The 72,089-nt window shown below is 38.2% G+C and overlaps 4 protein-coding genes across 5 annotated transcripts; all 4 read left to right on the forward strand.

Moving 5' to 3' along the window:
* Positions 1-12,948: 12,948 nt before the first annotated feature.
* LOC115887098 lies at positions 12,949-16,819 on the forward strand. 2 transcript variants are annotated; one of them, XR_004051006.1, is made up of 3 exons: positions 12,949-13,231; positions 13,290-13,951; positions 16,604-16,819. XR_004051006.1 is itself a non-coding variant. In XM_030906421.1 (3 exons), exons 1-2 carry the CDS (start codon positions 13,076-13,078, stop codon positions 13,664-13,666), a joined length of 411 nt encoding a protein of 136 aa, XP_030762281.1. In that variant the 5' UTR covers positions 12,958-13,075; the 3' UTR covers positions 13,667-13,951; positions 16,604-16,819. The 2 variants fall into 2 exon arrangements, 1 of the variants encoding a protein (XP_030762281.1); XM_030906421.1 differs by having other exon boundaries at positions 12,958-13,231; positions 13,412-13,951.
* Positions 16,820-29,839: 13,020 nt separating this feature from the next.
* On the forward strand, positions 29,840-32,125 carry LOC115887097. The gene is made up of 3 exons (XM_030906420.1): positions 29,840-30,031; positions 30,209-30,727; positions 31,868-32,125. The coding sequence occupies exons 1-3, from the start codon at positions 29,876-29,878 to the stop codon at positions 31,880-31,882; spliced, it is 690 nt and encodes a 229-aa protein (XP_030762280.1). The 5' UTR covers positions 29,840-29,875; the 3' UTR covers positions 31,883-32,125.
* A 22,988-nt stretch (positions 32,126-55,113) lies between these two features.
* LOC115887085 lies at positions 55,114-56,502 on the forward strand. The gene has a single exon (XM_030906404.1). The coding sequence runs from the start codon at positions 55,114-55,116 to the stop codon at positions 56,500-56,502; it is 1,389 nt and encodes a 462-aa protein (XP_030762264.1).
* Positions 56,503-56,520: 18 nt separating this feature from the next.
* Positions 56,521-57,396, forward strand: LOC115887086. The gene has a single exon (XM_030906405.1). The coding sequence runs from the start codon at positions 56,521-56,523 to the stop codon at positions 57,394-57,396; it is 876 nt and encodes a 291-aa protein (XP_030762265.1).
* The last annotated feature ends 14,693 nt before the right edge of the window (positions 57,397-72,089 follow it).

The raw sequence follows: 72,089 nt of genomic DNA on the forward strand, positions 1-72,089 counted from the left end.
GTTGTCTAAGGTGTCTCTGTTGCAACTTGTTTAATGCGTTCATGTGTCGGCAGTACGGCACCCGGGTTTCGCTACCATATAACATGGTGGGGATTATTATTGCTCGGTACACTGCAAGTTTCGAGCGCAAATTCTATTGTTGACATGTCGACCATTGTAATCAGTATAAGATTATGTATTAAATAATTATAGAGGTGTATATGATACATTGATGACAGACAAATGATTGATTATATTGTTAAGTGCTATAAACTAGTACAAAATTAAAAAAGTAATTTTTAAATAAAGTTAAAGTAAGTTCTGGAAAATATATCCACATTACTATTATTAATGAGAACTCTTATCGATTTATAATTTGGGATAAACATTGACATGAGTAATCTTTTTATTACTATTGTCAATTTTCTGCAGACGGCTTATAAAACACGGGCACATAAATTTATTATCAATTCAATTTGATAATTTGATTATAATATTGTTGCGGGCCGGTGTGGACTCGACCTAACCTCACAATATGGCCCGCCCTCGGATGACCTTAACATCGCATAGACACCGCAATGATTCATTCGTTCGAGAAGAATCGAGTCCCACTGGAATGGACTAGTACATACGAGAACATTCGAAAACCTTCTCTACGCACCTAACGATCTATGGACAATTCTAGAGTTCTTTACCTGTCGGTATAAAAGCCGGCGGCGGTGGCCTACAGGGGGCAGTTATAAATATACCAGTGCAGTTGACGCGCTAAAATTCAAAATAAATTCTTAGTTATAAATCGTTTGTAAATAGTTCTATAAGTCTTTTATCGTTATTGTTTTTGTTAATTAGTGTTAAATAAATAGTGTTTAAATAAATGGTGACTTTCTATCCACACGGAACCGACGAAAAACGTAACAATTGGTGTCAGGTGTGGGGTGTGTGATAGACTAGGAAAATAAAAAGACAGACAATGGCTCCAAAAAAATTGTTGAAAGACTTGAAAGTGTCGGAATTAAAATGCGTACTGGAAGAGAGGGAATGCGAAACAGATGGAAAGAAAAGCATTTTACAAGCCAGACTGAGAGACGTTTTGATTGAGGAAGGTGAGGATCCTGACACATTTTGCTTTGAGCTGGAAGGTGACCTTGACTCATCCTTACAAAACTTAAACGACAATTTGAATTGTTTAAATAATAAAATCTGTGAGAATTCCCAAAAATTAGAAGATATGATCATAGAAAATTCTAAAGATATTCAGGCCAGCTTTAAAAATGAAATAATTAATTTAGAAGAAAGTTTAAACAATAAGATTATAGAAAATTCTACGGAACTACAAGACAAAATAACACAAATTGAGGATGATGTAAACAGAAAAATCGAAATTTTACGGAAAGAAATAACGAAGTCAAATTCACAAATAACGAAGTCAAATTCACCAAAATGTCAAGAAACATCGGAGGGACCGAAACTAGTCGAAAATAGGTATACCTCAAAATCAGTTATGAAACCTCCGCAATTTGACGGAAAAACCGCTTGGGCCAACTACTTTTGCCAATTTGAAGCCGCTGCGAGAGCAAACGGCTGGACAATCGCTGAAAAAGCTACCGCTTTGACTATCGCACTGCGGGGAGATGCGACTGATATCCTGCAGACACTGTCACCATCGGAACAGGGAGATTATCAGCAATTGGTACGACATTTAGAAATGAGGTACGGCCAAGCTCATTTGGAACATGTCTATCATTCCCAACTAAAAAATCGCATTCAAAAGGCAAATGAGTCTCTGCAGGAGTTTGAAGCCGACGTGGCCCGCCTCGTTCGCCTTGCGTACCCTGCTACGCCCGAGAATGTTATGGAGCGGTTGGCAGTACAGGCATTCTCCGACGGCTTACGTGACAACGAGACAAGACAAGCACTTCTCCTAGCCCACCCAACGCACTTGGTGGATGCTTTAGCACGTGCCCTAGAATTTGAGGCCGCGAAACAAAGTTCTCGGTCTCTAGTGAGAGTACGGGCGGTCAACCAATGTTCCGACGAATCCGTGGAAAGCATTGTACGGAAAGTCATGGAGGAGTACATGGGCAAGAAAGGACCGACTTGTTGCTGGAATTGCGGCCAGGCAGGACACGTAAGAAGTCACTGTAAAGAAAAGGACGTGGACCCGGTTTCGCCAAGTGTCGAATCAAAGGGACACATATCGAGCAGTACCTAACAGGTTCCAACGAAAACTGCTCAAGTCGCATCGCTACAACACAAGTTCAACAGCATTTTTGTGGATGGTTTCGTGGATGGAGAGTTACGGACCATGCTTTTGGATACGGGTGCGACCAAAACGATCATCAGGCCGGATATCCTTAAAACATCAAAAAGGATTAAAACAACACAATGGCGACTACGTACAGCTACAGAAAGCTCCGCTCTCATCCATGGAGAGGTAGATCTTAATTTTGTTATCGGAAGCACCTGTTTTAATCATCGAGTGTTAGTAGCAGACATCGAAGATGAACTTATTCTCGGAATGGACATCATGACCACTAGAGGTTTTGAGCTAAACCTCAAACAAGGAATTTTGAAAATAAATGAAGAAGAAGTGGTTCTGCATCGAAAATGTGAGGAGACGCTTCGCGTGGTGGTAGCAGAAGATGTTTCGATCCCTGAGCGCTGTGAGATATTTTTGGATGGTTGCCTAGAAGGTAAAATGAATAATGGGAGTATTATTCTGTTGGAGCCAAGGAACCATGACAGCGAAATAGGACGAGGGTTTGCTGTTGGAAAAACCCTGCTACGAGCGAAGAAAACTGTACCGGTGAGAGTAATGAACACGAATTATTATTCTGTATCCTTGAAGAAGGGAACCCTCTTAGGGTACTGTTGTTCGGCCTCCTCAGTCGTTCGAAGCGTGGAAGCCTCCAAAGTTTCGACTTCATAAATTCCGGACAAAATGGTGAAGGAGTTAGTAAACGTTAAGGGATTATCTCCCGAAAATATTAGAAAATTGAGAAACCTGATAATCAAGTATCAAGATGTGTTTGATAAAGGAGAAGCAGGACAGAGAGGTCGTACCAATTTAGTACAACATAAAATTGATACAGGAGATGCACGACCAATCAAACAAAATCCGAGAAGACTTCCGCTCGCCAAACGTGAAGAAGCTGATAAGATCCTTCGAGAAATGAAAGAAGAGGGTGTCATCGAACCATCTAACAGCCCGTGGACATCGCCGGTAGTATTAGTAAAGAAGAAAGACGGTACCACCAGGTTCTGTGTTGATTATCGGCAGCTCAATAATGTTACCAAGAAGGATAGTTATCCCCTGCCGAGGATAGACGATACTCTAGACACGCTGGCGGGGTCAACGATATTCTCTACGTTAGATCTGAAGAGTGGATATTGGCAGGTCGACATGGCGCCGAAAGACAGAGAAAAGACAGCGTTCTCGGTGGGCTCCGGACTGTGGCAAATTACCGTGATGCCTTTTGGGTTGTGCAACGCGCCAGCTACCTTCGAAAGACTAATGGAGTCTGTGTTAAAGGGACTATCCTGGACTACCTGTTTAGTGTACCTGGATGACATCATAGTGGTTGGGAAATCCTTTGACGATCATCTGAAGAATTTGGAAGAAGTTTTCAAGCGACTAGGGAGCTCTGGTTTGAAACTTAGCCCCAAAAAATGTCATCTGTGTCAAGAAAAGGTACACTACTTGGGACATGTAGTCTCCTCCCAAGGAGTTGCGGTAGATCCACAGAAGACCAAGACAGTGGAAGAGTGGCCAATACCTAAAGATAAACATGAACTACGAAGCTTTTTGGGACTATGCACATACTATCGCCGCTATGTACAGGGTTTCGCCACCATCGCAAAACCATTGACCAGACTCACCGAAGGCGAGAGGCGTTTCTCTTGGGACTCAGATTCTGACGAGGCATTCCGAAAATTGAAGAAGGCCCTGACTAGTGCGCCCATACTTAGCTACCCTCTTGGCAACGGACACTTTATATTGGATACCGACGCTAGCAATGTTGCGTTAGGCGCTGTTCTGTCTCAGATCCAGGATGGTCAAGAAAAAGTCATTGGTTATTTTAGTAAGACCTTGTCAAAACCGGAAAGGAACTACTGTGTAACCAGACGAGAATTACTAGTAGTTAAAGCAGTGGAACACTTCTACAAGTATCTCTATGGAAGAAAGTTCTTGTTAAGAACAGACCATGCTGCTTTGAAATGGCTGTTGCAGTTTAAGAATCCTGAAGGGCAGGTAGCTAGATGGATTGAACGATTACAAGAACTTGACTTCGACACAGAACATCGAGCTGGGGCAATCCATCGGAATGCCGACGCACTTTCCAGAAGACCTTGCGGTAAGGACTGTAAGCATTGTTCCCGAGCAGAAGAGAAAGAAGTGAAACTCCTAAGAACAACTGTGGTTAATGATAGTTGGCAACCCGAAGATCTTGCAAATGACCAAACCAGTGACCCAGAATTAAGTTTAGTAATTAACTGGAAAAACACAGGCCAAAGACCAACGTGGGAAGAAGTTTGCAGATATTCGCCGAACGTAAAGTCGTACTGGGCCCAGTGGAATTCCTTGGTAATAGATAACGGACTACTTCGCCGTGTGATCAAGAGAACGGAGGGACAAGAAGAGAGAAGACAGATCGTCATTCCAAAGAAGGGGGTCCCAGAAGTCTTGGAGGAAGTTCCCAATGGAACCAGCGGAGGACATCTTGGTGTTACAAAGACACTTGGCAAGCTGCGTGAACGGTTCTACTGGGTGAACTGCAAAGAAGATGTGAGGGCCTGGTGTAAGAAATGTGACATTTGCGCAGCCATTAATGGGCCACAAAAGCGTGGTAAAGCCCCTATGCGCCAGTACAATGTTGGTAGTCCCTTCGAACGAATAGCGATCGACGTGGCTGGTCCTTTCCCGGAGACGAACGATGGCAACAAATACATTGTGGTAGTAATGGATTACTTCAGCAAATGGGTCGAGGCCTACGCGTTGCCAAATCAAGAAGCGTCCACGATTGCTGATGCCCTTGTTAAAGAATGGATCTGCAGGTTTGGTGTTCCCATGGAGCTTCATTCAGATCAGGGAAGAAACTTTGAGTCCAATCTGTTCCAAGGCGTCTGTGAAGTCCTGAACATCCGCAAGACCAGGACGACTGCTCTACATCCACAATCCGATGGGATGGTTGAACGCATGAACAGAACTATCAACCGTTATCTGGCCAAAGTAGTCTCTGACCACCAAAGAGACTGGGACAAATTTCTTCACCTGTTCCTGTTGGCCTACCGTTCATCCGTCCAAGAATCTACAGGGCAAACTCCAGCCAGCATCGTTATGGGACGGGAAGTGCGCCTACCCTGTGATCTGAAATTTGGTTGCCGACCGGGAGAAGAAGTCGCCGGAGAAGATTATGTCCACACACTACGTCAAAGGATGGACGACATTCATCAGAGAGTCCGCCTAAATATTCAAAGTGCTAGTGACCGAATGAAGGAACACTACGACATTCAAGCTGAGCATGGAGGATACCAACCAGGGAAGTTGGTGTGGCTATATAACCCGCAGAGACGTCGTGGGTTATCTCCGAAGCTACAATCCTCGTGGGAAGGGCCATATGAAGTCATGGATAGAATTAATGACGTCGTATACCGTATCAGAAAATTTCCAAAAGGAAAACCGAGGGTAGTCCATTTCAACCGTTTGAGCCCATACCAAGGCGAAATAGAAGATCGTGCTGGGACCGTGAGAACCTGCAGCTTTGATCCCCCTGATTCGGAGATGTCCTTTGACGATTTCATGGTCCGATACAACAGCAGTGAGAAGGCTCGCTATGGTGTAACCAAAGAAGATCAACGAGACCTCTTTTCCGTGCCTCCTGATTATTCGCTCGCTCATTGTGTGGCTCGAGATTTGCGGATGTCCAGAGGAATCGCTGCGACGTTCAATGAGAAGTTTGGGCGTGTCGGAGAACTACGCCGACAGGATCCAGAGGTTGGAAGCGTCTTGAGGCTAACCGACAATGCACATGGTCAAGCAAGACACATCTTCTACCTGGTCACCAAGGAATGGTCCCCGAGTAAGCCGACTTATCTCAATCTATGGAAGACCCTGATTGAACTGAGAGAAGCCCTGCTAAACAACAACATTGCACGATTAGCCATTCCGAAGCTGGCGTGTGGACTCGATGGTTTGAGTTGGCGTACAATCCGGAACATGATTGAAGTCTTGTTCAGATTTACGGGAATCGAGATCCTCGTTTGCTGCTACAACCCAAAGCTGAGATCGGGAGAGAAAACTGTAGACTGCTATTTCTACCAGACTTCGCAATGTACCAGGGGCCAGCTTTGCAAATACCTTCATTCACCGTATACATCTCGGGACGAGCATGTGCCTAAAAAGGGGGCAGTGTTGCGGGCCGGTGTGGACTCGACCTAACCTCACAATATGGCCCGCCCTCGGATGACCTTAACATCGCATAGACACCGCAATGATTCATTCGTTCGAGAAGAATCGAGTCCCACTGGAATGGACTAGTACATACGAGAACATTCGAAAACCTTCTCTACGCACCTAACGATCTATGGACAATTCTAGAGTTCTTTACCTGTCGGTATAAAAGCCGGCGGCGGTGGCCTACAGGGGGCAGTTATAAATATACCAGTGCAGTTGACGCGCTAAAATTCAAAATAAATTCTTAGTTATAAATCGTTTGTAAATAGTTCTATAAGTCTTTTATCGTTATTGTTTTTGTTAGTGTTAAATAAATAGTGTTTAAATAAATGGTGACTTTCTATCCACACGGAACCGACGAAAAACGTAACAATATGTTCTTCAAATACCATTTCGGTATTCATACAAAACGGCTTTTTATTACATCTCTGCCGTACTTATCCATCAATAAATATTTCTTACATGTTAGAATAGAGCAGGCCCTAAAATTATTAAATTTAAATTTATTTATCTCTACTCATCCTTGACTCTGATAGACCCTGACATTATGGCCGCTGACTAGAAGGAGAAGGTGGGCGCTGCATTTCAGTCATAGGCGTACTTAAAACTAAAAGTTCTTATAGATATATTCAGAATTACTAATTACTCGTTGTCCATTATTATAGACATAGAGGGTTACAAACAGCATTAAAAAGGCTAAAGATTAGTAAAACTTTATACTGATAAGTTTTCTGTACCAATATTAGACAAAATAGGTAGTAGGTATATTTCATATTATAACATTATGATAATGTAATACCATTCTTACAACCGTTGTAACACTAGTTACACCACCCCGCAGAAATTCAATATTATTATAAATAAATTATTTATTTTACACCCCTCAAAAGGTAGCACAACTAGAACCATAAATATACATACAAATGTATAGTTTTTATTATAAGTGTTACAGTAAGCTATACAGCATTATAATAAAGACCAATACTTACCATGCACTGACCCAGTTCGTAGATAGGTCGATTTGTTGCGCGAACTAGAGGTGGGAATTCTAGTTCCCTGGGAGGAACTAGTTCCTTAGTTCTAGTTCCTCCAGAGGAATAGTTCCTTGAACTAGGTCTTTAATTCACAATAGTTCCCGACTAACATTGACATCCCCCTTGCTTACTAATGCGTTTCGTTGTCAGTCAGAACTATTCACAGTATGATCTGTATAATTTTTATAATGTACGGAGATATAACGAGACGTGTAATTGTGTATGTTAAAAACATATAGGTAAGTTTTATTGCAGATTAAAAAAATTAAAAAATAAACTCAAATTAGAGTTTAAAAAACTATGTCACACAATTGGAGCAAATATTACAAAAATTTACGAAAAAAAATTGTCTAAAAATTCAGAATATTTACTTCGTTTTATAAGTATTTCTGAATTTTAGGGACCTGAAGTGAAACATTTCCATAAAATATTTAAAAGACAAGCTAAAAATCAAAAACAGTATTTACGACAATTTTCTGTGGTAATTCTGGGTATCGCGGCGATTTGACAGAACATCGATTTTTGGGCGAACCATTAAAAGAAATATAACGAACAAAATGGACAAATTTCCAGACGAACTAACGGATCGTATCCACGAACCGCATCGACGACGCCCCGTAAATTTTACAGAATTCATAAGTAAAACTTTTAAACTATAATTGGCTGTAATACTAAATCTAAATGGAAATAAAATATTAGTACGCCTATGACTCAAGAGTTTCATGGGTGACACGTGGCGACAAAAATTCCAAATGGCTTCTAAATCTTCGAGTGGGGAGATGAGACTAATCAGCTATGACATATCAAGTGGGGGGAAAGAAGTAAGGAATCTCTTAACATGGAGACGGTCAAAGTATTAGTCAAGTTGCCCGGTCTAAGAAATTTCCCTAAATCTAGTAAGAATTAAAATTTAAATCATAGAAGTAAATTTTGGGAAAACATTTTTTAGACAAAATTTAGTGTGTGCATTTAATTTTGTTCCCAAACTTGGCATTTCTAATAGTATCATCAGAAAATATTTTTTAATAATTATACACTACTCAAAACAATTATCGCATATTTGAATAAAAGTAATTATTACATATTTCTAACTGAAGCATGCATTTTTCTGTCTTTCTCTTGTGAGTTTTTTTTAGGATAATTAGGGTATGCATTGACATGTAATTTTTAGTCGGCCGACTTTGGACTTGGTTGCAATGGAGCTTGGTTCTAATGGAGCCAATCGGGCCAATATTTGATTACATTGCGTAGCTTTAGGCTATGCGCTGACAGGTAATTCTAATCGGCCGACTATTTAGTTGCATATTTGTAACCAATATATTCTTATGGAGCCGCGCCCACGTGCAATCAAATAGTCGACCGATCGACTTCATAAGTATGTATTGTTTGCACTTTTGCAACTAAATAGTCGGCCGACTAAAAATTATAGGTCTGCGCGTAGGCTTGTTTTATCGAATTTCCCTCCACAATCCAAGTCAGGGAATTCAAAATGTCTTGTTTTTCAAATTAATATTTTTTTAGAAAATATGCAATAATTGTTTTGAGTAGTTTATTTTTTTTTAAAATGTAATTTTTCTTTATTGAGATTTAATACAAAAATTCTAACCAGAAAACGAAAACTATTCTAACTAATGATATTATTTGACAATATGCTATTAAGTAGTTATGCAGAGGTTGTTAGAGGAAGTTTATCTGGCAACACTGAGCGCAGTCTCGAATTATCATCGGTATCGGAGTCGATTTGTGCTCCCACCATGCTCATTCTTAATCCTGCCTACACGTTTACGAACCGGCAACACTGTATCCCCCCTTTTATTTTGCGCCTCTGTCAACCGCTCAATTGTAGTGATGGGAATAATCGAATTATTTTCACCATCGAATAATTAGTAATAATTCATATTTCACAATCGAATTAATAATTCGAATTATTTAGTAGTATTATAAATTTAACCTAAAAATAAATTCGTCCCAGCTAGTGCTCGTCTAGGGGCTATTTTAAACAAATCTGAACCATTGCCATACCTATATTTTATCACTTAATAAAAAATAAAAAAAAAATTCTTTATTCAATGTATTCTATTAACTGTGCCGAAGCCGTTTAATAAATTAAACCATAATTTAAAGTTTTAAATTTAAAAGTGCCGAGTATCGTATTTTTTCGTATTTCTTTTTATTTTATCAGTTGCAATCAATAATTATTTAGATAAAAGAAGAAAATTAATTTTAGTGTTCGGCAGGTGTTCGGTGAAATTTGGGTGAGATGGAAATAAACCAAATAATAGTGTAGTATTCTTTCGTTCTGAACGAAATGAAAATTTTCACTAAAACTGATTTATTCCTACGTGGTATAGGAAATAACAATGATTTCTGGATTTTTCTATATCGGATCGTTCCTTTCTTTGTCGATTCCCTTTATAAATCAGTTTATGTGAAAATTTTCAGTTCGTTCAGAACGAAAGAATACTACTAATAGTACTATACTAATTACTAATATTCGTATTCGTCCATAAGAGGTTATGTTTTATGTTGATTTGTAATTCGGTTAACCACAGATATAATATAAAATACTACTAATTTTTATCTCGATTATATCGAAAAAGATAATTCGAATTAGTTAGTTTTAATTTACTATCGAATTAGTCGTATTATTTAATTCGAATTTTCCCAACACTAGTCAATTGTATTATTCTCTGTCGTATCCATTAAATGAATCCAGTACATTTTAGACTTTTCAATCAATACACTTTTTCAATACATCTCCCTTTTGATATCTCTTGTTCTGTGCATATATTTTATTTAATTATTTACTGGGCTAGCTGGAACCTATTTGTAACGGAACCTTGTGAACGTTCCCGTTATAGCTGTTATAGAATTAGCAGAATTCTCTGTTTGTCTCTGTTCAGCGCCGTACGTTACACGGATCGGACGGACGGACGCTAATACAAAATGAGCAGCAATGTCTGAATAGTTATGTCTAATACGCGATACGTTTCGTATGCAGTTACGTTGTTACACAATTAGCAGAACTGTCTGCATGTTTCTGTTCAGCGCCCTACGTCACACAGATCGGACGGACGGACGCTGATACAGAATGAGCAGCAATGTCTGAATAGTTATGTCTAATAAGCGACACGTTTCGTATGTAGGTACGCTGTTATAGAATTAGCAGAATTGTCTGTCTCTTTCTGTTCAGCGCCGTACGTCACACGGATCGGACGGATGGACGTTATTACAGAATGAACAGCAATGTCTGAATATTTATGTTTAATACGCGACACCTTTCGTATGTAGGTACGCTGTCATAGAATTAGCAGAACTGTCTGCCTGTTTCTATTCAGCGCCGTACGTCACACGAATCGGATGGGCGGACGCTAATACAGAATGAGCAGCAATGTCTGAATAGTTTTGTCTAATACGCGACACGTTTCACATTCTGTGACGTGGCGTAATTTTTGACTAAATTATTATGGAAACGCCACGGCTTCTTGTGGAGCTGATGAGTATTATGTAGTAATCGATTGAAAACGTAGTAGAGGAAAGACAAGTACATCTAAGCAGTTTTTTGAACAGGTGGGAGTCTTAGTGCGTGGGTTTTTATAATTTAAGTGTAATTACATTTATAATTTAAGCGTGCAGTACACACTAATGTGCTCCGGGCATATGTAGCTTGTAGAATAAAAAACTTGAGAATTTAGTTTAAGTGCAAACCTAAAGCACGGCATATAAAACCGGCAAGCCCACTCGCTTTGGCGGGAACGCTACGCGCATACAATTGTGCGCGCCGCCATTTTGGGTTCCAGCAACAGAAATTAACCAGTGTCGTAGTCATTCGTAGCTTTGAGTCAGTAGCGTGCATATATTTATATAGACAAGCATTTTCGTGTAGGACCAATAACTCCAAAAAGATAAAGACAAAGTGCTTATGATTCAATTCGATGTGACGTCACCACTAGTGGGACTTCATATTCTTAAGGAGTACGCGCACTGAAGGGGTATCGGCGCCAGCGAACGACACGACCGGACCGGTTGGAAAGTCGATGGTAGCCGCACTGGAGTCGCACGATCGACGGTCGAGAGTACGTCACCAGCATATATTTGAGCATAGACGAGGAGAGGTTTATTCAAATTTAGTCAAATTCATTCGGTATTTCAAAAAATTATAAAGTATTATTACTATGTATATTTTTACGCAACTTTTTCTATTTTATTCTTTATGATGGAAATTAATATTATATAGATCTTAACCATTACACATGATCTTAATCAAAAACACATTAATATTGTAACCAGTGATTTTTCCGAGGCGAAGGAAAATGGCAACGTGGCGACGGGCACGGCGAAGTAGCATCGGCAACGCTGCAAGCTCCGGAACGATCGGCGCAGGAGGCGATGGTGGGAGAGCAGTCAGCTGGCGGGCGGGAGAAGCTATCTATCGGCGTCGGCGGGGGACGAATTTTTTTGGTGAACTGGTGATATTTTTACTATTATTAGGCGTTTAAATTGTTTTTAATTAGTTGATTAAAAGGCGTGTTTACAGTTCAGAAGCGGGGTAACCGACGTGTTGTGTTGTGGAGTGAACAAAAGGCGAAAACCGTGATTTTTGGGTGATACAAATTAAGGCGTAGTTTTATTTTTTTAGGGTTAAATAAGCATAAAACAAGTGGCGTTATTGTTTGTGTTTTTAGCCTATGGCGGGCGTCCGGGAGAATACTCCTGAGCTGGATTATGAGCCGGAATCAAGCGAAGGCGAGAGTGATTCGGTCTCAGATGAAGAATCTGTGTCGATGGTGCAGAAGTTGCTAAAAGGCGGTTTAGCAGCTAGCATCCAGCAGATTGTGGCGGCCGAAATGGCAAAGGCGTCAAAACAAAAGGTGGCTGTTGGTACAGGCGGTACCAAGGGCAAAGGAAAAGGTGTTAGATCAGGTGAGAGCGTTCCTCAGGCGTTAGGAGCTGCTTGCAGCGATAGGGCGGGATCTGCTTGCAGTTCTGGGTGTATGGGATCAAGGACAAGGGCGGGCGGTGAAATCCTTGAACCCTTTGATCCTGACAGCCAGGATTGTAATGTAGTGAGGTGGTTAAGTAAGGTGGATCAGTTGGGCGACATCCATGGCTGGTCCGATTACGAGAGGGCATATTTCACCCAGGCGAAATTGCAAGGCGCGGCAAGGGGCTGGTATAACCGGCTGGAGAATTATGACCTCTCGTGGGAGAACTGGAAGGTGGCGTTGAGGAAGGCGTTTCCTCGAGAGCATGATTTTGATCAGTTGATCAAAGATATGATGGCGAGGGGAAAATTGGATGGCGAAACCATGACCCACTACTATCATGATAAAATGGCGTTGATTGAGAGGTGCGAGCTGTCAGGCACAAAGGCGCTTTCGTGCTTGATTGACGAACTACCTCTCGATCTGCAGGCGAATGCACTGGCATTTACTTGCTCAACCCCTGGCGATATATGTATACTGGGTTTTGTCTTATTTTGACAGATACAGGCGTCATGCAGTTAGTGGCGGCCCAGCTAGCTACAGTGCAGTGGTATTGAAGGCGAGGAGACCGGAGGCAAGATCGACACTGGTGGCAAGTACATCTGCTGGCATCCGGTGTTATAATGGGGGACCACTTAAGCAGCAATTGCCCCAAACCTAAGGCGGAAAGGTGCATGCGGTGTGGAAAGGCGGGACACGACAGGTTTGACAGCCCTAGTCGTAGTGGAGGACCGTCAGGAGGCGGATCTGGCGCGATTCCAAAGGCGAAGCACTGTCAGGTGAGTCTAGTCGATGTTGTTGAAAATGCATACACAAAAAAAACTGGCGGTTATACAGGGTGATGTAAAACTTAAGGCGTATATATCGACACTGGGAGTGAACGAAGCATTATAAGGCGCGAAATGTTCGATACTCTTGGTGACGATATTAAAGTTGACCCATCGTCTGTGGTTTTACAGGATTTTGGCGGCGGTACGTTCACAGTGAAAGGCGAGGTAAAATTACCTATCATTGTGGACGGCATCGCAATAGATGTTAAGGCGGTAATTGCAGACTGCGATCTTTTTGGCGCTGATCTTCTTTTAGGTCAACCGGCGTTAGCTACCCCAGGCGTTACACTGACGGTCACCGATGGCAAGGCGAAGCTCACTCGGGTTGACCCAGCAGCGGAGATCACTCTGGAGGATGATGCAACAGATCACTCTGGAGGATGACAAGGCGATGGCGTTACGCAAGGTGCTATGCTTGGAAGACACAAGCATGGATCCTGGTGAAGAAGCAGACTTATTGGTGGTGGTGTATGGCGGAAAACAAAGCGAAAAGTATTGGGTACCTGCCAAACGGTGTGAAAAGAAGGACATCGTATTGGCAATAGGCGGACAGGTACTGGCGGTGAATCTTCCAAGTTACATGTGAAGAACGTAGGCGAAAAACAGATGATTTGGAAGACGGGATGCGTCATGGCGAGATGCACCCTTATAGGCGAAGTTACTGTTAAGGTAGGCCAAATAAGTTTTAATTCACTATTTAAACTTGATTGGAATACTATTCGTGTAGGCGATATAGGCAAAGATAATGTACACAAATTGCATGCGTTGTTAGAGAAGATGGCGGTTTGTCTTTCTGTAGGCGATGACGATTTAGGCGTGACTACTCTGGGGGAAATGAGAATACAGTTGACGACAGATAAGCCAGTGGTGTATAGGTCTTATAGGTTGTCTTTTCCTGAACGGGTGATAGTTCGAGAGAAGGCGCAGGACTAAGGCGTTCAGGCGTTATACAAGGTTATAGATGCGTTATGCAGGGTGCAGGCGTTATACGCGAGAGGCGATATGAATCGAAGGCATTCAGGTTCCAGTGCATGGCGATTCGGTGGCAAAGACGGCGTTTGTAACTCCGGATGGATATTATGGATACCTGAAGGTGTCATTTGGGTTGGTGAATGCCCCGGCGGTGTCTCAAAAGGTGGTTAACAAGATGCTTGGCAGTATACGAAATAATTTTGGTTTTGGTGTACATGGATGATGTCTTCTATTGAGGAAGGTTTGGCGTTGTTGGAAAAGGTACTTCAACTTGTAGCCAAGGCGGGGCTTAAGTTGAATCTGGCAAAATGCATCTTTTTGGCGGATTCATTGGAGTATGTAGGGCAAGCAGAAAGCACAGGCGGCGGAAAATTTTCCAGTTCCTACTAATGTTCATGGCGTAAGGCAGTCTATAGGTTTAGCAAACTACTCTAGGAAGGTTGTGAAGGATTTTGCTATAATTGCAAGACCCTTGACAAATTTGACCAGGAAAGATGTTTCATGGCGTTGGGGAGATCCTGAACAAGGTACTTTTGAAAAACTTAAGGCGGTGCTGACGAGTAGACCAGTATTGGGTTTGAATGATAGCAAGGCGGAAACTGAGCTGCATACGGATGCTAGCAAATTAGGCGTGGCTGGTATTCTAATGCAGAAGCAGGCGAATGGCGACTTAATTCCGGTGTCTTACTATAGCAGGGCTACCATGGCGACTGGACAGTCTTGGCATAGTTATGAGTTAGAAACATCGGCGATTGTTGAGTCTGTGAGGCGTTATCGTGTTTATATTGGCGTTCATTTAAAGGTGGTAACTGAGGTGGTTCAGTTGTTAGGGCGACTACGGCGAAAAAGGATCTTCTTCCTCGAATTGAAAAATGGTAGATGACTCTACAAGGATATGACATGGCAGTTAAGTATCGGGCGGGTCACAAGATGCAACATGTGGATGCCTTGAGCCGAAATCCTGTTGCTGAAGTTCTTATGGTGAACTTGAGCGCGGAGGATTGGTTTTTGACGGTCCAGATGCAAGATCCCAAGGCGCAGGCGTTGGTGAATGAGTTGACTGAAGGTACAGCTGATAAAGGCGTAAAAAGGCGTGTGTACAAAATGGCGAATGGGCGGTTGTATAGGAAAACGTTACTTGGAGATCGTTTATGTCTCTGCGATGGCGAAATTTAACTTGGTACGTAAGTATCATGATGACATTGGTCATCCAGGCGTTGATAGGTGTTTGGGTTTGCTAAAGCAAACCTATTGGTTTACTAAACTGGGGCGTTTTGTTAGGAAATATGTCCAGGCGTGTTAAAGGTGTGCTTTTGGCGAATGGCTAGGCGAGTGGTATGTTGCAGCCTATCAAAAGGGTGGCGATTCCTTTTGTTACTGTGCATATTGACTACCTAGGCCTATTCTGTCGAAGCAAAAAGGCGTGGCGACTAGTATTAGCGAAGGCGATGAAGACATTGCAGTCTTCAAAGGCGATTCTCAAATTAAGAGAGGTGTTAGGCGAGTTTGGATATCCAGGGTGTGGCGTTTGGCGTACCGCGGGCTGGCGTTTACAGGCAAGGCGTTTGCTGAATTTTTGGCGGGGCGAGGTGTAAAGCACGTGTTGAATGCAATTGCTACACCATGGGCGAATGGTCAGGTTGAAAGGCAGAATCGTACTTTATTAAATGCAATAGAGGCAAGCGCAATATCTGAAGTTGATTGGGATGAAGGGCTCAATGAAATTGTTTGGGGTCTCAATCACACCGTTAATCAAAGCAGTGGGTTTTCCCCAACCCAGCTGATGTTTGCACACGATGATGGTGTAAATACGAGTCTGTCTGGCGATGTGCAAATGGCGAATGCACCCCTGGCGAAAGGCGAGACTTATGATGATATAAAGTCTAAAACTTCTTTCACGGCGACAGAAAGCAAGTGAAAACCTTACAAAGGCGGGGCGTAAAATGAAGGTGGTATTCGATCGAAGGCGTAAAGTTGCAACTGCAGGCGGCACCTCCAAGGTAAGCGATACCTATAAGGTAGGTGATCTGGTGTTATGGCGACAGGCTGGAACTTGATCAGGGGAAAAAGGTGTAAATCGGAAAATAATTAACAAGTTCGATGGTCCGTATAAAATGGCGAAGGCGTTAGGAAATGACAGATATGTCATAATGGCGGTAAAAGGCGTAAGGGGTTATAAAGCATTTAAGGCTGTTGTGGCGGTTGATTCTTTAAGGCGATATTATAGTAGCATGGCGAGGCTATTAAAGTGAGCATGATGACAGTGATGGCGTTGGCGTTGGCGTAGATCGCCAAAATCTGATTGATTTATTGGAGAGTTAAATTAATGAGGGCATTAATCTTTTTCAGGATGGCCGAATGTAACCAGTGATTTTTCCGAGGCGAAGGAAAATGGCAACGTGGCGACGGGCACGGCGAAGTAGCATCGGAAACGCTGCAAGCTCTGGAACGATCGGCGCAGGAGGCGATGGTGGGAGAGCAGTCAGCTGGCGGGCGGGAGAAGCTATCTATCGGCTTCGGCGGGGGACGAATCTTTTTGGTGAACTGGTGATATTTTTACTATTATTAGGCGTTTAAATTGTTTTTAATTAGTTGATTAAAAGGCGCGTTTACAATATATTTCGATGTTAACAAACCACATAAAATTAGTGAAATAGAGTGGAAGATGGGGATAAAAATACTACATTACATTATGATTATTGTTAATTCCCAGTAATAATAAGTACGCAGAAAGAAAAAAATCGTGGGTGTTTGGGAAGGCTCGAAAGGAAACAATGTTTTGCGACGTTTCGCGACTTTATTGTCGCTTCTTCAGGCACTATAGGAGAAGCAGTTTTTTAAAAAATATCAAAATAAAATTAACTGGCCACTTACCCAAAACACATTAATCCATATTTTGCCTAAAAACATTCATGGCGATTCCAACCGCCAACACTAAGCCACATACGGAAGAAAGATCAAAAACTTAAGGGTATTTTTGCCCGACGTACACCGATGCTCGGTTTGTGTCGTACTGACACCAGTTGAATTATTTCGGTACCAAAAAAGGACTGATTTTTTGTTTCCTTTATCATTAATTTCTTTCCCCGTGTTTCTGGTGCTCTTAAGAGCCCCAGTCAACTTCTTATGTTCAGGCTGGTCGGCATCGCCATAAACAAACAAATGGAATCATTAAAGTGGGCCTGATAGGAATTAAAATTAAATAATTTTTTGAAATTATTTGATAACAAATAAAAGATAAAAGAATAAAAAAAGTATTAGAAATTAAAGAAACATATAAAAGAAAAAAAAGTTGCGTTTGGTTGAGATCGAATTAAAAACTATAAAAATAATACATGAGTACACAAGTAAAATAAGTATATATGTATGTATCAACAAAAATAATTAACAGGTGTAGACAAAACAACCACAAAAATTGAATTTAGCAATATCAATACTGGCAATATTGCCATAACAATAACTCTGTATAGAAAAAAAACACACATTCGCGACGGAAAAAGTAAGAGAGCTTTAAAGAAAGACACACAAAATGTTCACACCAGAAAGCACCCCGTGTATGGTTACACCTTTCTTTTTTCATTCATTTTTCTGTACTTATTTAAAACGTTGTTATATATTACACTAAGACCTTAGGTATCAGACCTCATGTTGACCGTTTTGTTCAAATTAATATGAATCATTTCGCCTATATTACGTTTGTACCAGTTTGGTTCTCTCTCGAGAACCATAACATCATCAAAGTTAAATTCATGTCCGGTGTCAAAGTGGTGTGAGGCCAAAGCAGTTTTATCCTTTTTAGATTTGTTCCGAGTATTGCAATCATTTCTATGTTGATTAATCCTATTACCTAAATATTGCTTAGTATGATAGCGCGTCTGCTACAATATTATCTTTTCCCGAAATATGCTCAATAGAAAAATCAAATTCTTGTAAGGCTAGGACCCAACGCGCGATTCGCGGCGAGAGTAGTCGACAAGTGTTAATATACGTTAAAGCTTTATTATCAGTATGCACCGTAAAATGGCGACCCAATAGATATACACGCCATCGAGTTAACGCAAATACACACGCAAGAACTTCCTTTTCATTGCTATGGTACCGCGTTTCTCTTGGAAGCAATAATCGACTCGCATAAGCTATCGTACGAGATTCACCATCCAACACTTGGTAAAGTTGTGCCCCTAATCCATATTCGCTTGCATCTATGTTGACATGCCATTCGGCTGACAAAACCGGATGATAAAGCATTGCTGCATTTATTAATAAATCCTTTATCTTCTCAAAAGCTTTCTCTTGTGGCTCTTTCCATTCCCATCGAACAGTTTTTCGCAATAATTTCGTTAGAAGCTCACAAAATGATGAAAACGATTTACAAAAGGATCTGTCAAAATTGCATAAGCCTAGAAAGCGCTGAAGTTGCTTAACGTTGTGTGGTCGCGTGTATTCTACAATAGCTTTAACCCTAGACGGATTTGGTTTAATACCATTACTATTTATCACATATCCCAGAAAATTAAGTTGATCACAAAAAAAATCACATTTACTTATATTAAGGGTTAACCCAAATTCCTGGAGTCGTTTGAAAACCATTTTTAAATGTTTAATATGTTGCTCAAACGAATCAGATATTATGATAGCATAGCATATCATCAATATATCCGGTTAAAAATGAGTCAAACTCCGGACCGAAAATGTTACTGATCATGCGTATAATCGACGAAGCGGCCGTAGTGTCCAAACGCGAAAAATATTTTAATTCTGAAGAAGAATTCAATTTACATGTCTTAAAAATATCCTCTATTGACCTCGGACACTCGTGATCTTTTTCCATCTGTTTATTAAGTCTGCGCGCATCTAAACAAATTCTAACTGAATTATCTTTTTTGATTACAACTCTTACGGGTGATATGTATGGAGTTGCAGCAGTGGCGTGCAGTACCATTTACAGTAGGGTAGGCAACAGAATCAAAAATATGAAAAAAAAACTAAAAAAACGTATGTATTACATAATATATATGTACAATGTACGTATATAAAATTTACTGTCTAACGTATTTTAACTTTAAACTCAAACAAAAGAAAATTCAAATAACAGCAAATAAATTTAATTACTTGTAGATGCAAAACGAATAATCTGTCTATTATTCAATCATTATTTCTTCCCGATAGGCGACTCAACGACTGGCGAATTAGCTAAAACAATAACCGTACATAATATTGCCAGATTGCCAATTGTCACTGCCTAATAGATTTTATGTACCAAAATGATTTTACAGTCAAATAAAATAATAAATGAAATCATTTGGAAACAAATACAGATGACAGACAAGCAAATTTATAATTTGCTACATAATACAAATCTTTCTAAAACACTGTTATTTAAAATCGATCATATATAAAATAACATGGACTGTTTCTTACATAGTTCTGTAATAACATCGGAACTGGCAATACCGCTTCGGCGGGATCGAGACATCGGGTGCATCCGTGCTGCGGTAACACACTGCTTTTGCTTGTCCATATCCATGTAAAGTTAAGTTGCGGCCGTGCGTTCGATTTCGAGTAATGGGATGCGTTTTTTAGGTAATAATAAGACGTTGAACAGGTGGCGTTTGTTTTGTATGATGTTTCCGGCTTTGCAACCGTAATAAACACAATACTAACTTACTATTTAGAAAAATAAAACAATGTAGGTCGCATTGTAGGATTTGTAGGTAGATATATAATGAAAATTGATCAGATAAATATATTTTTATTTTGCGTCTGTCTTGAATAAATCGAAGGGTAGGCAATGCTTTTTTGCCTATATGTAATGCACGCCACTGAGTTGCAGCACGTTCAATTATACCCAGATTTACCATTTCCATGACAGTTTTATTGATGGCTTCTCGATAAGCTACGGGTATCGGATATGACTTAATAAAAAATGGATCGGTATTATGAAGTTTAATTTGATGATTATAATTTTTTACACGACCCGGTATATTTGAAAAAATCGATTCAAATTCGCTAATCAATTCTTTAAACATATGTTTCTCATTAAAATTTAAATTTATATTTGTTGTGACACTCTGTATATCAGTTGACTGCACAACTTGCTATAACAAAACTCTCGTATTTTGATAAACTGCGCAAATTTAACGATTCACTACCATCATATTCGTGAGAATAATTATTTTTTTCTGATAAAGCAATTTCTTCATCGCCTACCGAACAAAATATTTTATTTATATTTAAATCGATACGTACTTTGTATTTTCGTAAAAAATCAATTCCTAAAATAATTGAATAAACAAGATCAGGTATGACAACAAATTCCTGGTAAAAAATATTATTTTCACACGAAAAACAAATTAAAGTTTGTAATTGTATTTTTCTTTGTTTTGATTTAAACGCCCCCATAAGTCTTATGCCAGAACACGGAAAAGATGGAATGTCACTTTTAATTTTATCAGAAAAAGTGTTCCAAACGCCTTCAGAGACTACGGAGATTTCACTTCCAGTGTCAATTAAAGCGGGGAAAAACCCCATACAATTGCGTTTCGATAATCGGCAATCTATAATTAACAATTTCGTGCTTAAAGCTACACTCATCTTTAAGTAATTCATCTCTAACGTTATTATTAAAACTAAAAGCCCCTTTTAAAACGTTTTCCACAGCCGGGCTCGTCTCTGGAAAGCAATCTAGTTTTCCGAATTTTCCTCACATTCAACATTATCCACAGTTTGCATACTAGATAAGTTTTTTGTCTGATTTTGTCCCGACATCTGTTGTGATTGTGATCCATGTCTAGAATTATTTTGTTTATAAAAATAATTTTTTCCCGGTCTTGTTGAATGTGAAAAAGAATCCGTCGTACTAGCACTAAAATAATATTCGGCCTGAAGCTGAAGGGCATCTTGAAATGTAACTGCGCCGATTAAAGTACAAGAAATACTTCGCGCAATAATTTGAATTAATTGCGGGGGCGGATAGGCAGGTTCTAAATGTTTAGCCAAAACTACATAGGAATTAAAATATTCTGTAAATGTAGCGCTGCCATTTATAAGGTAAATATCCGAATCTAATTTCAGTCTAATCTTAAGTTGCTGAGATTGACTCCAATATTGAGCTAACAATTGATATTTAAAATCTTGAAAATTAGTGAAAGTTGATAAGAAAGCGTTCATCCATATTTTTGCGTTTCCTCTAAAGAATAAATTAGTTATACTATCTACTAAAAACTGATCTACAGAAACATTTTGTGATTTATACATGGTTTCTATTTGATTTAAAAAATCTACAGGGTGTATATCCCCTTTATCATCAAAAATAGGAACGTCAGCGTTTGGTTTAAAAGTACAAATATTTTGGAAATGGCCCTGATTAGAATTGATATTATTATTATTTATATTTAACTTATGTACTTCATTAATAGCACTAGAAATTATCGTTTTTAAATGCTGCATGGAACAGGTAATCGGATTACAAAATGGCGGTGGCATGAAATTTGCCGCTGGCATATGAACTGCCGGTGGCGGCACAAACATAAATTTGCCTCCCTGATTCCCTTCGTTATTATTGCCTCTTATAAACGGTCCAGATAATACAGAATTTGGAAAGATCCTACCTTGTATCGTTGAAGTTGTGTTCGGTACCGTCGTGGCTGTCGTAGTTGGTACCGGCCCCTGAGGCGTTGTGGGCGATGTTGTTATGGGATCCGAAAGAGATTGTCGACCTCGTAGATCCAAAAGTCGATTCTGGCCCTTACCACGAAGGTCATAGCTGTGAGTCCTTGGGGTGGCACCGTTATTCATCTCAGATAAATACACGTAGTCAGTAGTACTTCTATTGTCTATATAATACTTCACCAGCCTCTAGTTGGGCGCCAAGATGTAACAGGGGGAAATTTTGAGGGTCGGTTTGATGAAGTAAAAGGCGATAGTTTAAGTTCCTCGTGTATTTCTCTCTCCCTTTTGTAACTCTTTGCTATAATGGCTAGAAAATTATATAAATGATTTGCTGATCTTAAATATTATGGATAAATCTTACATAGCACCAAGTTAATTCATACAAAATATAATAATTAATAAGATGTATGGTGAAATTATAAACCACAGGCTGCCGCCGTTATTTGCAAAAGTTAAGAATAAATGTAGAAATAAATTTACTTAAATCGAAGATATTTTTTATCCGCATACCAGATTTATTTAATAAAATGGGTATAAGCGGCGACATCTACAAGACGGGTGTTTGAACGCATTGAATGTTAATAAGGTTTACTACATTTACACTAAAATATTCCCATGTAGTTCAGCAATTTAACAACAAATAATCAATAACCTAATATATTTTGTTTCAAGGATAATTGTTTTGATGTAAAATGATCTTGATAGTCTCAATATTTAAAAAGATGGGTGGCTAAGTTTTTCAGATCTATTTTCTTTATGGCGATAGTTAGTTTGTTTATGGCGATGCCGACCAGCCTGAACATAAGAAGTTGACTGGGGCTCTTAAGAGCACCAGAAACACGGGGAAAGAAATTAATGATAAAGGAAACAAAAAATCAATCCTTTTTTGGTACCGAAATTAATTCAACTGGTGTCAGTACGACACAAACCGAGCATCGGTGTACGTCGGGCAAAAAATACCCTTGCGTTTTTATTCTTTCTTCCGTATGTGGCTTAGTGTTGGCGGTTGGAATCGCCATGAATATTTTTAGGCAAAATATGGATTAATGTGTTTTGGGTAAGTGGCCAGTTAATTTTATTTTGATATTTTTTAAAACACTGCTTCTCCTATAGTGCCTGAAGAAGCGACAATAAAGTCGCGAAACGTCGCAAAAACATTGTTTCCTTTCGAGCCTTTCCAAACACCCACGATTTTTTTTCTTTCTGCATACTTGTTAGCATCACCAGTCATCACTCGTGCTCCTGGTCGCTCGCATAATAGGGATCGCGAGTATTGGCCGTAGTTCGGTAAGTGACCAGCGACGATCGGTGGGAGGGCGCCACCGTCGACGCACAATGCTTGCTGAAGCCTGTCAGCCGCCGATCATTCACTTGTTCCGCGTGCGCCTGGCGTACACAGCTGTTTTGTATTTTGTTCTCGATTTAAACCAAATAAACCCCTTTTACCGTATTTTTGTGCAATCATTGAGTTTAACGCCCTAGAAATTCATCGTCTAAAATCAGAAGTGGGATAGAACTTACACCACAATAAGCTTTTAAGTGGCATGGTGAAAGGAGGATGCATTTGAATAAGATAAGTACACAGTTTCTAATTAGGTTTACAAATCGAAAGTATTGGTTGCCTGTTTATGGCTTTGAAAGAGTACGAAAAGTTAATAGTTCAGTAATATTAAAGTAAATTTTCAAAGAAAATGAGTCACGGCGTCATGTCTCAAAAGTGAGAAGCATTGCCGCATTTAGATTGAGCATTACAGCATTTATATTAAGCAGTTGAAGCCTGTATAAAGTTACGGAGGGAAATATTACAATGATTATTATTAAAACAAGTATTTTCTGCATTATTTCATAGCGCTTTAAGTTTAAGTAAGTTTTTATAGTCTGAAATTGTCTGAATAAGTTTTAATAATCTGTTTATTATTGGTAAATACATTAGTACTAGAATGGTGGTTTAAATATATCAGCCACACCGTTTATATTTTAATTCTGAATAAATTTTTCTAATTGCATAACAAATAGCAATACAGGAAAGTTTTTGTCAATAAAAATATGGATTACATGCGACTCCCCTTCAAAATGGACTGATCCAACTAGAGCACGGCGACTCCCCTTGAAAATGGACTAGTCCAACTAGCGCACGGCGATTCCCCATTCCCCTTCAAAATGGACTGATCCAAACTAGCGCGCACGTCACAATGATAGTCCGAGCGTCCGGGCAGAGGTGACCAGAATCTGCATTTTCCACATTACTTGCAGGTAAAATAGTTTGTGTATTGTTTATAATTTGAATAGATCTTTCAACGATATGTTTTGTTCGCTATAGTCGAGGGCTAGTATTTGATTACGTCTTGGAAAATAGATAATTTTAAAAGTAGTAAGTAAAGTATTTTCATAATATGTTTAATTAACGTCACAGCCTATTTGTGAGCAGCCTGTTGATTTACTTCTGTAGGGTCAACTTGTTGAGGGTCTTTTCGGGTGTGGAATTAATGTACACTGCTGTTTTTAATAACTTAACTTTAATTATGATGAAATAATTACAACAGTGACCCTAAGGGAAACTGTCTAAAATAAGTACGCGTCGAAGAGTAAAAAGGTAAAGAGGCAAAAAGAGTTGAAGAGCAAAGAGTAAAGTATGTCAAGTAAAGAGTAAAGTGACAGAGCAGTTGTCTTTCATTTCTTTAAATAATATCTAAGCTACAAAATACCAAGAGGCCTGGAATGAGTTAGATAATCTTAAAAGTGAAAGTAAAGTTGTATCATTAAACTTTGTTGAATTGTTTTGATATATTGATGTTTTGATCATGCTGAAATGCCTTGGCCTCTGAGCTCGTGTTTTGCGTTAGAAACGTCGTAGCCATGCCACAGGATTCAGCCTCTGAATCTGTGTTTAAACTGTACTAAGTTATATTTAAAGTTGATCTAGTCTCGATTGTTCCATGCTGGTGCGCCTTAATCGCTGAACCCGTGTTTTGCATTAGAAACGACGAGGTCATGTTAATGGGCTCAGTGTTGTATCATTAAACTTTGTTGAATTGTTTTGATATATTGATGTTTTGATCATGCTGAAGTGCCTTGGTCTCTGAGCTCGTGTTTTGCGTTAGAAACGTCGTAGCCATGCCACAGGATTCAGCCTCTGAATCTGTGTTTAAACTGTACTAAGTTATACTTAAAGTTGATATTTTGAGTTGATCTAGTCTCGATTGTTCCATGCTGGTGCGCCTTAACCGCTGAACCCGCGTTTTGCATTAGAAACGACGAGGTCATGTTAATGGGCTCAGCCTCTGAGTCAATGTTGGGTTTAGATGATTATCGAACTGTTTTATTATGTTGAGTTTTGAGACAATTTATGGGCCGAAATGTTGTGATTTGTAAATAATCGCTCTTGTGACGTGTTGTTTAAGTCTCCTGCGGCGCGGCGGTAGTACGATGTCGTTGATTATGTTAAACCAAGTTGTGTTTGTTAAAGAATGTGGTTCTCTGGATGAAAATATAGATTCTCAGAGTGAGTTGTTGGACCTCAATGATCGTCGGGACGTCGAAGTGTCAGGATTGGCCGTGTTAGCATCACCAGTCATCACTCGCGCTCCTGGTCGCTCGCATAATAGGGATCGCGAGTATTGGCCGTAGTTCGGCAAGTGACCAGCGACGATCGGTGGGAGGGCGCCACCGTCGACGCACAATGCTCGCTGAAGCATGTCAGCCGCCGATCATTCACTTGTTCCGCGTGCGCCTGACGTAAACAGCTGTTTTGTATTTTGTTCTCGATTTACGCCAAATAAACCCCTTTTACCGTATTTTTGTGCAATCATTGAGTTTAACGCCCTAGAGATTCATCGTCTAAAAATACTACATTACTCTTGGCTTGACCGATTTTAACAAATTTGGTGACATTCAAAAGGGTTTAATTTGTTCTTTAAAAACAAAGCTAGATATGAAAAATAGTCAAATAAAACTTCTATTTTTAGTTTTTTAATCTAAATAAGTGTCATTACAAACATTTATAAAATAGTTTTATATACTATATACATACTCAGGGTCGGCATTTCTGGTCTTGGGTGCCGGTTTTCATGTGTACAAAGAGTACGGTCAACACGCTTAGTAAAATAAGATGTACTGAATAAAGACAGAAGGCGAGTATTTTCCCAAGCGCATTTAATCTAACATCAGATTAAGTAGTTATGTAATAAATACTTCGTATTTTTGCTCACTCCGACTTACTAGATTGCCTTAACGACTCACACCTATACATATCGGGACAATTCAGAAGTGTGGTCTGTATTTAACGTGTAAGACAGAGAATACTATAAATGACCGGTTCATACTATAAAAGACAGCATCAAAAGGGGCCGGTGATGGGCCGGTGCGACCGAGATAGTGTTGCCGGTATTTACGGGTGTGGGCAAGGTAAAGCATAAGCATGGTGGGAGTACGCATTGAGAGGGGCGGTGCTTTATGTTAAGCTTCGTATTCACTATCCGAAAGAACAAAGGAATGAAATTCGGTATATTTGAACAGCAAACCGAATGCATGCGGCCGTTCGCCATTCGGTTCGCTCCATCATCCGTTTCCAGTCGGTACATCAGAGACGTTCGCAAACGAATGAGAATTATAGAACCGCGCGAGCAAGAGTGGACGTTCGCTCGTTGGATAGTAGCATTCGTTCGTTCGGATAGTGAATACGCACCTTTATGTAGATGAAAGGGTGGGGAAAGGAAATAGATCACCTGAGATCCAAACTATTTTTGCATCATTCTTTTCGCCTAGCTGTTTCGGTGTGTATGTTAAGTGATTCAAAAATGGCTATTTATACGACCGAAGAGAAGGTGCATATCGTTAAATGGTTTTACATTTCCTCAAGCGTGGAAGAGGTTATTGGGCGTTTTGTATGTTCACCTTTGAAGATCGCCCTGTGCCTTGTGCCACAACTGTACGCAATATTGTCCATAAATTTGAGCAAACCGGCTGCATTGCGGCGTGCAGAAATTGTGACAATAAGGAAGGCGCAGAGAAGGTGATTCCCGACAAGGAAATTAATATTTGTGCCGCGGTCGAAACAAGCGAACCTTGTTCAAGCCGAAATATAGCTGAACAAGTTGGTTGCAATACTCGAGCGGTGCGCAGGGTTTTAAAAAAGCATGGATATAAGTCCTACAAAATCAGTACCACGCAAGAAATTTTTTCAGCAAATTGTAACAGACGTCTGGAGTTTTGCGAGGCTGTAAGAGAAAGAGCCGATCGGAATAATTTATTTTTGGAAAATATATTTGTTACGGGCGAGAATTAAGGGGCTCAGTTCATTAGGGTGAGTTAATGTATCAGGACTGTGGGCACTCACCTTTATTCCCGTTCTGGACTCGTACTTGTTGATTTTTTTGCTTATAAAACACTTGAGGATAGCGCGCGCTTGGAGGTGTACACTGTGTACTCGGCCGTTCTTGTCACTCTGCGTACTCGACTACGACTACGTACCCACTCAGGTTTTTCGGGTAAAGGATGAGAGGAAGAGATAGAATCCAACATACCGCCCACCAAAATGAAATATTTTCCATTTTCGTTTGAGAATAGTAAAGTAAAATAAAAAAAATAAAAAAGTAAAAAAATGCGTTATGTTTAAAAGAAAGTAAGAGTGAAATTTATGGAGTTAAATTTAGAGGAAATTTATAAAAATGCATTATTAGGGTTAATGTATGAGTGTAATTTAATTAAATATTAAGAAGTTTACATTTGTTATAGAGTAGAGAAAAGTAATTAAATAAGAGATGCGAATTATGTTTATTTTGAGATGTTTTTTTTGCGATTATGTTTTTTTTAGAGAGTAAATTTTACTTTTGAGATTTGCAGTAAGGCAGTGGGCATATCTTTGTCACTGGTCTTTTAAGAATGCCTTTTGCTGTTTTTAAAGTAACCACGCGTGTAACACGATCATGGCCCGGGTGAATCTCTAAGACTCTTCCAATGCTCCATTTGAGCGGAATTAGATTATCATCCTTTATTAAAACAACCGAGTTTATTTCTATTGAAATAGTAGAGTCATTCCATTTAGCTCTTTGTAAAAGTGTTTGAAGGTATTCTTTAGACCATCGGCTCCAAAAGCTTTGGTGCAAGCGTGATATCAACTGCCAGCGAGAGAGATGATTTAATTTTATCCTGGAAAGATCATCTTCCGGAGGGGCGTTTAACGGCTCTAGGGTTAAAAAATGTCCTGGAGTAAGAACTGCCAAATAACCATTCGTCACTAGACAAAATTCACCAGGATACCCTTATATCTATTTTTTTTTATTTTGGAAGACATTCAATACAATTGTATTTACCTATATACTTATCACCAAAAGATTAATTTTGAAATAAAGTTATTTTCCTAATAAATTTGATATTTATTTAATTTAAATTGTTAGTACCTACTGATCCTATTCGATTAAAATCAACTCAAGCTTTAAATAAAGTAACATATTAATAAAACATTAAACATTGCATTTGAAAATATAAATAGAAAGGCTTGAAATAAAAGGAATGTATTTGAAAAATAAAATGAAAACACTAATACCAAAAAAAAATACCAAACCAAACCAAACCAAACCAAAACAAATGTATTGTAACCAGTGATTTTTCCGAGGCGAAGGAAAATGGCAACGTGGCGACGGGCACGGCGAAGTAGCATCGGCAACGCTGCAAGCTCCGGAACGATCGGCGCGGGAGGCGATGGTGGGATACCAGTCAGCTGGCGGGCGGGAGAAGCTATCTATCGGCGTCGGCGGGGGACGAATCATTTTGGCGGACTGGTGATATTTTTACTATTATTAGGCGTTTAAATTGTTTTTAATTAGTTGAATAAAGGCGTGTTTACAGTTCAGAAGCGGGGTAACCGACGTGTTGTGTTGTGGAGTGAACAAAAGGCGAAAACAATGATTTTTGGGTGATACAAATTAAGGCGTAGTTTTATTTTTAGGGTTAATTAAGCATAAAACAAGTGGCGTTATTGTTTTTGTGTTTTTAGCCTATGGCGGGCAGCCGGGAGAATACTCCTGAGCTGGACAATGAGCCAGAATCAAGCGAAGGCGAGCGCGATTCTGTCTCAGATGAAGAACCTGTGTCGATGGTACAGAAGTTGCTAAAAGGCGGTTTAGCAGCTAGCATCCAGCAGATTTTGGCGGCCGAAATGGCACAGGCGACAAAACAAAAGGTGGCTGTTGGTACAGGCGGTACCAAGGGCAAAGGTAAAGGCGTTAAATCAGGTGAGAGCGTTCCTCAGGCGTTGGGAGCTGCTTGCAGCGATAAGGCGGGATCTGCTTGCAGTTCTGGGTGTATGGGATCAGGGACAAGGGCGGGCGGTGAAATCCTTGAACCCTTTGATCCTGACAGCCAGGATTGTAATGTAGTGAGGTGGTTAAGTAAGGTGGATCAGTTACGCGACATCCATGGCTGGTTCGATTACGAGAGGGCATATTTCACCCATTAGGCGAAATTGCAAGGCGCGGCAAGGAGCTGGTATAACCGGCTGGAGAACTATGACCTCTCGTGGGAGAACTGGAAGGTGGCGTTGAGGAAGGCGTTTCCTCGAGAGCATGATTTTGATCAGTTGATCAAAGACATGATGGCGAGGGGAAAATTGGATGGCGAAACCATGACCCACTATTACCACGACAAAATGGCGTTGATTGAGAGGTGCGAGCTGTCAGGCACAAAGGCGCTTTCGTGCTTGATTGAAGAACTACCTCTCGATCTGCAGTCGAATGCACTGGCATTTACTTGCTCAACCCCTGGCGATATATGTATACTTGTATACTGGGTTTTGTCTTATTTTGACAGATACAGGCGTCATGCAGCTAGTGGTCATGGAACTGAAACGGTGTGGCGGCCCAGCTAGCTACAGTGCAGTGGTATCGAAGGTGAGGAGGCCGGAGGCAAGATCGACACTGGTGGCAAGTACATCTGCTGGCATCCGGTGTTATAATGGGGGACCACTTAAGCCGCAATTGCCCCAAACCTAAGGCGAAAAGGTGCATGCGGTGTGGAAAGGCGGGACACGACAGATTTGACTGCCCTAGTCGTATTGGAGGACCGTCAGGAGGCGGATCTGGCGCGATTCCAAAGGCGAAGCACTGTCAGGTGAGACTAGTCGATGTTGTTGAAAATGCATACAAAAAAACTGGCGGTTATACAGGGTGATGTAAAACTTAAGGCGTATATATCGACACTGGGAGTGAACGAAGCATTATAAGGCGCGAAATGTTCGATACTCTTGGTGACGATATTAAAGTTGATCCATCGTCGGTGGTTTTACAGGATTTTGGCGGCGGTACGTGCACAGTGAAAGGCGAGGTAAAATTACCTATCATTGTGGACGGCATCGCAATAGATGTTAAGGCGGTAATTGCAGACTGCGATCTTTTTGGAGCTGATCTTCTTTTAGGTCAACCGGCGTTAGCTACCCCAGGCGTTACACTGACGGTCACCGATGGCAAGGCGAAGCTCACTCGGGTTGATCCAGCAGTGGAGATGGGCAGTGAGGATGATAAGGCGATGGCGTTACGCAAGGTGCTATGCTTGGAGGACACAAGCATGGATCCTGGCGAAGAGGCAGACTTATTGGTGGTGGTGTATGGCGGAAAACAAGGCGAAAAGTATTGGGTACCTGTCAAGCGGTTTGAAAAGAAGGGCACCGTATTGGCAATAGGCGGACAGGTACTGACTGGCGGTGAATCTTCCAAGTTACATGTGAAGAACGTAGGCGAAAAACAGATGATTTGGAAGACGGGATGCGTCATGGCGAGATGCACCCTTATGGGCGAAGTTACTGTTATGGTAAGCCAAATAAGATCTAATTCACTATTTAAACTTGAGTGGAATACTATTCGTGTAGGCGATATAGGCAAAGATAATGTACACAAATTGCATGCGTTGTTAGAGAAGATGGCGGTTTGTTTCTCTGTAGGCGATGACGATTTAGGCGTGACTATTCTGGGGGAAATGAGAATACAGTTGACGACAGATAAGCCAGTGGTGTATAGGTCTTATAGGTTGTCTTTTCCTGAACGGGTGATAGTTCGAGAGAAGGCGCAGGACTAAGGCGTTCAGGCGTTATACAGGGTTATAGAGGCGTTATGCAGGGTGTGGCGTTTGGCGTACCGCGGGCTGGCGTTTACAAGCAAGGCGTTTGCTGAATTTTTGGCGGGGCGAGGTGTAAAACACGTGTTGAATGCAATTGCTACACCAAGGGCGAATGGTCAGGTTGAAAGGCAGAATCGTACTTTATTAAATGCAATAGAGGCAAGTGCAATATCTGAAGTTGATTGGGATGAAGGGCTCAATGAAATTGTTTGGAGTCTCAATCACACCGTTAATCAAAGCAGTGGGTTTTCCCCAACCCAGCTGATGTTTGCACACGATGATGGTGTTAATACGAGTCTGTCTGGCGATGTGCAAATGGCGAATGCACCCCTGGCGAAAGGCGAGACTTATGATGATATAAAGTCTAAACTTCTTTCACGGCGACAGAAAGCAAGTGAAACCTGACAAAGGCGGGGCGTAAAATGAAGGTGGTATTCGATCGAAGGCGTAAAGTTGCAACTGCAGGCGGCACCTCCCAGGTAGGCGATACCTATAAGGTGGGTGATTTGGTGTTATGGCGACAGGCTGGAACTTGATCAGGGGAAAAAGGTGTAAATCCGAAAATAATTAACAAGTTCGATGGTCCGTATAAAATGGCGAAGGCGTTAGGAAATGACAGATATGTCATAAAGGCGGTAAAAGGCGTAAGGGGTTATAAAGCATTTAAGGCTGTTGTGGCGGTTGATTCTTTAAGGCGATATTATAGTAGCATGGCGAGGCTATTAAAGTGAGCATGATGACAGTGATGGCGATGGCGTTGGCGTTGGCGTAGATCGCCAAAATCTGATTGATTTATTGGAGAGTTAAATTAATGAGGGCATTAATCTTTTTCAGGATGGCCGAATGTAACCAGTGATTTTTCCGAGGCGAAGGAAAATGGCAACGTGGCGACGGGCACGGCGAAGTAGCATCGGCAACGCTGCAAGCTCCGGAACGATCGGCGCGGGAGGCGATGGTGGGATACCAGTCAGCTGGCGGGCGGGAGAAGCTATCTATCGGCGTCGGCGGGGGACGAATCATTTTGGCGGACTGGTGATATTTTTACTATTATTAGGCGTTTAAATTGTTTTTAATTAGTTGAATAAAGGCGTGTTTACAGTATATTTCTTTAAATCAAATAGGCAGCATTTTTATTCTAAATCTGATATACCACTAACAATGACAATGATCATGTATGTTTTATATATACGAGGATATGCATAAAATTAATAGATATCTTATTAATTCAATTATGACAATTAATGAGGCCAAAACATGTTTGATTTTATTTGATTCATTAGCCTTATTTTTGATTTTACAATGTTTTTTCTCTCAGTGCAAATATGAAATAAAATACCGGGTGTTCCATAAGAAAAAACATAATTTTGGTGTAAATCTTAGTTCTGACATACCCTGTATATTTTAAAATAATTTTAAATTATGCACATGGTCTTCCCACATATGCCCATAAAATATTTTGTTTCTACATATTTCCGTTTTCGTATAATCAACCGAGGCGAATGAGTTGCGCCACTCTGTATATAGGTGTTCCGTTTAAAAAAATATTCGCGATCCACTCATTTTTTTGAGCCACCCTTTAGAAGTTCAAATATTTTCCTCAAATACGTCCTAATACATACTTTATGTCTGGGCTACAAAATTCATAAGCTTTTTATTATTAGAACTGTACCCTGTAGAATCAAGGTTATTACATGGTTGGTGATAAATTAAATATTAGTATTGTGAACATTTTATTCCACTCGACTCTAGTTCGACATATGCTCAACGAATTGTGATCCTAAACCGACCAATCAAATGTAAAGTTTCAGGCATCCGCGTCCGCTTCTCGCAAAAAACAAAAATTTTGTTTCCTAGGAAGCATCGCGCTGAACATCTAGGTGCGTGGCGAGGTGCGAGGCTCCAGTATGTTTTGACGCATAAATTTGTACATGCTTGATTCAGCATCGCCGGATGGCGAGGTGAATGGCGCGCATCGCATCGAGATGAAATGCTCCGCACTATGTTTGTACGATAGTCGCGATGCATCCTACGCGCACTTACTCGCCGTTTTAAAACAGTGCGCGTAGGATGCATCGCGGTAAGCATTCTGGCGAGCAGCGCGGCTAGCATCTTGGCGAGCATCGCATCGAGATGCCTCACTACACTGTAAAAAAACGAGTGAAATTTCACTCATTACTTTCTCAATTTCTGTCCATACTCGATTGAGTGAAATTTCCACTCTACAGAACTGAGTGAATCTTCAATTTTCAGAGTGAAAAGGACTGAGTGTTTTCGCTCAATCGGAATTGGACGAAAGACTCATTTTTTACTCATTATGGTTCACCTTGAGTAGGATTTTGATAATTTATTCACTTTAAAATGAGTGAACTCACTAAGTGTTGAGTTCAAGTACAGCTTTTATTGAGTGACTTTTTTTACTGAAATTTGTGTTACACTTAACTTGATTAGTACTCATATCTGAGTATTAATTTCACTCAGTATTGAGAAATATATTCTAAATGATTTTTTTAAAAGCTATGTTATGATTTTTATGAGTACCTTGTTTATATAGTGTATTGTTATGATTAACAAATTATGGTTTATGTATATGTCATATTGTATTATTCATAATGCATGGTTTTTATGACAGAGGCGATAGAATGTTACGGGAGATAAGATGGTGAGTGAGGCGCCCGCCGCAGTCAGTCGGTACCGTGCGCTCGCACGATACACATGTTTGTGTCGTAATCCTAAGTACTAAAATGTAATAAAGAAGTTATGAGGGAAATCCAGTGTTTTATTTGAAAATACAAGATCTATTGTTTACATATCAGAAGCGGGATAGAACTACTAGAAGTACCACAAGAGTTTAAAAAGTGCCAATATGCCATGTTGTGTGTGAATCCATAAGTTAAGTTGCTGGAAAAGGACATAAAGCCATAAAGCAACAAGTCCAGCAGTGTTAGTGAATAAAAAGGATACATACAGGAACATTTGGAAATTGGCTTATCCACTCCTACTTCAAAAATGGGAAAAGACAAGGCTGTTACGATGTGCAAGGTGCAAACTGCAAGTCATTTTTGCTAAAATAAGTCTTTTGATTGACCATGTTGACATAAACACTAAAGCAGTGAGAAAATATAGCTTCAGAGGATACATTCGAATAAGATAAGTACACAGATATCAATTAATTGTTAATTTATGTTTCATAGTACGAATATAAAATTTTTAGTTGCTTGTTTATGATTTTAAAGACGTTATTGAAATTAATATTCCAATAAATTGAATTTGTAAAAGAATCAAATAAAATAAAAGGTTCAGATCAATTAATGATAGTGATATCAATATAGGGCAGCCTGTATAACAAAAAAATGTTTTAACTAAAATTAAAAACAAGCATCTTTTGCATAATCTCTTTGCAAATTTGATACAAGCAAAATCAAATGTTTAATGTCTAAATTATTTAAATTGATTTTGTAAAGGCTATTCATTTCTAGTGAATAAAATTAAACAATATGAAGGTTTAAAATATCACCAAGGTTTAAATTTACACTGTGAACAAATAATCGCAAAAATAAATCTCTACAAACATTATAGACCGATATAGTCTAAAAATAATTATTGTTTTAATAAAGTTTATGATTCAAAAATTATTTCTCTGTTTCTTATAAAGATATAACGTTCTTTTTAAAATAATTAAGGACTAATTATTATTTTCAGGACGGTCTTGGAAAATAGTCTGTTAATAAAAATAAAAGGAGTTACACAATATGTTTCAAAAAAAAATATGGTGATAATTGATAACAGAAAATGTTCGTACACAGGTCGATAAACACACAGAGTTTTTTACATAACACAATATTTGTTTGGATTTGTAAAAAGAAATTAGTATGCACAAAAAATTGCTTTGTATGTTTAACAATTTATACAGAGGAGTTTAAAAGAAACAATTTAATTAATTTCGTGTTGTGTTGATTATATTTTATGTCATGGTTTTAGTAAAGCCTTCAGGATTTTACCAGAAGATAGAGTGTCGGAGGAATAAAAAGTTTAAATAATTACTTTTGTTCGGCCTCAAAAAAAAAATAAAAAAAAAGAAATAGGAAGTTTGAAATACCAAAAGCTGTAACTTCAGACAATAGCAATTAAAAAAAATAAAGTTTATCAATATAAGAAATCGGACTGTTTTGCAACAAAAATAAAATAAATTAGCATTGAATGCAATGTCCTCACAACATTCTACTTCCTAAAAAAAAATGTTTATTCTGAATGTTCTCTTTGGAAACAGTATATGATTTCACTTTTTGAATGATTATTATTTTGTTCCATGATTTATTCGCTAATCTCTTTTATTGAAATCTGTTTTAGTGACATGGAAGACATATTTAAAGTGCTTCATGAATTATAAAATTATAAATGAATTGGGAGATATTATCAAGATTCTAGAACCCTAGAGAGCAAGGTGTCTCTTTTGGTACACAGCCGAGTAGAGTAATTTACAGATGATAAGTTTGCTGAGCGATTTGGAATATGAAGTTTAGAAGAATATGAAGTATCTGTTTTTTTTATATAGAAACAAATTGAGCAACTACCTACTACTTATATAGTTGGAACTTGATTTCAACCATCATATGTATCCTTTCAAGTCATCACACCATTATTCACTCTGTACTATTTATTTAACAAAATTCTTAATGCATTTAAAAAAAATCGAATTTAATTAAATTAAAATATAATTTCCAATCTGTAGTGTTCATCAACACTAAAGTATCAGAAAAAAACAAAATAATAATTTATGTTTATTACTTATGAATAGCAGTTAGGTACAGATATCAATTCATTGCCTCCAGCTTTCATGGAATGTTGCAAATTTGACTGCTGTATATAGTTTATCAAAACTCAATAATTTCTTATTAAAAACAATTGAGTAAATATCATTTCCTATTTAACCACAACAGAGTTCAAGCAAAAACACTCAAATTGCACCCTGTATGTTTACAGGATAAAATTTTCTTTTTAATTAAAAATACCAAGAATTAAATATGACTAAGTACTTGCTAAACAAAGAGGATCAGAATATCATCAATATTTCTAATATTTCTATATTTTGTTTTAAAGACAACTGCGATAGTTTAATAAAATGTTCGAAGCATATTGATAAAAACTAAAGTTCTTTGGTAAAAAAAATAACTTTGGTAAAAAAAACCTGTTACAAACAAATTACTGCATACAACTAACACTATATTTCGTACAAGGAATTATGAAAAACCATACCAGTCTTTCATGAAGTTGGCTATTATTAGTAAATTGATATTTAATATTTAAGACTATAAAAAAAACATCTCCAGTTTTAACAAAAGTTTCAGTTTTAATTAATTTTAAATTTTACAGGAAGGTATAAAAAATTAGAACTAAATGTTCTTATACTTTTAGTAACACGTATCAGTAAAAGCACAGGGTTACAATGCTGCAACCCATATTAATTAATTAATGTTTGGCTTCGATAATGATCATTGAGGATCGTTGGTTGCAGGGGATTATGAGCTGGCCCGATCCTCTTCAACTGGGTTCTGATTGGTGGTCTAATTGAATCTAAACTTTTCAGTAGAAATAGTAAATAAAAAAAATAATAATTAAAAATAAAAACGAAATATCTTTAGTATTAAAAATAATTGGAATATTATTCATTAATACTTATTTTTATTAAAATAGGGTCAACATATTGTCAAGAAAAATGGCGTATCCGCCAGAAATTAAAAATGTATTACTGGTTGCCTGCACAACCGCAACGTATCCGCCAGAAATTAAAAGACTTTTTCAGGCGCCATCATTTAGTCAAGTCGAGAAGTAAGGGATCAGACAATGGAATTGTCTGGTATGAAGAAGTACGCTTTCCGAGAATTGGGGAAATTTCGAGAAGCAGTCAATAGAGTATATAAGCCGGAGCCATCGACAACTGAGACAGTTTTTGAAATTTGAATATACCGTGTGGAAATTGAAAATCGGACAATTTGGTGAAGGAATCTTATAAATAGTTAGTTTGTTGTGTGTTATAAGTTAGTAATTGTGTATAAAGTGAGAAAATAAATTCGTTAAGTATTTTATCGTGAGTTTAAATTAGTGGACCCACGGAATCCGTAACAATTGGTGTCAGAAGTGGGATTCAAGAGGATTTTAAGAAGAAATTAAGTGGATTGGAAGATTTTTAGACCGAATCAGAGTATTTTTATGGTTGGTACAAGGGAGCAATCGAAGAAAATGGAAGAAGTAAGCAAATTATTGGGCGATTTTATGGAGAATATGAGAAGAGAGAAAGCAGAAGAAAAAGAAGTAGAAAAATTACGCCGTCAAGAAGAACAGGACCGGCTTGACAAAATTTTTGAAGATTTGAAAATTCAACGACAACAAGAAAAACAAGAAGAACAAGAAAGACTACGTAAAGATAAGGAAGAGGAAAAATTACAACGACAACAAGAGAAACAAGAAAATCAGGACCGTCTTAAGAAAACTTTGGAAAATCAGGAATTTCGACTACAGAAGAATTTTGAAGACCTGGAAAAACGGCAGGAAAATCAACTTCAAGAAACCGTAGAAGATCTTGAGGAACGCCTTCAGCAGAAGATAGAAAGATTGGAGATGGACCTACAGAAGACCAAGGTACAAGTAAAGACACATGGCGTTCAAGGAACAGCGAACCTTAAGGCCCCGACCTACGATGGACAAACGACATGGACAATGTACCAACGCCAGTTTGAAGCAGCGGCTGCTGCCAATGGATGGACTGACCAAGAGAAAGCAGCAGCACTTGTCATCGCGCTGCGTGGCCCTGCCCTAGAACTGTTGCAAACTATTCCTGCAGCCCAACAGCAGGAATACCAAACTTTGGTCGCTGCACTGGACAGAAGATATGGCGACCAACATCGACGCCAACTTTACCAGGCTCAGATCAAGACACGCCTGCAGAGGTCCGGAGAGAGTCTGCAGGAATTTGAAGCAGACTTACGTCGGCTGGTACACCTAGCGTATCCTGAAGCACCGGAAGGATTTAGGGAAGAACTGGCTGCTCAGTGCTTTATCAGCGGACTGAAGGACAGCGAATTACAGAGGGCGCTGCAAATATCCCGATTTTCTACCAGCAGCGAAGCACTGGTCAGGGCGCTGGAAATCGAAGCTGCATTTAGCGCCCTCCCTAGACCGAAGATAAGATCGGTAACGGTCGAGGAACAGCCCGGAAGTTCTCACATACGTTTGGAGGAGATGTTTAGTAAACTATGTGAGTTACTAGTGAACAAGAGTAGCAACAACACCCAGACAGAGAGCTATAGAAGATCACAGGACATAAGGTGCTTTAGATGTGGCAGGAATGGCCACATCAAACGGGATTGCCGCGTTCAAATGCGATCCCGTTCACCATCCAGAGAACGTAGGCACCAGGAAAACTAAAATCAGTCAATACTAAGGGGCGAGTATTGACTGGGGAGAACAGAGCCCCCAGGAGTTTTTCCATTAGGAGTCTAGGAAGAACCGCTGACAGTTTGGTGATCGACGGGAAAGTCAATGGAAAGGGAATTCGAATGACTGTGGACACTGGCGCTATGGTATCGTTGGTGCGGGCTAACTCAGTGCAAGGATTGAAGCGGATGCCTCTGAGAAGAAGAGTGTGTTTACGTACAGTTACGGGGGAAATGGCCGTTGTACGGGGAGAGGCTATCGTCGAACTGATGTTAGGAAATTTGAAGTTCCAGCATAGCGTTTTAGTGGCAGATATTGAAGATGACTTCATCTTGGGCATGGATGTGATTCGTCAACATGGATTTTCGTTCGATCACCAGAGAAATATCCTGAATATCGGAAATGAAGAGTTTATGTTATCTCCAGACGAGGGACCAGGAAGAATGGATGTAAGATCAGCGGAAACTGTGGTGATACCTGGTAATACCGAGAAGATCGTATTCGGTAAAGTGGAGAAAATCGCTGGGTGCTGTGTTGGACTGGTACAAAGTAGCGACAAGAAACAAGATAGGCACTTAGTAGGAAAATCATTGGTGAACACCGACAAGAATATACCGATCAGAATTGCGAATGTTTTCCCTGAATTGTGTCAAGATCCAAAAGGTGACAAGATAGCCATCTGCGAACCTGTAAGAAGTGTCACCCGATGTGATGAAGTGTCGTCAGCTGTTACACAAAAGGCATCCCAAGAAACACTAAAACATCTAGAACAGCCATGGGATCACCTAACACCTGAGGAGAAACAGAAGGCCAAGCAGTTCCTGCTAAAGCATGGTAGTATTTTTGAGAAGAACAACAGTGGAAAACGGATTTTGTGAAGCACCGGATTAATACTGGTCATGCTCAGCCGATTCGACAACGTCCTAGAAGGGTGCCCCTTTCCAAACAACAAGAAATGGAGACAATGGTAGATAAGATGCTAGAAGATGGAGTTATCGAAGAATCATCGAGTCCATGGTCATCTCCTGTTGTTTTGGTGACGAAGAAAGATGGTAGTACACGATTCTGCGTGGACTATCGGAAGCTCAATGACGTCACTAAGAAGGACAGCTACCCACTGCCACGTATAGACGACACGTTAACCACACTGGCAGGTTCGTGCTGGTTCTCCACTCTCGACTTAAAGAGTGGATACTGGCAAGTTGGTCTGGACGAGGAAGACAAAGAAAAGACGGCTTTTTCTACAGGAAACGGACTATACCAATTCAAGGTCATGCCGTTTGGATTATGCAATGCTCCAGCCACTTTCGAACGTCTCATGGAGGTGGTGTTAAGAGGATTAACTTGGAAAACGTGCTTGGTTTACCTCGACGATGTATTGGTTATGGGAAGAACTTTTGAGGAGCATTTGCGAAATTTAGAAGTCTTCGGCCGCATACGGAATGCTCACCTGTACTTGAACCCGAAGAAGTGTAGCTTATTCCAGCGACAAGTGGAATTTTTGGGCCATGTAGTCTCAGCAGACGGAATTTACACCGACCAGAAGAAAATCGCGGCAATCAAGGATTGGCCTAAACCTCGCGACAAACATGAACTTAGAAGTTTTCTGGGTTTATGCACCTATTACAGAAGATTTGTCAAGGGATTTGCCAATATAGCTGCACCCTTACATAGACTTACAGGTGATGAAGTCGGCTACGAATGGAACACCGATTGTGATGTAGCCTTTGGAAGACTTAAGGCGGCTTTATGTTCAAGTCCTATTCTAGCCTACCCGCAACAACAAGGGAGGTATATCCTGGATACCGACGCCAGCAATATCGGCATAGGTGCAGTGCTATCACAAGTGCAAGATGGCGAAGAACGAGTGATAGAATATTACAGTCGAGTTCTATCCAAACCAGAAAGGAATTACTGCGTTACCCGGAAGGAGCTGCTAGCAATTGTGAAGGCAGTTGATCATTTTCATAAATATCTGTACGGCCAAGAATTTTTAATTAGGACAGATCATGCGGCTCTCAAGTGGCTTATGGAGATGAAACAACCTGAAGGTCAAATAGCACGATGGCTCGAGAAGCTCCAACAGTATCACTTTACCATCCAACATCGTGCTGGAAAAATGCATGGTAACGCAGACGGTTTATCCAGAAGACCCTGTCAAACCGATTGTAAGCACTGCTGTAAAACGGAACAACGTGAAGGCACTGTCATGATAAGGAGTTTAAACTTGGAACCGATGAACAGTGGACGACGACACAATTGAGGAAAGATCAAATGGAAGATCCAGACATCGGAGCAATACTACGGCTCAAGGAAGGTAACGGCGAGAGACCACCGTGGCAGGATATTGCGGACAGAGGGCTCGTTTTCAAAGCTCTCTGGGCTCAGTGGAATTCACTGGTTATTGAGAATGGATTGTTAAAGCGCACATGGGAAAGTGCGGATGGCAGCACAGTAACAACTCAGTTACTGGTACCAAGGAAGAAAGTTACCCAGGTATTGGAAGAAATTCACGGTGGTAAAACTGGAGCCCATCTTGGGGTAAACAAGACCTTGAGCAAGCTGAGAGATCGCTTTTACTGGGTGGATTATTGCGAAGATGTCAAGAAATGGTGTCGACAATGTAAAATTTGTGCAGCCAGCCAAGGACCAAGCACTCGATCTAGGGGAAAAATGAAACAATATAACGTTGGACTGCCATTCGAAAGAATCGCTGTTGACATTGCAGGCCCATTCCCTGAAACGCACAAGGGCAACAAGTACGTTTTAGTGGCGATGGATTATTTCAGTAAATGGCCAGAAGTTTTTGCCATTCCAAACCAAGAAGCATCGACTGTAGCTGAAGTATTAGTCAATAATGTCTTCAGTAGATTTGGAATTCCTTTAGAGCTTCACACTGACCAAGGAAGGAACTTCGAGTCAAGACTGTTCCAGAAGATGTGTGATCTGCTTGGTATTCACAAGACTAGGACAACAGCTTTACATCCGCAGTCTGATGGGATGGTCGAGAGATTCAATAAGACCATTGAAGAACATCTCTCGAAAATGGTGGATGAACATCAAAGAGATTGGGATCAGCATATACCACTATTCCTAATGGCATATAGAAGTGCAGTTCACAACACCACCGGACTTTCACCATCGAAGATTTTATTTGGTCGAGAATTACGGTTGCCTTGTGACTTGGTGTTCGGATCACCAGACGACAGCACCACGAACGTAGAGGACTACGCGGATGAACTGAAGGAAAGGTTATTGGGAATTCATAAGGCCGTGAGAAGTAAGATTACGCTAGCCAGTGACCGGATGAAAGCTCGTTACGACCTCAGAGCTAATTCTACGGGATTTCAACAGGACGATATGGTATGGTTATATAACCCACAGCGCAAGAAAGGGAGGTCCCCAAAGTTAACTCCAGCATGGGAAGGTCCTTATACAGTCATCAAGAGGATAAATGATGTTGTGTACCGGATTCAACGCAGCCCTAGAAGTAAGATGAAAGTAGTTCATCTGGATCGATTGAAGAGATACCAGACAGGAAACCTTGATCGGGACGATCAAATTTGAGAAGGGGCAATGTCAAGAAAAAATAAGTATCCGCCAGAAATTAAAAATGTATTATATGGTTGCCTGCACAACCGCAACGTATCCGCCAGAAATTAAAAGACTTTTTCAGGCGCCATCATTTAGTCAAGTCGAGAAGTAAGGGAATCAGACAATGGAATTGTCTGGTATGAAGAAGTACGCTTTCCGAGAATTGGGGAAATTTCGAGAAGCAGTCAATAGAGTATATAAGCCGGAGCCATCGACAACTGAGACAGTTTTTGAAATTTGAATATACCGCGTGGAAATTGAAAATCGGACAATTTGGTGAAGGAATCTTATAAATAGTTAGTTTGTTGTGTGTTATAAGTTAGTAATTGTGTATAAAGTGAGAAAATAAATTCGTTAAGTATTTTATCGTGAGTTTAAATTAGTGGACCCACGGAATCCGTAACAATATGAATCGATTGAAAATATACTTGGTTGGTTACTGTATTAACAGCAAGGTGAATTTAATTCTCATTTGGAGAAGTGTGATTTAAAACTGCAAACAGAAGTAAAAGAAAAATAAATCAGTTTATGAAAGCTTTTGGCAGATAAATATTTCTAAATATTAAAAAAAAATTACAGTTCCATAGTAAATAAAATTTTCAGTCAAAAACTAAATGAAATCTATGCAATAATCAAAGATCAAATGAGTTTGTAATAAAAATAATTAATTCTGACAATTGGGGTACTACAAAATACAGTATCTGCCATAATGTGACGTCTAATATTAAAAAAAAAGAAATCTAACGTCTAATATAAAATACTCTTTGACTTTATGGATTCACTTAAGGCGAACAATTATTAAGTAGATATAAAGTTTTGTATGTTTCAACATTCAATTTCTTAGAACCATAAAAAGGGACATCGATTTGTAGCGATGCGAGTAAGGTCAGGATGAACGAACGTTCTTTTAAAGTTACAATTTACTCTTAATACAACAATTTAAAAGTGGATTAGGTTTTCCCCACTTTACTTATTTTCATTATTACTTACTATTAAAAATAAAACAAAAATCAAAATTTAAGTAGATCAGAATTAAATGTTTAGATGGTGTTAATATAAGCAAATACTTTAGCAGCCAGTATAAGGCGTGTATTGTCAGTTGCAATATTTTGAAATTTGGTTAATTATTTTATTAAGGATTAGATTCTGGTCTTTGTTAAGATGACCTTATAAGATTTATTTTTGAATATAAAACACAACGAAGGTATTACTGATTTAAACCTAAAACAAAACAAAAATAAATTAAAAATAAATAAAGCTCTAATGCGAGCATAAAACCTAAAAATAAGTAGAGCTCTAATGCGAGCACAAAACCTAAAAATAAGTAGAGCTCTAATGCGAGCATAAAACCTAAAAATAAGTAGAGCTCTAATGCGAGCATAAAACCTAAAAATAAGTAGAGCTCTAATGCGAGCATAAAACCTAAAAATAAGTAGAGCTCTAATGCGAGCATAAAACCTAAAAATAAGTAGAGCTCTAATGCGAGCATAAAACCTAAAAATAAGTAGAGCTCTAATGCGAGCATAAAACCTAAAATAAGTAGAGCTCTAATGCGAGCATAAAACCTAAAAATAAGTAGAGCTCTAATGCGAGCATAAAAACTTAAAAATAAGTAGAGCTCTAATGCGAGCATAAAAACTTAAAATAAATAAAGCTCTAAAGCGAGCATAAAAAACTTAAAAATAAATAAAGCTCTAATGCGAGCATAAAACTTAAAAATAAGTAAAGCTCTAATGTGAGCATATAAACTTAAAAATAAATAAAGCTCTAATGCGAGCATAAAACTTAAAACAAATAAAGCTCTAATGCGAGCATAAAACTTAAAATAAATAAAGCTCTAAAGCGAGCATAAAAACTTAAAAATAAATAAAGCTCTAAAGCGAGCATAAAAACTTAAAAATAAGTAAAGCTCTAATGTGAGCATAAAAACTTAAAAATAAATAAAGCTCTTATGCGAGCATAAAAACTTAAAAACAAATAAAGCTCTAATGCGAGCATAAAAACTTAAAATTAAATAAAGCTCTAATGCGAGCATAAAAACTTAAAAATAAGTAAAGCTCTAATGCGAGCATAAAACCTAAAAATAAGTAGAGCTCTAATGCGAGCATAAAACCTAAAAATAAGTAGAGCTCTAATGCGAGCATAAAACCTAAAAAAAGTAGAGCTCTAATGCGAGCATAAAACCTAAAAATAAGTAGAGCTCTAATGCGAGCATAAAAACCTAAAAATAAGTAGAGCTCTAATGCGAGCATAAAAACTTAAAAATAAATAAAGCTCTAAAGCGAGCATAAAAACTTAAAAATAAGTAAAGCTCTAATGCGAGCTTAAAAACTTAAAAATAAGTAAAGCTCTAATGTGAGCATATAAACTTAAAAATAAATAAAGCTCTAATGCGAGCATAAAAACTTAAAAACAAATAAAGCTCTAATGCGAGCATAAAAACTTAAAAATAAATAAAGCTCTAAAGCGAGCATAAAAACTTAAAAATAAATAAAGCTCTAAAGCGAGCATAAAAACTTAAAAATAAGTAAAGCTCTAATGTGAGCATAAAAACTTAAAAATAAATAAAACTCTAATGCGAGCATAAAAACTTAAAAATAAATAAAGCTCTAATGCGAGCATAAAAACTTAAAATAAGTAAAGCTCTAATGCGAGCATAAAAACTTAAAAATAAATAAAGCTCTAATGCGAGCATAAAAACTTAAAAATAAGTAAAGCTCTAATGCGAGCATAAAAACTTAAAAATAAGTAAAGCTCTAATGCGAGCATAAAAACTTAAAAACAAATAAAGCTCTAATGCGAGCATAAAAACTTAAAAATAAGTAAACCTCTAATGAGCATAGAAACTTAAAAATAAATATATTTTTTTCTTTTTTTTATTTATCTTTTCAGAAGCAATCAAGGAGGGAAGTCGAGGACGACCGGAAAGTAGGATGGCCGAGTGTTATGATTTTTATGAGTACCTTGTTTATATAGTGTATTGTTATGATTAACAAATTATGGTTTATGTATATGTCATATTGTATTATTCATAATGCATGGTTTTTATAACAGAGGCGATAGAATGTTACGGGAGATAAGATGGTGGGTGAGGCGCCCGCCGCAGTCAGTCGGTACCGTGCGCTCGCACGATACACATGTTTGTGTCGTAATCCTAAGTACTAAAATGTAATAAAGAAGTTATGAGGGAAATCCAGTGTTTTATTTGGAAATACAAGATCTATTGTTTACAGCTATATGTAAGCTAACTTGTTATTTTATAACAGGTGAGCAGGTGCCTTTCAAAGGTAAGTTTCAGTTTCGAACATGTCCATTTTCTAAAGTTCACTTTTGGGAGGCATCTAGTCACTTGTAATAAAATAATAAGTTAGCTTACATATAGCTTTTAAAAAAATCATTTAGAATATTTCGTTTTTTTAACAAACCAATGAAAAACTGTAAAACCATCAAAAATATTTTTATTTGACAAAAACAAATAAAACCAAAAGATATAACACTATTATTATAATATCAAAAACATTTAATTTTAAAAAGTTTTCAACTCTTTTCGGAAAAAAATACAGGAACTTTTTAAGCTAGACGCCTAGAAAAGTTGCATTTAACAATGTCCCCGAATTTCAGTTTGAAAATCCCTCTAATTATTAACCTGGGTTATTGTTTTTTTTTTGGTTATTTACGTTTACATATATGTCTCTCGTATTCGCTTCACCACGCCACGCGGCCATAGTCACACTTTATATCACACTTTACACACAAACTATGGGCTTGTGACATTGGCACCTTCGAAGGGACAAGACAACCTACGACTCGAACAGATAATTAAAAACTGAGGAACAGGGGAATAGCTTATTCGGTATCGAAGAAGCGCGTATGACGTATGATTAGTAATGAGCGAAGATACTCTAAACTGGGAGATTTCACTCAAGTTTTTATTGTGTTAAACTATAACATGAGTTAAGTGAATTTTTCTATTCCATTACTCAAAGATAGGGGTTATAACTCGAACATGAGCTTATTCAATCGCTATTGATTAAATAGAGATCATATTTGAGTGAAATGATGAATTTATTGTTTTTTTGTAGACCCTGGTATGTTTACTTGCTGAAAAGGGCGCCTATGTTTTTGTATTGTTTAGTTTTCGGTTTTTGCCTTGAATAAATATCATCGCCAACCTAACCCATGATACACTAAGGGTTAGATAAGATCATTGGCGGTCGCAAATCTGTTCTCCGCGCGCATGATGTCACTCGGGTAGTAATTTTCTGTTAAGCTCCGCCAACTACATGCGCAATATATTCTCTCAGAAGATCCCTGGCGGTGGCAAATCGGTTCACCGCGCGCATGACGTCACCCGGATAGTAATTTTCTGTTAAGCTCCGCCCGCTACATGCGTAATATCTAACCGTCCTTGTATCATGAACCTAACCTAACAAAATATTCGAACACTGAAATTACCGACAAACTTGTCTTCCTTTAAATGTGATGAGAGTTCTACAAAAGAATATATTGAGCTTTTGTTTGGTATATTCGTTAATGCTCTATATATATAAGCTTATATATAGAATTCTTAAAAAAATTCAGACTCTTATAGTATGTAATGAAGTAATAGATTACACACACATATACACAGATGACAGATTACAGACAGTTACAAACAAATCAATGCGAGGTATTTTGGACTGTGATAGATAACACCCCTTTTAAACTGCTCAGGACATTGAAACATTGAAATGACAAATTTTTGAAATTAAAAATATCCTAACAATCATATTTTGATGATCTCTTAGTTGCGAGACCGGAAAAACACTTAGAACATATTATGTGCTAAAGATAATTTTGATAACAAAATTTGAAAAAATGCATATATGTAAAGCCAGCTAATAAGTGACAGGATATTTAATGCACTTCCTTCTAATCTGACGAACACTCTAGTAACGCTAAATTATTTCAAAAATGTATGAAAGTCAACAAAACAATAATAATGTCGTTCAATATAAGTAAATACCATTGTTATATGTAGGATATTTTTAGTGAATCGACTGCTGAGCCCACACCTGAATGTAAAATCGCTTATTTCTGGGGGTTCCACCTCAAATCCACCTCAAATATCCATTTAGTTGGTCATTGGCAAGCAGACTCTCATTGTACATGAAAATAACAAAACAAACAGTTACTGATCTGGATAAAATTGATAGTTAAATAGTAAAACTCACCCGGGGTTACTCCGCCCCCTAGCCACTGATATTCTATTCAATATATCCCATTCCATATCTTCCATCTAATTCAAATATTATTCGGATCTATTGGTTAATCTTTAACAACTAGCTGGTGTCACCTGAAAATAAGTATAGGGGCTTCCCCTGGACGCAAATCTGCAGCTAAAATATTCGCATCCATAATAGTCAAAAAGACTCGCAACCTTAATAGTCAAAAAGACTCGCAACCTTAATAGTCAAAAAGACTCGCAACCTCCAAATGTCAGCTCTGACAAAACAAAACACTACTCGTACACTACACTACAGCCGGCCGGGGCGTCCACTACTGACCCGCCGGCAAGCTAAGCCTGTCCCCTTACATCACAATTTTACCTGATCGCAAATATTTACATCGCTTACCAATGAATCATTTTTTCCCCATAACAAGGGGCCGTCCTCTGCCGGAAACACTGCGACCTGTGAGGCCTATTGTGTTTATCCCCCTTCTATATCTTCACCCTTTCTCCTATCCCTGTGCCCTGCACTAGCTTATGCAGATCCTTGATAAGATGGGAGCAATAGTTCCTCCGGTTCTAGCCTAGCTTTCCCAAATAAAAAGTGTCGCTTGCGATCCAGAGCCTCACAATGACACATTATGTGCTCCGCTGTTTCAGGATCTTTATCGCAGAGTCTGCAGCAAAGACTTCCTTGATACATGTTGAGCTTGTTCAGGTAACACTTGACAGCCATGTGTCCTGTCAAGAGGCCTGTAACACTTGACAGCCATGTGTCCTGTCAAGAGGCCTGTTGTAATCCGCACTTTATTCCTGCTAAGCATTAGCAGTTCTTTTGCGGTTTTAGAGCTAGGTCCTTGGATAAAAGCCTTGCTGTGCCTGCGCCCCTGTCTGTTTCTCCAATAGACATCGTGCTTTTCCCTGATCCAGAGTTTTAGTGCACTACGGGCCATACATTTGGGTATTCCCAGTACTGGCTCTGGACCAAGATAGGATGCCGATTAGTTCATCTTAGGCTTTTTCGTTGCTTTGGATGCCGCTGTGGCCCGGCACCCAGAATAATTTAATTCTTCATCCCAATCGAATAGGCTAACTGGGGTACCTCACTATCCCAACGCCTCATCGTGTCAATCGAGAAGACAAGGGAGACCTCAAACTCTCAATACCAACCTCGAAGGCAAGACGTCACAAGAGGTTTTCTTCTCAATGGTCAAACGACCGTTGCCTTACAGTCGACTTGCAACTTTTATAGTCAAAAGACTCGCAACCCCCAAATGTCAGCTCTGTGACAAAACACAACCCTACAGCCGGCCGCGCCGGCCCGTTAACTACTAACACGCCGCCGGCAAGCTAAGCCTCTTACATCACAATTTTACCTGATCACAAATATTTACATCGCTTGCCAATGAATCATACTATTTTCTCTAATCGACTTTCAAATAGTGGGTTTTGCATTACTAGATAAATAAATAGAGAGTTTCCGAAGGAATGCATATTTTTCATTAGAATAGTGAATAATAAAACCATTATTATAACGAACTTATTTTCCAAGTTTTACATAAGCTTGCTTTACTTTGAATTTATTTGAAAACCTTTTATTGCAGCATTTAACTAATCCATCGACGAAAGTTGAATTTGTTATTATTTAAGTGGGTATAATTAAATATTTTAAAACATATGATTATATTATAAAAAATAAATAATAAATATCAAATAGAATAGACAACTAAAATTTTTAAATGGTAAATTGGCAAATTCAACTTTCGAAGATAAATTAGTTAAAATGCTTCAATATAAGTTTCGAATGAACATCTGATAGATATCAAACGAAAATTATAGGGAAAACTAATAATAATGCCATATTGTCTTTTAATCGCAGTGTATTTAATCATAGTTTTCTAAAAAAACGTTAAATTTAATCACAAATACAAATCATTTTGTATCAAAAAGGATATCAGGCTAAAAAGGCCGAAGGAAGTAGGTACCATTGGCAGCGCTAAAGATTCCAAAGGGCCTTTAGTTTAAGAAAAAATCAATTAGCTAACATTTTTACAATAAGTTAACAAAGTTACACTAGTACATTAGAGTTGTATTCTGTTATTAAACCGAGTTGACCGGAGGAAAACAAATAAATTAATAAATTTAATTAAAATTAAAAAAAATTATCTGTTAAAGACTCCTAATTAAAATAATTAACAATAATACCCAGAAACAAAACCGGCATAATAAATCTAGATAGAAAATTGTATTTTCTTATGGTAGATACTTTTTATGATTAAAAAAACAACTCAGAAGGAAGCTAGTAAGTTAGATGTAAAAAATACTTAATTTATTAAGTGTTTAACAATACCTACCTTACACAGGAAACCCAGCTACATTTCACTCTTTGAAGTCTGTCTTCAATCCCAGAAACACGCCTATGAGGGTTTTTTGCGAAAAAAAAATGTTGAAAATTTAAAATTTTTCTTGACATTTTCCGAGAAATTTGAAAAAACTTTTTAGTGCCACTTGTTTATTCACCTGAGATTTCCCTACGGTGTATCTAAACCTTGCAGTGTTGCAACCTCCTATGTTATCCACATTCTACATAGTTCGGCGGAACATAGTTCTACATTTATAATAATAATTCTAAATTCTAGACTAAAATTCATAGACAAATTTCTACTCAAAAAATTAGGAATGTTAAATTTAATCTTTTATCAGTGCTCATTATTAATAATTATAGGAAAAAAAACACATTAATTATTTTTAGTACTTACCCTTTCAATGAAAACTTAACAAAAACCACCGAAAATTAACTAAAACATTACGTTTATGACTGTTCTTTGTTATGCTGCAAAATAACTTTATTTTGGAATAAATTTAATAAAATGATTCATATTATTCACAATCAGGTCACAAAAAGAAATGTTTATCGTAATTTAGAATTCAATTCAAGAAATTTAGAAAACAGCCCAACGAATAATTGATTTATTTTTGTTTTGTTTGTTTTCTCTCATGTTTCTCTGTTTTATTTGAACCACTGTTTTACAAAACACCTTGAAAGGCGTACATTACTTTGAATACCTTTCTGAATGAATAAATGTTGAGAATTATTGTCTCTTATCGCCACTTTACGAACTACTTTCAATCTAAGAAAATACATGTTTCACTCAACAATTATTGACAACGTATTTTGTTTTTTCGCTATTTTTTCGATGTATTTCGACAATTCCATCGACAGCCTAACCGGTCGTTCTTCTCTGGCCTAACCGTCAGCCAAGAACCGCCGCGTGTGAACTGGTCCTTTGAGTCGCCGGTCGCCGCGCCGTCGTGGCGGGCTTGCGTCAGACGACGATGTTAAGCAACGTTGCCGTAGTTACAACAATTTCAAAATCAAGACATTCGAAGCAATCAAATTCGTATAAAATTTTAAAAATAAAACAGAGAAACATGAAAGGAAATAAACAAAACAAAAATGAATTGATTATTCGTCGGGCTGTTTTCGATGTATTGAATTCTGAATTACGATAAACATTTTAGAAATTTCTTTTTTGTGCCCTTATCAATAACCAATTCATTTGTGTTTTGTTTGTTTCCTTTCATGTTTTTCTGTTTTATTTTTAAAATTTAATAAGAATTTGATTGCTTCGAGTGTCTTGAATTTGAAATTGTTGAAACTACGGCAACCTCGCATGATGCAAGCTCGACACGGCGGCGCGACAAAGGAGCAGTTACCAGTGATGCGCCGCTCTCTTGGCCGGCGGCCGACGCGACGATTGGGCTGTCGATGGAATTGTTGAAATACATAGAAAAAATAGCGAAAAAACAAAATACGTATTTAAAATTGTTGAGTGAAACATGTATTTTCTTAGATTGAAAAGTAGTTCGGAAAGTGGCGGTAAGAGACAATAATTCTCAACATTTATTCATTCAGAAAGGTATTCAAAGTAATGTGTGCTTTTCAAGGTGTTTTGTAAATCAGTGATTCAAATTGTGATCAGGCCTATATGAAAATAATGTGTTAAAAATGGGGACTGTTATTTTAGTAGTTATTATAATAACTACAGCATGTACAAGTAAAGCAGCATAGTGAAGTGTATTTTAGTTAAGTGTATATCGAAAAAGAGAACTGTCACAGTTACATCGATCTGTCATAAGTATCTTTTTTAATGTTGGGTAAGTTTTTTAATTTAACTTTTTTAACACATTATTAAACATTTAACTTTTAATTTATTTTATGTAATAATATCACAATCTTAAAAATGTAATGCATCTCTGCAAACTCCTCAGGTGTCGAGATTTTATGACTTACTTTTAACATATACTTTCTTGTCCCTATGGCAACACAGTGCGTCGAATTAACTGAAATCCGGGTTTGATCCGGGTAATTGGATGTAGTTGGCGATATCTGCCGGCGGTTCTCAAAATGTAGCGATTATTTTTTTAAATTTTCAAAGTTAAATAACTCGGTTATTTTCAATTTATTTTAAAAATGGTAAAGAGAAAATATGTTTATTTTGACCAGATCTACCACCCCTTAAAATATCTGCACTCATTTCTGGGACACCCTGTATATATATATATATATATATATATATATATATATATATATATATATATATATATATATATATATATATATATATATATATATATATATATATATATATATATATATATATATATATATATATATATATCCTGAAAACAATAACAAAAATAAAACATTAATATTAATAACTTAACCTCATATTAAATTTACCTTTCTTTTCGGCATTTCTCTGTTTATTTATAATAGATGTCCCGAGAGATAAACAATTAATAACAAACAGTAATAACAAAAGTAATAATACTTTTAATTACACCAACTTACAATTATAACAAATACCAAATAAAAAAATTCTAGAAACTCAAATATTAATTTTTCGGTGCAATTTCCAATAAAGTGATGATAGAGATAACATACAACGTCCACACCGAACACGGCTTATGCAATTGCGTTAGAGGAAGATGGAAGCAAAATCGTCAGTCGTAGCTCAATTTGGACAAATTTAGGAGATCTGAGTTGCGCGACAGGAAACAAAATGCGATGCCATTCGTCCTAATTTAATCTGCCACTCTCTTTTTGCTATCTTTCTCTATGGGTACCACACACTGAGTATTTCTAATCAAATTGTCGTTATTTGAAATAAACTATATTCAAAAATATCAAAAGTTGACATATGATATGTCAATCTGTTCAGAATGTCATTTTCTATAGAATAAAGTAAAAAAATACGGAGGGTACCATTTAAAAATCAAATGTATAATGTCATTTCCCGTGAAACAGGAAGCGACCAAAAACAATTAAATACGTCAATTCTAAAAAATCATAATTTATGTCATATACTAACATACCAAATCTCGATGTTTTTATCTGAGAAAAAATGGTTATAGGGTGGGCCCATTTAGAAACGCACCCGGTATAAATAACGGTAAATTTCAAATGATATTTAAAAATAACGGTATTGTCCATCACTAGTGTACTTGGACCGTGCCAGCCCTCATTTAGTTTATGGCCTCTTTCTGACTCGACTACACAGCAGTTATTAAATGTTTTATGAGCATCTTCTAAAATTATAATTATGTACCTTTAAAAAATGTCCTTATAGCCGAAATATTGTAATTATGACACCACTAGCAAAACCGATTATTAAGACTATGCTCGCTACCGTAGTTGACCTCATCTAAGATTTTGAAGATATAAATATATTTACATTTTTATTTTTAGAATTTTCAGAAATTATACTTCCTAACACTTTTAGAATAATTATATAATAAATGTTTCGTATACTCGCTATTTAAACCCGTGTATTTGTTTATACTAGTTGTTTACGATATTATCCGATGGTGACAGTACCGGCGGAGAATGCACCAAGCCTATAGGGTGTTATCACTAGTAGTGGGAACTATCGAATGAATACTATCGAAACATTCAATAGTTGCAATTCATTCGAATAATTCGATTGCTAGTAAGAAAACATTCGTCGAAAACTATTCGAATAAAAATTATCGAATAGATGCGTCATCTGCCTTGAAATATTGTATTCTAGTAATTCGGCAGCAAAAACCATTCATTTATAAAATTCATTTATTCGTCAGGATCAATTTTAATAAAATATAAACTGGATTTTAGTTGTCGTCCGGCGACGTAGGTTTCTTTCCTAGAAACCCGACAGCGGTCGGTGGCAATGCTATGAAAGAAGCCGGCATCTTTGATTTTTTGCGGAGTCAAATAAAGATAACATTATTTTTTTATTGTGGTAGTATTTACAGAAAAAATAAATTATGAAGGGCGCTGTTGCCATATATTCGTATTAGTTAGTATTAGCAAAGAATATTATTCTTTAGCATTAGTTAGTTAGGGATAGTATGTCTATATGTTTTGCATTTTTTATTAATATTCTGTTGTTACACTGCAATAATACTTGTTATTTTGGATGTAGGAAAATGATTTTTAATGTTTTTAAGCAAAGACTAGTTTAATAAATAATAATAACAGTAATAATTTGTTATACCTATTAACAACAAAATTTAAAATCATTTAATAATATAAACATTTTTTTAAGTAGTAGCAAAATATAAACAACAAATAGAAGTCAAAAGTATTTATATTAGATCCTATTTAAAAATAATATAGTCTCTAAATGGCAACGTTGGTTTATTAAATAATAATAATTACAGAACTAATTTGTTATATTAACAACAAATTTTAAAATCATGAAATATAAACATTTATTAATTTTCTAAGCATGTAGTGTAATGGAAGGAAAATATAAATAAAAAATTAGAAATCAAAATTATTTATATTACTTTTTATTACTTTATATTACTATTTAAAAACAATATTTACTTTTACCGGCATTTACTTTAAAAAATAAATGAAATATTTCTTCGCAAAAAACTACATGTAAGAGAATTAGCATAAACAAAATACAAATACATTGTTAACTTTTTTTTAAAATTGGCACGTGTAAAACTTTCAATTTAATTTTCTCATCCCAAAATTTGAGTTTGGGACGAGAGCATTTACTTAACCACATTACTTAAATATGATTATTAAGTTCAACTAATTCATATTATTAAAACATCTAAAATACAAATATGTATTTTTAAAATTAATTGTAAGTTCATCTGATCTCTCTTAAAAATTGCTACTTCTCAAAATCTCCCATTAAAGAAATGCAATCTAACCTAACCATAATATACCATATAAAATTAAATAATTGAAAGATCGGGCTACGGAAAATCACACAAATTTTCGGAAAAAATTTGACCACTTCGCACACAATCGTCAATTAAAAAAAACTACTATTTTAGTATTTTAAATATTTTAATAAACGCAAAAATAGCACAGCATTTACAACGCGAAGTTATAAAAATTTGGAAGAACTAATAATGCACTTCCCCTACGAGATGCGAGACCTTGACGTTGGTGGGGAAGCTCCCGGCCAGGGCACAGGAGGGGACCCCTCTTGCGCTCTGGCTAGGTCTAAGGAGCATCTCAATGTCTTGTCCCTGGCTGTGGTGTCGTGGCCAGGGAACTGCATCAAGACATAAAAACGCTGCCGGACGGGACCTCCTTCGGGACTTAACGTCCGTCATACCGTAAGTCTTTCTTAGGAGAGACATGGGGGCTTTGGCTTTACTGTCTGAGCCGCGTGGATGAGGTACCACTATAAAAACCTCCCCAAATCCTACGGTATAGTGCGCGCCAAAGGGATGGATGGTCGGGGGAAACCCGACCACTAGCGACTAACCTGGGATACCGGGCGACCTCCCAACTCATAAATGCCTAGTCACGGTATTGCGGGGCTCTGCCGTGATGGTCGTTTCTTTCCCCTGCTACTCGTGGGATCATTATATGGACCAAGAAAGTAAAAAACCCAATGACGAGGATGGATCAAACCGTCCCGATCCTTCTCCTAAGGAGGAGGAAACTAAGGAGCGTGGGACTATTCCTACCCCAAACAACTCACCTCAGCCGGATCAGGAAACAGAGGGGCCCAGATCCCCTTCGCCTGAGAAGGCAGAAGGTGAACCTCCTTTCGGGGTCTCCAAGCAAATGGAGAAATTATCCCTGGAAAAGAAAAGGTTTGCAGGGGCGACAAGAAAGCTCCTCTCAAGACTTCTCAAGGGCGGAATGCCCTATGAGACCGCTCTGCAGTCGATTCTGCAGCGACAAGCGGAGAAACAAAGGGCACAGATAAGTGGGGGTACCTCTTCCGGGAAGAGACAAATCAACCCGGAGGAGAATAAACCTCACACTGGTGCTCCTAATGCTAGCAAGCGCATCCGCTCGGATGCAAGCACGCCTGAACAGAGCGCTAAGAAGCCTTGTAGGGAGGGCGCAAGAAGCTACGTGGAAGCCGCTGGGGAAATAAGGGTTGGAGTAATCCGACCTAACCACCCAGAGAACAGCCTATCCACCGAGCAACTCTTGTTGTTGAAACGTGCCATTATGAAGGCCGTGGACGCAAGCACAGAGGAAGGACTACAGGTACGCTTCCAAGGCTGCTCGATTCGGCCTGGATGGCTGCTTGTAATCTGTGCCGACGAGACCAGCGCTGCGTGGTTAGAAAGGATGGTCAACGACCTTTCGCCATGGCAGGGCATGGAACTCAGGGCAGTAAGGGGGCGGGATATACCCAAGCCTCATGTCTGTACGGCCTACATTCCCGATGATGAGCCTGGAGAACGGCTCAGAGGGGATGTTGTGCTGAACAGACTTAGAAGAATGAATCTTAGCCTGCTAACTCAGGAGTGGAGAATCCTCCACCAGAGTGATGCAGGGCCGGGACAAACCTGGACCTTTGCGGTTGATGAGAGATCCATGGATCTCCTTCGCCGCAACGGATTCAGGGCCTACTTTGGGTTTGGGCAGATTACCTTCCGACCCAGAGATAAGGAAAATGAAACCAATACGGAGCAGACCAGGGCGTCAGTCTCGGGAGATGGTGGGGACCATCCTACAGCCTCTCGGGTGACGACTGACGCCACGAGGTCTGGCAACACCCAGAGGGAGAGAGCTGGAGGCAAAGTAGTGGCACGGAAAAACCCGGCCATGAAAGGGTCTAAAGCTAAACCCTCTGGAGCCTCGGGGAAGCCTGGCAACTCGAGTGGGAACAAACCCACCCGGAAAGGCAGGCGGAACGAATGTAGGTTTCCCACCAAAAGGGGACGTAGACCCCCTGATGGTGGGAGCAAAACCTAAATTTGACTACTGGCAGGGATGGCTGCAGCAGTCAAATGTATACAAATTAACCTGCAACATGCCAAGGCCGCCTCTAACGTCCTTGGCAGAAGGTTCAAGAAGGAAGACGTGCATCTCGCCTTCATTCAAGAACCCTGGGTTAACTCAGGCCGCGTATGTGGCCTTGGGGACGCAGAGGGTAGGCTAATTACTGCCCCTGGAGTAACCAGACCTAGGGCATGCATTTTAGTAAAAAAGAGCGTGTACTCTTTTAACCTTTATAGGTTCTGCTGTCAGGATGTGGTGGCGGTACATATCAAGATCCCAGCGGGGAGGAGCGGAGGAGGAGTGGAGTTCATTGCCTGCTCGGCATATTTCCCGGGAGACAGGACAGCGGATTTACCTCCTCCAAAGAAAGTGAGAGAACTAATCTCCTTCTGCAAGAGGAAAAACCTACAGCTGGTGATAGGATGCGACGCCAACGGCCACAACGAGGCATGGGGAAGCACGGATACCAACTTCAGAGGTGAGTTAATTCTTAATTACTTAATAGGTGAAGGGTTAGTAGTTAATAACATAGGCTCCGAACCAACCTTTGTTACTTGTAACAGGAAAGAGGTTTTAGACATTACGGTCAGCTCTAATTATTTGAGCAATAGGATATCCAATTGGAGGGTATCATCTGAGCCATCGTGCTCGGATCATAGACACATACAGTTTGAAATAAGCGTAGGTGAAATAACTCCCCTGCAATATAGGGATCCTAAGTGCACAGATTGGGAAGGATACAACCGCTCACTCGTGCATCTGCTGGAACCCACAATTGCAAAAGTGAGAGATCGCGACGAGATCGAGATTGCAGCGGAGCAACTGCGATGTGCAATTATAACGGCTTATAGTGAACTGTCCACTTAAAACAAAGAAGGATAATAGAAAGTCCTCTTGGTGGAACAACAAACTGGACAAAAGAAGAAAAAAAGTGCGGCAGCTTTTTAACCACGCTAAAGTGTCAGGTAACTGGGAAACTTATCGTGCGACGTTGGCGGAGTACAATAAGGAAATAAGAAGGGCGAAGAGAGAGTCTTGGAGAAGGTTCTGAGGGAGTCTGGTCGATCTACCTCAAAGCACCAGAATTCACAAGATTCTCTCAAAAGAACCAGTGAATGAGCTAGGGACGATACAGCGCCCCGACGGTAATTTCACAGAGTCCAGGAAAGAAACACTACAGATTTTGGCCCAAAAACACTTCCCAGGCTGCTTGATACTAGGTGATGAAGAGCTACCCCTCCCGATACTCATGCGTCGTAAAAATCGGCCCAAAAAAGAGGATTGGGCGAGATAGCGAAGAAAGTAATCAGCTATAGGGAGACTAAAGGGGCGATCAAAAGTTTCGACCCATTCAAATCCCCAGGAGAGGACGGGGTGTTTCCGGCCTTATTGCAGAAGGCTGAAAACATTATCGTCCCTCGCTTACTAAGAATTTTTAGGGCAAGTCTGGCATGGTCACACCTGCCAGCTGACTGGACGAGAGCAAAGGTGGTATACATACCGAAAGTGGGGAAACAAAACCTACAACCTGGCTCATATCGACCAATAAGCCTTACATCATTTCTGCTGAAGATTGTGGAGAAGATATTGGATGGACACATTAGGAGGAGGATTCTTACGTCTAATCCCCTGAATGTCCGACAATATGCTTATCAACAGGGAAAATCAACAGAACTGGCCCTCAACAATTTGGTAGGGGAAATTAAGAGTACCTTTGATCGCAAAGAAATTGCGGTAGGGATATTCTTAGATATTGAGGGGAGCATTCAACAATGTTAACCCTCAATCGCTCCTAGGCGCTGTGAAAGTGCGAGGAGTCGAAGCAACCATAACTGAATGGATTGAGCAAATGCTCCAAAATCGAGTAGCAACGACCTCGCTCAGTGGTGAGTACGTTAGGTTTGTTCCGGGCAGGGGATGCCCGCAAGGAGGAGTTCTCTCTTCTCTTCTGTGGACCCTGTTAGCGGTCGACCTGATGGCAATCATCGATGCATATGAGGTTGAAGCACAGGCATATGCGGACGACCTGGTGATCCTAGTAAAAGGACAAAAAGAGGAGGACATCTCCTCAAAAATACAGGAAATCCTAGATGCAATTCACGGCTGGTGCACACTGGAACAATTAAACCCACAGAAAACCGTGATCATACCATTCACCAGAAGAAGGAAAAACAGACAAACTGAAACCACCCTTTCTTCTTGGTGAGACAATTCCGTTTGCGGAGGAAGTTAAGTATCTGGGATTAAACCTGGACAAAAAGCTTAGCTGGACCTCTCATCTGGAAAAACATCAAAAAAGGCTTGCTATGCTCTATGGGCATGCCGCCGAATTTGTGGTAGAACTGGGGATTAAACCCCAAAAATATGTACTGGCTATACGTGACGGCCATCAGACCTATTATCACGTATGGTGCAGTTGCCTGGTGGCAGAAAGCCAACCAAATAACGGCAAAGAATAAATTGTCGAAACTACAACGACAAGCATGCTTAGCGGTGACTGGTGCCTTCCATTCTACGCCGTCAAAAGCTATGGAAACCCTACTCGATCTACCTCCTCTTCAAATTCTTTTGGAAAGAGAGGCGAGATGGGCTACATATAGGTTTCTAAATATAGCACGAGGAAGCCAAGGAACAATTATGTTCATACAAAACCGGCTAGTAGAAGAACTACAGTCGGATGAGATTATGGGAATGATCTCGGATCTTACACCACCAGTCCAACTCTTGACGCGCTCCTACAACGTCCTGTTTCCGAACAGGGACGAGTGGGATAAGCCGGGAAACGGCTTATTACATGCGGAAATGTGTTAGTACACGGACGGATCCAAAAACGGTAAAGGATCTGGCGCAGGAATTTACTGCAGCAGTCCAAAGTCCAAAGACTGAGATCTATTACAGTCTTGGAAAACACACCACGATCTTCAAAGCTGAGCTATATGCTATTGAAACCTGTGTGCAACTGCTGGTAGAACAGCAATACACCGGGAAAACAATATGCATATTTTCGGATAGTCAAGCTGCGCTGAAAGCACTTGAGGCAACGAAAAGCACGTCTATGACGATTCTTCATTGTAGGAAACTACTCAATATACTGGGAGATAGGAACAAAGTCGCTAATATGGATACCGGGACATGTCGGCCTAGAGAAATGAACGTGCTGATTCCCTCGCCAAAATTAATTCTGCAGGCTCTCGCCATTCGTGGGCCCAGAACCGACAATTAGCGTTCCTAAAAATCTCGCAAGAGACAGGCTCTGTGAATGGGTTAGGGGTGAGACGTTCCGAGACTGGAATGACAGTCCCGGAATGGAACATGCAAGAAAATCCTAGCAGGGCTATCCAAACATAGAACAGGAGAACTTCTAAAGGCCGGTAGGAATGGAACGCGTGTGCTCACTGCAGTGTATACGGGCCACTGCCGGCTAAGATCTCACCTACAGAGGATGGGACTGGTGGAGATGCCGAATGCCGACTCTGTATGGAAGATGAAACAATGAAGCACGTTATGTGTACCTGCCCGCTGGGAGCAGGACCAGGTTTGAAGTGTTTGGCAAAACCACGTTAGACCTATCATACCTAGGAGACATATCGCTTTCAGACATAACGGCCTATGTTAAGAGGCTGGGTCTTGAGGATGAACTTTGACGCTCTTGTAAATTAGAGCTTGTAGAAACTGAGCCACAATAGGCCTCGCGGCCTCAGTGGAGGATCCCACCTGGGACCAACTCTTAGTCAAATACAATACAATGTGCTGACGCACACAAAATCAAACGAATACTAAATTTCATTTATCAAAAGCATTCGATAGTCGTGGCTCAACGATAACCATTTATAGTGTGACCAACGGATCTGTAGCTACGGGGTATCGGCAGGGGAATGCAGTTGTAAAGAAAACACGCCCAATTTCATTCATAAAATAGGCATGGGCGTACGGTGTTTTATGAAAATAATGTATCATAAATATATTCAGATTAATAAATTTTTCAAAACTTTATGCTGTTTGAATCGTTACTGTTGAGTTAGCAGATAAACACTAAAAGCTTTTATTAAAGCTCCCTTAAATATTTTGAATCATTTTATTATTATGTGTTGTTAATATAATAGAAGAAATAATTACAGCTGGGGGTTGGAACCTTTGGTCTTACACAGCAAAATAAAACACTAAATCAGTACCAGTGGCGGCTCGTCAGGGTAGGCCTCTGAGGCCGCGCCTCACCTTTAAAATGAAGGAACAGTAGCTTTTTATTTAATCCAATTATACCTTATTACAATTCTACATCAACACAATAAAACTAAAAAATATATATATTTTATAAATAAATGCAGTAGTAAAATAAAGTACAGGCGCAACGTAAGCCGCGTAAACCCACCCGCAAAAGAAAGAGAATCAATAGAGGCGCAACGTAAGCCGCGTAAACCCACCCGCAAAAGAAAGAGAATCAATAGAGGCGCAATAATTCTAGCTTGGAAAGTCCTAACTGCTTACCTATTACTAGTGACGATTTTGTGACGCGACGGCGGACGACGGGGTAAACGTATCTATGCATTTCTATAGCGGGCCTGAGGCGAGAAATTTGGCGCTTGGGTGCGTTTTCATTGGTAGTTGAAATCATGTGACTATCGATATTAAAGAATGCGGCGTCTCGTTCTCGTCTATCGTCTACATGAATCAACAAGTGAAAGTGTATGTGGCGGGCGTAGCGTGGGTGAGTTAATTCGCGTTTGTTTTTGGTTTTATTTGGACATTTGGGGGGAAATTTAGTTAGAGTGTGTGTGTTTCTAAATTTAAATTATTTGATGGCGATTAGGTACACTTTTTTTAATTTATTACTTTTGGTAAGGTAGAATTTTAGCAATTTTTTAAAATTTAAGGCAACAGAAATATTATTGAAGTTGAAACTTTCATTCGTTGGTAAGTTTTATTATTTATTTATTTTAAAGTTACGAAGAGCAGTTGAATGTGTCATTGTTTTTCTTTAAAATATATGATCCTATTCGACATTGATTTTCTATGCCAAATCACTTTTTTAAGAAGAAACGAAACTGAAAAACGACAAATATTAAGCAGTCGTCCAACGCCAAAAATTTCAGCAATATTTAACGATAAGAGGCAAGGTAGGCAATATTCTAGAACTTTTCAAATATCTTGGTACGAAACTTATAAGTGGCTATGCGGAAGTATTTATAAAGAAAGCTTATATTGTTGGCCTTGCACTTTATTAGGCAGCATTAAAAACAATTGGAGTTCAGGGGGAGGGTATTCCGATTTAAAAAATTTTTCACGGACAGTAAAATCACATGAGGGTTCCAAAGAACACATTCAGAATTTTATAGCACTTACCAGGCTAGAACAAAATAGGGCAACTATAGCGGATTCGTTGAAAGAAAATGCAAGTCTTAATAAAATTTATATAATGAAAACATACGTAAAAATCGTTTATTATTAAGTTATTTAATAGATGTTACTATTACGTTAGGTAAACAAGACTTGGCATTTCGAGGCCACAATGAAACAACAGGAGAATCTTCTAATTCAAAATTTAAAGAAATATTTGCATGTCTAATAAAGAGGAATGCAGAACTTACCGATCATTGCACAAAATTTAAGCATATCTTTACAGGACAATCAAAGACGATTCAAAACGAACTTATTGATTGCATACACGAATATATTCGAGAACATATAAAAAAAGAAATTAATGATACGGATTGTTGTTTTTTGGCGTTATTGCGGACGACAGTACTGATATAACGGAAAAATCACAGTGTTCTATAACAGTTAGGTATGTAACCAGCTTGGGGTTATTTTAAAGAAAAGATTTTTAGGTTTTTTTGACGTCAGTGATGATAGAACAGCAGAAAGTCTTTTTCAGTTAATAAGAAGTAGTTTAAGGCCTTGACCCAAAAGTAAACTGGTCGCGCAGTGTTATGGCAGGTGAAATAAACGGACTTCAAACAAAAGTTAGATCTATAGCTCCTTTAGCCATTTTTACTCATTGCTGTGCCCACAGATTAAATCTAGTATTACAACAGGGAACGAAACAGATTACGCAAAGCCGTATACCGATCAGGACAGGTCAACTCTGTGTATAGGATTTTAACGTGTAAGACAGTGATGTAGGCAGCTTAATAGCAAATCAAATGTATTAAAAGAAAAAAGTTGGGTGGGTATGGGTGGGTACATTTCTTGTGAGCGGTATTGCCGGATTTTTCATCAAAATTTCAAACCGCAAGTAGACGAAAAAAATGTTGCATCAGGGTTGGATCTGGATTTTCGACAACTAGTTACTCATTTATAACTGTAATATATTACATTTAGCTTAGATATATTATCTTCATTTCAGTAATATACATGAAAGTTTTTAACATAGTTTATTTTATTCTAATTTATTTAAGGCTAAGATAATAGATTTATACCGGATCGACAAGAGAAAGTCTTGGGCAGGGCCGCCTTAAGCTGATTTGGTACCCTAGGCACCATTTATTTTGCTGCCCCCTTCAACTAATAAAATTCAAGTAAATTTTGTTATTCGGCCTGCCTCCCTAGGCAGCTGCCTATCTTGCCTAATGGATAAAGCGGCATTGGTCAGCATTTACTGAGGGAGGGGTAAACCGCTATTTTGGTGTACAAGATATTGACATTACTTGGTATTAGTGGTATTAATCGTGGTATCAGTTGGCATTTTTTCCATTATACGTGGTATTAGTGTACAGAAATTTGTCAGCGGCTTACCCCTCGGCATTTACCTACATGTGTAGAAGTGAATCGCTATGGCGATGTTGTAAATCGGAGAGAAAAAATCCAAAGTTTATTATATCCACTAAATGCGACGTTTTACTTCATGCGCTTGGGAAATTCTTACTCTTCTCTCTTATATCGTATTGCGCTGAACACATTGACTGTTCTCTTCGTACACACGACAATTAATGTCCTCCATTCACGCAGTTGTGCAGTTCTGAACAGTTCAAGAACGCGATAATCTCCCTCCATCCAATTGAGTCATAAAGTTCAGAACTGTTCCGTGCCATATGGAGGCACGAGACTATCGTGCACAGCTCCTTTCAGAACCGTTCTCGAGTAGCCCAGAGCGTAAAGCTCTGGAACTTGGAATTCGCGAATGGAGGACAGCAAATCGGCAACCAAAGTCGTGTGTACGTATGATAAATAAACTAACCGTATAACATGCTATTACTTAATCACGTACATCCGTAGTTACATAATAAAATAGGTAATCAATTAATTACATAATGTATTAAATAGCGCAAATTCTATTGTCGACCGATCCGAGTTAAGAGGTAATAAACTTCGCATTCTTCTCTCGTATTATAGAGTCTTTTCTTTCTCAGTATATCGTATGGTACTGAACATGTCCGGCTGTACTCTTCATATATACGACAACTGGCACCCAAAGCCACGTATTATTAAATAAGCAACCTTTTAGTTAGTTTATTTATTAATTATTTTGCTTCTTTATTACGTTAGTGACGTACATCCGCAGATACCTAATATGGCAGATAATCAGTTAATTACATAACGTAGTAAATAGCGCAAATTCTATTGTTGACATGTCGACCATTGTAATCAGTATAATTATGTATCATTGTAATTATGTATTAAATAATTATAGAGGTGTATATGATAGATACATTGATGACAGACAAATGATTGATTATATTGTTCAGTGCTATAAACTAGTACAAAATTAAAAAAGTAATTTTTAAATAAAGTTAAAGTAAGTTCTGGAAAATATATCCACATTACTATTATTAATGAGAACTCTTATCGATTTATAATTTGGGATAAACATTGACATGAGTCATATTTTTATTACTATAGTCAATTTTCTGCAGACGGCTTATAAAACACGGGCACATAAATTTATTATCAATTCAATTTGATAATTTGATTATAATATGTTCTTCAAATACCATTCATACAAAACAGCTTTTTATTACATATCTGCCGTACTTATCCATCAATAAATATTTCTTACATGTTAGAATAGAGCAGGCCCTAAAATTAATAAATTTAAATTTATTTATTTCTACTCATCCTTGACTCTGATAGACCCTGACATTATGGCCGCTGACTAGAAGGAGAAGGTGGGCGCTGCATTTCAGTCATAGGCGTACTTAAAACTAAAAGTTCTTATAGATATATTCAGAATTACTAATTACTCGTTGTCCATTATTATAGACATAGAGGGTTACAAACAGCATTAAAAAGGCTAAAGATAAGTAAAACTTTATACTGATAAGTTTTCTGTACCAATATTAGACAAAATAGGTAGTAGGTATATTTCATATTATAACATTATGATAATGTAATACCATACTCACAACCGTTGTAACACTAGTTACACCACCCCGCACAAATTTAATATTATTATAAATAAAATTTAATATTATTATAAATAAATCATTTATTTTACACCCCTCAAAAGGTAGCACAACTAGAACCATAAATATACAAATGTATAGTTTTTATTTAAGTGTTACAGTAAGCTATACAGCATTATAATAAAGACCAATACTTACCATGCACTGACACAGTTCGTAGATAGGTCGATTTGTTGCGCGAACTAGGGGTGGGAATTCTAGTTCCCTGGGAGGAACTAGTTCCTTAGTTCTAGTTCCTCCAGAGGGGGTTCCTTGAACTAGGTCTTAGTTCACAATAGTTCACGACTAACATTGACATCCCTCTTGCTTGCTAATGCGTTTAGTTGTCAGTCAAAACTATTCACAGTATGATCTGTATAATTTTTATAATGTACGGAGATATAACGAGACGTGTATTTGTGTATGTTAAAAACATATAGGTAAGTTTTATTGCAGATAAAAAAAATAAAAAAGAAACTCTAATCAGAGTTTAAAACTATGTTACAAATCAATTGGAGCAAATATTACAAAAATTTTACGAAAAAAATTGTCTAAAAATTCAGAATATCTACTTCGTTTATAAGATATTTCTAATTTTTAGGGACCTGAGAAGTGAAACATTTCCATAAAATATTTAAAAGACAAGCTAAAAATCAAAAACAGTATTTACGACAATTTTCTGTGGTAATTACGCTGGCTGTGGCAATAGACAATGCCCAATCCATCGTCGTCGCCTTATATTATATCTCGGATCTGCCGACTGAATAGATTCCCGTGAACTAGTCTTTTAATTAGTTCCTCTATGTCCGGATCCGATAACATACGGCTGGCACTCCCCACGCCTGCCTAGCATTAATCGCGCTGGCTGATCCATACGTAAACTAGTCTTTTATTTAGTTCCTCTAGTTCCTTTAGGGTTCCCGGGTCCGATAACATTATGCTGGCACTCCCCACTCCTGCCTAGCATCGATCGCGCTGGCCCGATCCGTACGTACGTAAACTAGTCTTTTTATTTAGTTTGGATTTCCTCTAGGTCCGGATCCGATAACGTACGGCTGGCACTCCCCACTCCTGCCTAGCATCGAGCTACGCGCGCTGGCCGATCCCTCGCCGTCGCATATTATTATACATGTATATCGGTCACAGTCTCGATCCCGGAATAGGTCCTGAGGAACTAGTTCCTTTCATTCCGGGGTTGGAATAGTTCGTTCACGAACTACACACCTCTAGCGCGAACGGGTCCGTGCGATGGGTTGCGCGGCGATTTGAGAGAATATCGATTTTTGGGTGAACCATTAAAAGAAATATAACGAACAAAATGGACAAATTTCCAGACGAACTAACGGATCGTATCCACGAACCGCATCGACAACGCCCCGCATCGATCATCTTCCGTCTTAAACTTTGTCAGCTATCATAAAACGATTCTTATAACAATTCTAGAAATTAAATTTACAAGAATTCATAAGTAAAACTTTTAAACTATAATTGGCTGTAATACTAAATCTAAATGGAAATAAAATATTAGTACGCCTGTGACTCAAGAGTTTCATAGGTGACACGTGGCGACAGAAATTCCAAATGGCTTCCAAATCTTCGAGTGGTGGGAAAGAAGTAAGGAATCTCTTAACATTGAGACGGTCCTTTGACCGTCTTTGATTGTCTTGAATATTAGTCATAGTTGCCAGGTCTAGGAAATTTCCTAAATCTAGTAAAATTAAAATTTAAATCATAATTTTTTTTTTTTTTTTTTATTTTTTAGACAAACTTTAATGTGTGTTTAATTTTGTTCCCAAACTTGGCATTTCTAATAGTATCATCAGAAAAGAAATATCTTTTAATAATTATACACTACTCAAAACAATTATCGCTTATTTGAATAAAATTATTACATATTTCTAACTGAAGCATGCATTTTTGTCTTTCTCTTGTGAGTTTTTAGGATAATTAGGGTATGCACTGACATGTAATTTTAGTCAGCCGACTTTGGACTTGGTTACAAAAGTAGAAACAATACATTCTTATGGAGCCGATCGGGCCAATATTTGATTACATTGCGTAGCCTTAGGCTATGCGCTGACAGGTAATTTTAATCGGCCGACTATTTGGTTGCATATTTGTAACCAGCCTATTCTTATGGATATATAGATATATTCTTATGGTCCCACGATGCAATCAATAATCAGCCGATCGACTTCATAAGTATGTATTGTTTTTCACTTTTGCAACCTAAATAGTCGACCGACTAAAAATTATAGGTCTGCGCGGAGGCTTGTTTTATCGAATTTCCCTCCACAGTCCAAGTCAGGGAATTCAAAATGTCTTGTTTTCAAATTAATATTTTTAGAAAATATGCGATAATTATTTTGAGTAGTTTATTTTTTTAAATGTAATTTTCTTTATTGAGATTTAAAACAAAAATTCTAACCAGAAAACGAAAACTATTCTAACTAATGATATTGTTGACAATATGCTATTAGTTATGCAGAGGTTGTTAGAGGAAGTTTATCTGGCAACACTGAGTGCAGTCTCGAATTATCATCGGTATCGGAGTTGATTTGTGCTCCCACCATGCTCATTCTTAATCCCGCCTACACGTTTACGAACCGGCAACACTGTATCCCCTCTTTTATTTTGCGTCTCTCTCTGTCAACAGGTCAATTGTATTATTCTCTGTCGTATCCATTAAAATCCTATACACAGTAATTAAATGACCAGGACTGTATATTTTGCCACTTTATTAGGGATACCAAATTATTTCAATCAATCACCAAAACGGTCATTTGTGCTTAACCAGATAGTTGGTAAACGGATTCCACGAGCTGTAGAAATGCGATGGTATTCACGGTCTAAAATTTTGAATTTAGTGGCTAATGAATGGGAAAATTTAATTTTAGTATTTGAAACTATCGCTAATGACCATAGACTTAAAATAAAATATAGACTACACTATTTACATCTCAACGCGGACAAACAACCTTTTTTGTACACATGTTTACTTCTGGGTACAGTCGACCGAGCCTTCCTCATCCAGCCTATGTTGTCACGTCTTTAATATTATCAATATTTTTTTTCTTGTTATACACATATATTGAGATATTATTAATACTACAGTTTAATAAAATGAGTTTTAATATTCCATAGATGTATTAAATAGTCCTTATACTACTAAATTATAAGTCGGATACTGTTTAATAAGGATAAGTTCTTTACAATATATGACAACACCGATTATAGGCGAGGGAGCCTATTCGTTCATTTATTACCTTGTAGTACGTGTCGCACGTGTGCGGTAAAGCTTGTTGCCGCTATCTCCCCGGCTGTATTAACGCATTTTCTTAGCTTGTAGTCCTTAAGTGTTTATTTTATTGACTTTTTCTGTTCAAAAACTATAAAATATGGTTCGCCAGTGCCAAATTTGCAAGAAATTTGACTTAAATAATCCATTTAAGTCTTGAGACGACTTTTGACCGGTAGGCAACTCTCAATTTACCCATTGACAGTCATGGGCGTTGTTGTAGAAAGGCACTTATTTAGATATTTTTTTAAAAAAATGTAAAATCTGATTTTTTTCCTTTACATTACATTGTTACTTACTTACGACATAACAAAATCATAATTATAGCCCTGTTAATAATTAATAATGTTTTTTATTAAATTTATTCCGGTTTATTCTAAAATTATCTTCAGAATCTAAAATAACATTAAGAATTTTAAAATGATATTACATTATGAAACAATATTTTAATATACCAGGTCGTCTCAAAAAGTGGCTCAACCCTAGCTTTTTATTTTTCAGATAAAAACAGATTTGTATGTTAGTAGGTATATGACATAAATTAGGATTTATTGACGTATGCAATTGTTTTGGTCTCTTCCTGTTTCACCGAAATGATTACATCTTTTGATTTTTAAAAGGCACCCTCGGTATATTGCCGCTTTATTCGATAAAAATGACACTCTGAATAGAACTTATCATATGTCAACTTTTGACATTGTCGCTTAAAAACATATCCTATTTAAAATTTCAATCCAGTTTTTTCAATCCACTAAGTTTTTAATCAAGGAGCCTTGGAACACTTGGAAATATAGTTTTGATCGTCTAATAGGTTTCGTGTCTTGTCTAGGCCGGTTAAAAGATGTACAAATCGTATTTTTAATCATACATATGTCAATTTTTCAAATGGAACAAGGAGTGACTCATTAGCATATTTGGAAAAAGCATTTTTTATGAATATATTGATACCACACACTTGGTATTTCGAGTCAAATTGTCGTTATGAACCGCGTGTTACAATTACAATTAAACCATGCGAAAATGTCAAAAAGTTGACCATGATATGTCATTCTATTCAGAGTGTCATTTTCTATCGAATAAAGTAGAAATATACCGAGGGTGCCGTTTAAGAATTAAAAGTTATAGTCATTTCCGGTGAAACAGGAAGTGACCAAAAACAATTGAATGCGTCAATCAATCCAATTTATTTCATATACTAACATACTAAATCTTGTTTTTTATTTGAAAATATAAAATGGGGATAAACCACTTTTGAGACGCACCCGGTATAATAAAGACAGTTCCGAGTTAAATAAATGTAGTTTTATTTTATCCACTTCCTATCACCTTCCTTGCTTTAATGGAACAAATTTATGTTTTCTCTAATTTACATAAAAAGACATCACTTGACCAGAAAAAAAATTACAACAATCATATTTTTTTCTCCCCCTGTCGCCGATTCTATTATATCTGTGGAATAGATCCTGTTTTGATTAATATTAGGGGTTGTAAATGTTTGACTAAAGTGTGTTGTATTAATTTCAAAAATTACCTAATTTCATAAAATTTCTTCTAAACATGTATTTTATTATTTTTATCCTTTTGGACTCTAAATTGTTTTTCTAAACTTTTATTTCAAAAACCTGTCCTAAATCTTAATAAAATAAAAAGTTTAAACGATATATTTTTAGTTTAATTATAAACTTCATTAAAATAAAAAATACCCGGCTATGGTACGGAGAGTTCAGGTGTACTTGAGAAACGAAAGACAGTGTTGTGTTTCTCGGCAGAGTCGTCAGGGAACGACCGTTACGACAGAGACAACCTATCTATCGCTCGTGTCGCACTCGTTATAACCTAAAACAATAACACAACAATAACAAGACAGTTTCTGACCGCATGTTCCAGCTATTTATGAATGAGATGAAAGAAAGAAAGAAAGAAATTGCTTTATTGTCATAAAAAAATTTTACAATTTTGTTGACAAAGCTTAAAAAAAAGAATATAAAAAAACATACAAAACTTCACTTAACAATAGAAAAACATATAAAACTAACAGCAAACATACAAAACTAAAACAATACTTTATACAATTATAGAAATTGTACATTGTCAAAAATTTATTTAATTAAATATAAATAAAATATAAACATACATAGCAAATAAACAACTGTATATAATGTCAATACTAAATTTAAATGGATAGAAAACAAAATCATTTCTTAAATTTAGTGAATGTGTGATAAATTTAGAACCTAGATATTAATAAAAAATCATTAACCGCGTAAAAGGCTTTCTCCAGTAAGTATGATCTCCAGGCTCTGCGAAATGCAGGAAAGGATGAAATGGAATTAATTTCAGATGGCAGATGATTGTGCATTTTTTGGCATTGTACAATATGGAACTCTTTACTAACTCAGAGTGAGAGGTTGGCAGATACATGTTATGCTCTGCGTTCCTAATTGGATAGCCATGAACTGGCCCTAGAGGAATACTCGATACGTGCTTGCGAACTAGGCAGACGGATTCGAGTATGAATAGGGAAGGAAGAGTTAATATTTTATATCTTTTAAACAAGTCCCGGCAGTGAGCACGACTGGTTAGCCTCAGTGAATATCGCACAGCTCTCTTTTGTAATTTGAAGATACGCTCAAATTGAGTCGCACAACACGCACCCAGAATGGAAGTGCGTATCGGAGATGCGACTGAAAAAGGGCATAATAGACTGTCCTAGATGTTGACAAGTTAAGCACATTAGCAACTGATCTAAGTGCGAAACAGGCAGAACTTAATTTTTAGCTAAAGCATCGATGTACAAATCCCATTTTTAAATAGTTGTCCACAACAAGGCCTAAAAATTTCACAGAATCAACGACGTCAATGGTGGTATTATCAAGTTGAAAAGGTAGCAACGTCCTTTTATATGATAAGACTTTAGTTTTAGAGACGTTGAGACACAGATAATTAGAATCGCACCATGTTTTTATGTTGATTAAGTCACTGGAAATGGTTCTATGAAGTGCCGTGGTGTCCGGGCTGCTCCATGCGAAACAAGTATCATCCGCGAAGAGACAGATTTTACCACCGATGTCCAGACTAGCAATATCGTTGACAACAGAAACAAAATAGGACCTAGCACTTAGCCCTGAGGGTACTCCATTCTATTGGCTTGTAAGAAGACACAGTCTTATCAACCCTCACGCGCTGGTTTCTGTTGTTAAGGTAGGACTTAAACCATTCAAGAGGCGTTCCCCTGATACCATAGTACTGCAATTTGTTAGTTAGGATGTTATGATTAACACAATCGAAAGCTTTCGAGAAATCACAGAAAAATTGTTGCTGTAACGAGACGGTTGTTCAGACTGGAGTATACATTATTAAACAGCGAAAACATAGCGTCATTTGTACATTTGTTACTCAAGAACCCAAACTGAGAGGGGGTGAGTATTTTGTATTTTACAGAAGAAATGATACAAGCCTCTTTTTAACCAGTCTTTCCATGATCTTCGATAACGTGGGAAGGAGTGCAATTGGACGACAGTTGGAAGCTTGCTCTTATCACCTCCTTTATGCAAGGAATAATTATCGCCGACTTAAGGCAATTTGGAAAAGCACCATCTTCAAATGACATATTAATTAAGGCTGAAAGATGGTTTAATGTACATTCCGGCATACTAGAGAACATTTTAAGTGTAAGTCCGTCAGTCCCTACTGAAGATTTATTTTTAATATCATTTAATGTATTGCGAAGCTCTGCCAACCCCACAGGCGTAAAGGAAGAAATGTTTAAATTAACATTATAGTCAGAGAGAAGTGATAGAGGATCAAGGGAGTGTGAGATAGTATTCACTATATTCTTCGCCACATTTACAAAGTAATTGTTTAGGTCCTCAGGTGAAGTTGAG

Source organism: Sitophilus oryzae, unplaced genomic scaffold, assembly GCF_002938485.1.
Source record: "Sitophilus oryzae breed Bouriz unplaced genomic scaffold, Soryzae_2.0 scaffold_551_pilon_pilon, whole genome shotgun sequence".
NCBI classification, from domain to species: domain Eukaryota; kingdom Metazoa; phylum Arthropoda; class Insecta; order Coleoptera; family Curculionidae; genus Sitophilus; species Sitophilus oryzae.

Coding starts and splice junctions, on each gene's coding strand:
- LOC115887098 (XM_030906421.1), top strand. CDS start 13,076: ATGGGGGACCACTTAAGCAGCAATTGCCCCAAACCTAAGGCGGAAAGG. Junction 13,232..13,411: donor CAAAGGCGAAGCACTGTCAG/GTGAGTCTAGTC, acceptor GTGGTTTTACAG/GATTTTGGCGGCGGTACGTT.
- LOC115887097 (XM_030906420.1), top strand. CDS start 29,876: ATGGGGGACCACTTAAGCCGCAATTGCCCCAAACCTAAGGCGAAAAGG. Junction 30,032..30,208: donor CAAAGGCGAAGCACTGTCAG/GTGAGACTAGTC, acceptor GTGGTTTTACAG/GATTTTGGCGGCGGTACGTG.
- LOC115887085 (XM_030906404.1), top strand. CDS start 55,114: ATGGTCGTTTCTTTCCCCTGCTACTCGTGGGATCATTATATGGACCAA.
- LOC115887086 (XM_030906405.1), top strand. CDS start 56,521: ATGGCTGCAGCAGTCAAATGTATACAAATTAACCTGCAACATGCCAAG.